Here is a 72,089-nt window from a genome sequence, read left to right on the forward strand (position 1 = left end):
GTTACGATCATCTTAGCGCTAAGATCGCTTTGTGCAATTGGGCCCTGCTGTTAACTATGAGATTTTACATGCGCATAATTTATTTGTCTGTTTTTCGTTTGGCATTTCTTTTTTTATAAGTTGGTTTGAGGAATTCTATCTCAATACTTTGGTCGGTGGTCAAAATAATAATTGAAGCATTTCACACAGGCTCGGCAGGATGACTCTGATATATATATATATATATATATATATATATATATATATATATATATATATATATATATATATATATATATATATAACGCCTTAATTGTATTCAAATCTATGTGAATTTTTACAGAAATGTTAACAATTTCAGAGGCTTTGAAAGGGAACAAAGTTACGGGAACAAGGGAACAAGCAAACAGTTACGGGTAATTGAACACGTGTAACGCCTGCACTGTGTAGTCAGGCAGGGAAACTGTTAGACTGGGATCGGTTCAAAGCAATCCACCGTGGCGTTTTCTACACGAGAAACTGGTTTACGTTAAAACATCTATCGTTTGCAATGATTGGTTAGATATTCTAACATCAACCAATGAAACGATCGTTCTCAAAATAGCTTCAGCAGTCGAGCGGAGCGGAAGGAAATGATTGTGTGGAAGCACGTATTTCATGTTCAGGCTCATACTTCTAGAAAATAATTCCAGGTAGCTACAGTGTTTGATAAATGCATCTATATAAGAAATATGCATCTTTGTGATCGGTTGTCACGGTGCTCACCAGACAATATGCCATATGAGCGACAGTTTTCGGACGATTGTCCTATATTCGATCAAAAACACCACATATTTCCCATTACCGAAAACGTTTATTATTGTGTAATTTAGGTCATGGGGGGGTTGCATAAGTAACCAAGTGAGTTTGCATAAAATCTACCGGAGTAGAAATCGGAGTACATGTCAAATGAACTCTTATTTGATTAAAACACCTTTACTTTAGATATTGATGGTAAAGATTTTTGTTGGTTGGTTTGTTGTTTAACGCCGCACTCAGCAATATTCCAGCTGTATGACGACAGTCTGTAAATAATCGAGTCTGGACCAGACAATCCAGTGATTGATATCCTGAACATCGATCCACGCAATTGGGATCGATGACATGCATCAACCAAGTCAGCGGGCCTGACCACCCGATCCCGTTAGTCGCCTCTTACGTCACTGCTGGTGTTGTTTTCAGCACTGACCTGCACCCATAATGACCAGACCTGGTCAAGATGAAGAAGAGAGATTTCTGGACGGCTGTTATTGGTGTGTCGATCATCTACATCGGCCTGTGTTTCTGGATCTACTTCAGAATTGAGTCTCAGCTGTCACGGTCCGTCAGTCTGGTGGAGAAGGAACAGGTAGGATTGTTATGCTACACTTGGTTATGTCATGATACACTTTAATAGGATATGATACACTTGGCCACAAATCCTTGGCCAATATGCTAGGGTGTGATACGACACGCTTGGTTATGTCATGATACACTTTGTTAGGATATGATACACTTGGCCACAAATCCTTGGCCAACCAATTGGTTGTGATATGATATACTTGGTTGTGAAGTGATACACTTGGTTATGATGCAATACACTTGGTTGGGATGTGATCCACTTTGTTGTGATGTGATACACTTGGTTGTGATGTGATACACTTGGTTGTGATACAGTACACTTGGTTGTGATGTGATCCACTTTGTTGTGATGTGATCCACTTTGTTGTGATACGATACACTTGGTTGTGATACAGTACACTTGGTTGTGATGTGATCCACTTTGTTGTGATGTGATACACTTGGTTGTGATGTGATACACTTAGTTGTGATACAGTACACTTGGTTGTGATGTGATCCACTTTGTTGTGATGTCATACACTTGGTTGTGATGTGATCCACTTGGTTGTGATACGATACATATGGTTGTGATACAAATTCATATGATCCTAATTTACCACATTTACTTCCTTCAGACAAAATGACTAGACTTTGTCTTCATTATCATGACTTTGGCTTTAACATGAGACAGATTTAGAAATTGGCTCTAGTTCTGTAGTCCTTGCCATAGTTGAAGTATCATAACTTGACATAAGGACAAGTACAAATTTGCCCTCTTTAAGGGTTTTGCTATATTTTATCATTATAAGGACTAGTGGCCTAAAAATGTTAGTTTCTATCGCTGTGATACTTCAGTATTTTACTGATATTTGCATTCAAACACAACAAGGAATTACTTTTTATTTCCTTAAACCTGATCTTACTTAATTAGAAGTGTCCCAGGGCCTACTCACCACGCCATGCCCACTTCTCCGGGAACACCGTAGCAGTGAGGCAGATCTCCACAACATGGCCGACCTGCCAAGCCAAACTGACAGCTGAGCAACATGGAGTTGATATTCAGGTGAGAAAATTCAGAGATCAATCTCAAACTGATGCTGAAGGATTCTGGGATAGAATTGAGAACTCTGTGTTCCTGTTGGTAGGTAAGGTTGATGCGATTCATCAGTGAACCAGGATGTTATATGAAATGATATGATATTTTCATTCTGTATTGATAAGATTGACTGTTTGTTTTATTTATATGATCATTTATTGGTTTTTAAACTGGTACTGTTTACTTCTGTTAAGGTTACATGAAAATGTCTATAGATTCAGGTTTACATCTTAAATTGTGTATTGTGATATGGTACATATTTTATTCTGATAAAAAAATTTGGGCAACAGTGGTCGAAATTCTAGATGGAACTCAATTGGTCCTTGTCATAACCCTGATGTTGAAAGTTGAACAGTTAGGGTACCAGATTAAAATACCACAGGAGAAGCCCAAGAATAGGCCCAGAACCCATTGATTGAGGTAACTGATATACATCCTATCATGACTTCAGTCTATTGTGTTCGTGAAGATCTGGGTTGGAATTGATCTTCAAGAAAACCAAGCTTGTTGTGGGAAGCGACTATCAGAATTGGTTGGTCAGGCTTGCTGACTTGGTTTGATGCATGTCCCAATTGTGTAGATTGATGCTCTTGGTGTCAGTCTGTGGATTATCCGGTCCAAGGTAGATTATTTACAGATCATAGTCATATAGCTGGAGTGTGGAATCAATCAATCAATCAATCAATCAATCAATCAATCAATCAATCAATCAATCAATCAATCAATCAATCAATCAATCAATCAATCAATCAATCAATCAATCCAGTGTTACCCAAGTTGTTGTTCAACATAATTATCTCACTGATTTCCTTTCATTTACTGATGACTGCTAATGGCTGTGGCTTCAGATGGAGTCGGAATGGTCGTCTATCAAGGTGGCCTACCCCAAGTTCATCCTGACTGTGAGTGGGTGGGTGCCCGACCTCCAGGTGCCCTCCTACACAGCCAAGGGAGGGGACAGACCCTTGCATGTCATAGTGGTGCCCCACTCCCACCAGGACCCAGGTAAGTACAGATTCACTCATAACACTGTACTCTATACCGGTGAAGATCCGGGCAAGAATAGGTCTTCAGCAACCCATGCTATGCTTGTCATGAAAGGCGACTTATGGGATCGGGTGGTCAGGCTCGCTGAATTGGTTAATGCGTGTATCGTATCCCAATTACATGGATTGATGCTCATGATGTCAATCACTGGATTGTCTGGTTCGGACTTGATTATTTACAGACCACCATCATATAGCTGGAATATTGCTGAGTGCGGTGTTAATAAACAAGGAAACATCACATTGAAGTGATCAGCTTGAGGCAGTCTGCCACTTTGACCACCAGGACTGTGTATTGGCAAGAATAGTCTGTTTCAGTATGTTGTGCTACAGGTATCTGAATTGCAGTGTGATGGGAGCTAAAGTGTTTGACAGCGATTGACACCGAGTGAACATGCAGATCCTATAAATATAGTCGCCACCATTTTGTAGTCATGGACACAGTGGAGATAACGCGGGAGAAAAATCACTTCCATGTTTCCGACAGTTTGTTTGAAACATCATTTGTGAACGAATGTCTGTGTTTTAGGTTAAATGATACAAATAATAAATGAAACTTGTTATATATTTTTTACCCAATATATCAGACAACAGAAAAAATATTGCAGTGCGTATTGTTTGAAAAGGGTGTTGCACTCTACCAGTATACTAGTAATACCCTGCAGTCCTAGTAGCTACTAGTCTGTTCGCTCTAGTAAGCTTAGCTAACAATATCCAAATGATACAACCAAAATGTACTAAACATGAGGGTGGTGGGGTAGCCTAGTTGTTTAAGTGTTCACTCACTATGCCAAAGACCCGGGATTGATTCCCCACATGGCTACAATTTCTGATGTTTCTCACTGTGGTATTTCTGAAATATGTCTAAAACCATTCTCGCTGTCACCCAATCAACCACTCAACATGATGCTAAGAAGCAAGTTCGGTCTGGTAGACTGAAAACGTTTTGGATGACGAGGATGTTATTAGTTGTCCTGAAGTGAGTGAGTGAGTATGGTTTTACGCCGCTTTTAGCAATATCCAAGCAATATCACGCCGGGGGACACCAGAAATGGGCTTCACACATTGTACCCATGTCGGTAATTGAACCCGGGTCTTCGGCGTGATGAGCAAACGCTTTAACCACTAGGCTACCCGACCGCCCCTGTCCTGAAGTGACCTTCACGGCCCTCTTTAAGACCAAATTGGGACTTCTTGGAGTCTGGGTCCTGTTCAACAAAACAATCTTAGCACAATGACGGCAGCATGTCCATTTTGAAGTATGGGGGTTATGGTAACCTTAGGGTTAAGATCGTTTTGATAAAAGGGGCCCTCGGTGTAACCAAATTGTGTACACAGTTGATCATTACCACAGCATCACCTAAAAACATGGACCGCCTCCGTGGTCTAGTAGTAGATTGTCTGCCCGGAGAGCGGAAGGTCCGGGATTTGATCCCCGGCCGCATCATACCAAAAGATGTTAAAAGATGGTACTTGTTGTTACCCTGTCTGGCGCTCGGCATAAAGGGGCTAAAACAAAGACTGGTCGGGTCAGAGTCAGTATACTGTGTCTGAGTGGGGTATTCATGTTAAACTGTGGCATGGTTCCTCAGTGAGCTAGCACTATAAATCGGCATTAGTCAGGACTAGTCCAAGCAGCCACACACACACGTGCATGCCCGTCGCTATTTAAGTGTAATAATCTTGGATGCAAATTTAAACCCAATTTCACCTCACCTCACGTGAAAACATGACTTTGCAATTTTTATATTCCAATTTCAGAATGTTCACTGACATTTGCTTCAGATTTGTGGCTAAATATCAGCCTCTTAGCAAGTTTAGATAAATATCAAGTTACCGGTACATGCCATATTTACATGTTTACATTTAATTGTTCCTCTGTACTTCAGGTTGGCTCAGTACCTTCAGTCAATACTACAATTCTTACACTAAGGAAACTCTGGACAGTGCGGTAGAACAACTGATGAAGCAGCCAACATGGAAGTTTATTTGGGCTGAGATGATATTTCTGGCAAGATGGTGGGAGACTGCATCTCAGGAAAAAAAAGAAAAATTTCTGAAGTATGTCACCAAAAATATACGTAAATATTTTTTTTATATTTCATTGGTATTGAACCACAATATTGATAGTCTTTGTATAAGTTTTAGGCTTAAAAAAGTAGAAGAATTTGTTCTCAGGTTCTTGAAAAAAACGTGAGCGCAGGCAGCCTTTTTTTTGGAGGGGTGGGGGTTGCTCAAACTAGTAAGAGTCCAAATAGGCAGTTGTGCAAATCAACCTTGAAAAGGGCCTCCCTACATAAATGTATTTCTTGATGAGTAAAATAGTCCTCGGTCTTTCTAACAATTGCTATGGAATTTCTTGTCAGTTATGATATATATTGGCCATGACATTCAGTATTTTTTAACCTAAATCACCCATAGATAGGAGAGAAAATGAGTAAACAGCTGATTGCTATTTCCGTCTTAATTTACGAGACAAATACACATGTAATCTTAAAGGGGCACTGATCTAACGCCATTCCCCGGACTGGTTGTTGCCTTTGTTATTGTTTTTTCCCCCGTGAGTACCCGGATGATACGCAACGCAACTGAGCGTGACCAGAGACTGGGCTACCGTCTGCAAGGACAGCTAAATAAACTTGGAGGCTGGAGGCAATATTTGTTTTACGCATTTTTGCATAAACACTGATTGGTTAACTGTGATCTATAAAGATTCGACAAAGGGCGCATGTTAAATAATTTCTTCAGCCTAAACAAACAGACAAAAAGAACGGCGGAGCTCATCGGAAGTCGTCATTTGGAAATACCCCAGATGGTTATAGTTTAATACTAAAAAAAGTATCCATGCAGTGAAAGCATTTTCGGATTTCGGATTGTGTAATACGATTACTACTCCCTTGTTGTCATACACGTTTTCTCGTATAACCCTACACTTGTGTATTTGTCGTCATTCACTTGATGCTCAGTTAATGAATTTATTACAGGTACAATTAGTGGTAGCACCACTTAGATTACCTGACAAAGGTTCTCATTTGGCATTTATTGTGTCTGGGGTAATTATTCAATCTAAATCCAGGTTTGAAGTGAGGTTATGTAATATGCACGTGGCAGCCCAGCAAGAGATGAATGATCCGTTGATTTACTTTTTTTTTGTAAATCAACGGATCGTTCCTAGTCATCAAAGGATTAACAGAAAATACGTTGATTGATTAATCACTGTAATCTTGCACAGTGGATATGTCAAAAGTGAGTGTTTACATGTCTAGGTTTACTAAAACAAAGGGAATACACTCATATCATGGCGTGAAGTGCCGATGTAAAAACAACACACAATTTGTTCAAAGGGTTAACTGATAATACGTTGATTTGTTGCTCATTGTTATCAAACTCAATGGATTTTTTAGGAACCGTCGACGTAATGAAAATAGTTGTCACGTGGCCTTTCTCAGCCGACCCTTGAGACTTGACACCCGAAACGATATATATCTTTTAGAATATTTGATAGTTACAGAGACACGTGACATCGAATAAGTTATTTTGTATAGCTGCAGACGAGTGGGATATTATTCCTTTGTGTGGATATTCACGGATACATTCCTCGAATAAGGAAGCTGCCTATTTATACACATAAATTTGGTAAGTTGTAATTATGGTATTTGCATTTTGTTTTCCTTCATTTGAACCGATTCGTTCTTGTTTTTCTACGTCTTGGTTGGGAAATTCTTCAATCCTTTGTAAGCATGTATAGATTACCGTCAATTTGTAAAATGTGATTCTCTCAGGCAATTTTTAAAATGTGTAAATATTTCAGTCATTTTGACTAAAAAATCTGTCCAGATTGATTAAGACGATCAAAAGGGCCTACAAACATCACAACAGATTATTATGTAGGATTAGAAGCCAAACAACATAGAAATGTACTTTTCAACGTAACATTTTCAGTCTCTTGGTGATGACATTAAACATCAAAATGTTTGGAATTCGTTATTATAATAATACAGATGGAAATGTTTTTCAGTCACTTTGTAAAATAACTGAATATTTAGACGTTTAATAAATATGTTACACATTTTGACAGTAAAAAAATATACACACTATAAAAAAGGCAATGCTCAGGTGAAATATTTACTTTGTGTTGCAAGTCAAGATAGTGTAAACGAAAATCGCAAAATTACCAAGCAAGTGACTTATCAAAACTTCGTCACCATTACCGATGCTACCCACAAAGATGCCTACATTTCCTTATTATCTCGAAAACTGTATTTCATTTTGTTGATCAATGTGACCATACGCTCTTATTACTACCGGTATCCATAAAAGTGACTAATGCGCTTACGAATGGCGCAACAGAGGTCGCGAGCTAGTCTAGATTTCTGCTCTACATCCGGGTACTCACTGGGAAAAAACAATAACAAAGGCAACAACCAGTCCCGGGGAATTGCGTTAGATCAGTGCCCCTTTAACCCCTGCGTATGAAACATTGTCAGGTTTTCAGTACACAAATACCATTGAATTTCTGAAATGTCTAATGATGTTTTATCGTAAATTTCATGTTTCCATTGACCAAATTTGCAAACAGCAAAGCAAGCACACAAACTCTTATTGTAGCCATAACCCCGAACATAACACACGAGATGGGCAGTAATACAGCAGTGTGCATGAAAAGGGAAGTAACTGCACACTATATTGGATCGCATTGATTTGAAGTATTGTAGCGTTTCACTGATGGGGTAGTGTGTTCAAGACGCGGAATATTTAAGGATTTTTTTTGGGAAAATGGAAATAAGAACGAAAACGTGCGGTCAGTGCCTGAGATCCAGGAATATTTTTTTGATAGCCTTATGCAGGTAGTCATATTTAGACAGTGTTGTGAGATGGGTCTGTTAAGAAAGTTTCTCATGACTCTATATATATGTGGGTGTACTGAAATAAGCTTGTTGTGTTGTACAGACTGGTGGCAGACGGACGTCTGGAGATTGTGACAGCAGGCTGGGTAATGAGTGATGAAGCCAACGTCCATTACGAGGCCATGCTTGACCAGCTAATTGAAGGACATCAGTGGCTGAAATCAAACATTGGTAGGTGTGGTGTCATGTCGTAGTGTTATGCATGTCTTCGAAATAATTAAAGTTTTTGTTTGGTATGAATCAATTCTGAAAATTATAACAGCCATTCTTTCTTGTTTTTTATTTGAAAAATACTGCTACAAAAATGTTGAGGACAACAGATTCTTTCATGACAGATTAACTATAGTAATATGAAATCATCGGTTGGTCCTTAACTTTATTGAGTAGTATGTGTGCTGCAATGATATCAGCACTTTCATTAGTACTTAAGGGCATGTATCACCCCAAAATAATCTTCAACAATTCACAGTTGCTTTGGTAGGGCATACACCTTCAGTCGGCTACACCCGTCGGGTATTGTCTGTTGTCTACACGGTTATATGTAGCTAGTTTATACCCGTTGGGGTATCGTATGCTTGTTGTAGGGGTGACTATGCTTGTAAGGGGCGACTATGCTTGTTGTGAATGGTGACTATGCTTGTCGTAAGGGGTGACCTAGCTTGTCGTAAGGGGCGACCATGCTTGTCGTAAGGAACGACTATGCTTGTTGTAAGAGGCAACTAACGGGATCGGGTGGTCAGTCTCGCTAACAAATGTTATATTTGGGATAACACTTTCTCAGTAAAGTACAGATTCTAGTACTTTTTTCTTAGTAAAGGACAGATAAGTTTGGTATCTGACTTCAACACAAACTGCCAGTATCATTTGTGAAGACTTGAAGTGGTTGAGTCGATGTATATAACATAACGTGTATAAGCTGCCGTTCCTGAAATGTTGACCCGTATTCCTCACCCACTTCATGACAAGTTTTTGTTCTGGTGCAGGTGTCGAGGCCAAGACTGGCTGGTCCATAGATCAGTTTGGATACTCCCCTACAATGCCGTACCTGATGAAGAACTCTGGGATAGAGAATCTGGTGATACAGCGAGTCCACTACTCCGTCAAGAAGCATCTAGCGGCAGGACGCAACCTGGAGTTTCACTGGAGGCAAGCATGGGGTAGGTGGCGCTACATGTCATTGTATGATACAAGCGTCAGGGGAGATAAGTCGATAATACATTCAGCAGGTGTTCCTTTCATTTCATAAAGAAAAACTGGGAGGTAAGATGGGAACTAAAACTGGTTTAGAACTGGTGTCCATTACACCCGGTAACTGAATTGTTGATAGGCATTTCTTGTTGATGAATAACACAGTAGACACAATTTATGGATAACAACTTCTTTATTGTACTATTATTTGATATTATTTTGCCGTTGTAAAGCAAAACTGAATAGTGGGAGCATGGTACGGGATTATATACTCACTGCCAAAATTCAGTGAGTGAGTATGGTTTTACGCCGCTTTTAGCAATATTCCAGCAATATCACGGCAGGGGACACCAGAAATGGGCTTCACACATTGTACCCATGTCGGGAATTGAACCCGGGTCTTCGGCGTGACGAGCAAACGCTTTAACCACTGGGCTACCCGACCGCCCCCACTGACAAAAGAAATGTGAACACCAAGCATGTTGGTAAATGTATGAAAGAGATATTAAATTGGCTCCATGCAAAAATGAACGCACTGGTGTGTTGTGTGAGCCAACGCTCACGAACGCATCACTTGTGACATCATAGACCCATGACTTGAGATCTCCATTTTTCCTGTGCAGGAATAGTGTGTAAAGTTTGGATATTACATGCAGCATATCGTGATAGGAATAAAACCACTGTGGTAACACTTGACTGATTGTTAGTTTTGTCATTAATTGGTACCCATTGGAAACATCTCTTCTTAAAGTACATACTTTATATATGTTTTTATGGTTCACGCTTCTTTGGCGGTGAGTATACATAGTAGACCCACCTTATGTCCACTGTTCTGTGACCAGCCTCGGGTGTGGAGAGTGACCTGTTCTGCCACGTCATGCCCTTCCTCAGCTACAGCATCATGTACTCCTGTGGCCCAGAGCCCCACGTGTGCTGCAAGTTTGACTTTGACCGGACCAAGTGTCTGCGTGGCAAGAAGCCCATCGAGCCTGACGATGTTTCAGACACCAACGTGGAACAACTGTAAGTTTTTACATCAATTAGATCATTTCTGACATAACTGCCTCCTCTGCCTTAAATCATTTAACATTATTGATGGTTGGATTTGAACACAAATACAATGGTACAAAACATACTACCATATATCACTGTGTATAAGGCGAGATTTTAGTTAATAGAGTTAGGGGGCTTTCAAGTGGGTTGTCTTATACACTGGGTTGAAGAGGTTTGATGTTTTTCCCCAACACAAAGATATTACTGTCAGCACATAACACCGTAAATACAATGTCAACAAATCTGTACTGAAGTACCCAAACTAATCATGTGAAGTGATTGGAAGATTGCACAACTCACCATTATTTAAAGCAACCACGGTCATATTACCGTAATTGACACCTTGAAACAAACTTAAGTGGATAGAGAATGTCTCTCTGAAAGTCATATTTATTGTAGTTAGACTACTGTTTGTCAACATAAATTTTTAACCGAATCACCGGTAGATTCCGAGAAACGTGTGTACAGCTGATTGCTACTTCCGGCTTAGTTTATGAGAAAATACATACAGTTATCTCTCCATATAAAACAATGCCTAGCAGAACAGGAAATACAATTTAATCGCTAAATCATCATGTCTAGTGTTTTTTTTATCTCAAATTTCAAATTTGTCTTGACCAAGTTTAATTGTTATGATCTGTTCGTTTCCCTGAATTCGCTGAAGGCATACGATGTACTTTTTTGGCGGAAGGCAAACACGTGTTTATTGCAAATGTAGGGATTGTGTATGCACTCTTGACGTGCTTTATAGACGGGGTACATGTATATAAATTAGCATCGATTTTGAAGCGGGGGTGCCTTGCATGCGGGGTTGCTTTATAGATGGCGATAAACGATATTATCCTTGAGACTTGTACATGTTAAAAGCCAATACTGTTTTACACAACGATGCACACTAACAAAAATTACTTCCTTACCATTGCTTGCCACAATGGTTGAAAATGACTTACAGACAAATGTATTAAGCATATGTATTTGTTACTGTATATTCAGGAAATAGTTCTATTGCTGTTCTGTAATCTGTGGCTGCCTCATGGCAGTATTGTGTATCATAATCCTATGTTCATGCTAATTTGTAGTCATTAATGTTGCTGCCGAATTTTAGCCTTCCTGTGCCAATTTTTCATTTTTTGGATTCGATCAATCAGAACCAAAAAAAGCCATAGGCTTGCTTGATAACTCAACTCGCCTGGTTCGCAGAATGAGGAGACTACTGACTAATTTGATGTTGTTTTTATCAATATTGATGAAACTTAGTATTTAATTAATGTTTTAATCAATTTTTCAAAGATGAATTGCACATTTTTCAAACTTGGATTAAGGGAAAAAGATGCTTGTCAAGAAAGGTATTCCTTCCACTGTCAAAGGATTTCCGGGATCTAATCCCATTTGTCAACATTTTTCAACCATTCAGATTACAGCACACACTTCCATTCAGTTTACAATTTCTTTCAATGTGAATAGATGAGCAGATAACCCTACCAGCAAACTGTGGTTCCTGGCAAAGATAATGCCATGAATCTGAGTCTGACCACATGTATGCATCTTCCCGAGGCAAGGGCGTTAACGGACTATAAAAGTCCAGTTTCCACCCTTGCTGAACTAGGATGGAATTTCCAGGCTCGATCATAGTGCCACCAGTGGCTATTACAAGTTATGTCCCTTCTATGTCCCTCCTATTGACCAATCAGATATCATCCTACATATTGCTTGCATTTGTTTCAAACAAAATGGCGGCGCCCAATCAAGACGATCTGATCGATAGTCAAGGTCTATATTGTAATATAAAGGGTCTTACCCCTCGAAGTGCATCAAATCACATCTGTATGCTAAAATCCATGTTGTCTAGTTCGGATGTCTAGTTCGTTATGCAATTTTGATTGGACTATGCATAGACTCGTTAGTACAGCCAAAATGTAAATCCAGAATTCCAGCCCAGTTCGGCAAGGGTCAAAATTGGACTTTTAGAGATAGTTAACTCCCTTGCCTCAGGAAGATGCATATATGTGTCTTGACATGTCCGGCCTCCAATAACTTGTGGCTTGTGTGCTGACCCGTGGGCAGATCGTGGGAACTCTGGGAGCAGCTACAGAAGAAAGCTCACCTGTACAAGAGCAACGTGCTGCTGGTGCCCCATGGCGATGACTTCCGTTACTCCTCACCATCAGAGTGGAACAAACAGCTGACGAACCTGGAGAAAATGTTCACATTCATGAACAGCAAGACTGATTTCCATATCAAGGTAAGACATGGTTAGATGCTGTATTGGTTTTAGGTAACAATCACTGGAGTGAATTCATCAAAGAACATGAATAAGTGGTAAGCTATGGTTTCCGTCTGCAACATGGAAATTCTCAACATTGGTTAACAAAAGTAGATACAAATATTTAATAATCACTATTTATTTCACATGACTGCTATCCTCGTTTCTCAAGACCTTTTTCACAAACTTACTATGTAGGGAGGGAGGGCTTTATGTTTTATATTAGTTTTTAATTGGTTACAAATCTGTTATAACTTGATTGTAATGCAATACTTGATTAATCATCCAAAACTGGCTCCCACAGGAGATATCGCTTGGATTGAAATTACATCACAATGCTTTGCAGACCATTGTGACATCACTGGTTCCCATGACATCACAATCAAATGACATCACTTATGGCTCTGCTACTGAAGCTGTTAGCAGTACTTTTTACACTGAAGACACTTCTAATTACTGTCTACAAATTGAAAAAGTTGGAAGAATGATGTAAGATGATAAATAAAATCTCACCCTCGTGTCTTTTGATATCAAATATATCAAAACTCGTTGATAAAAGTGGCAAAAATCCTCGGCAAGCCTCAGAATTTTTCCACTTTTATCAACTCGTGTTGATATATTTGATATCAAAAGACACTCGGGTGAGATTCTCTATATCTTCTGGCCCCACCCTGCTGCTGGAAACAGATGCAGTCTATGATGACCTCGTCTAGGTTCCCCTGCCAATCTGTCACACTATGAAGTGCATAGTGTGTTAAATTAGGTTGGAATCTGGGGCAAAAACAAATTTTGACTTCAATTGGTTGTTACTTAGTAATGTTAAAAATATAAAATGCATTTGGGACGGGTGAAAGTTGAGATCATGGGAAAGAAGGAATATATATGACCTTGGGACAAGATGTTTGACTGTGTATGTCATTGACTGCAGATAGAGTTTGGAACCTTGAGTGACTATTTCTCAGCCCTGGAGAAGGACAAGCCTCACTTCACCCACGAATCCCCCTTCCCATCCCTCAGTGGCGACTTCTTCCCCTACACTGACCGCAGTGACCAGTACTGGTCAGGGTACTTCACATCCAGACCCTTGTACAAGCACATCACCCGTGTCCTGCAGGCCAAGATCAGGTATTCATCATTCATACTTGGGTTGTCATGATAAGCTTACATTATGTTTGAAATTACTGTTGTTTTAATGTACATGTTATATATTTTAGTAATACCTCAGGGAAGATATTAAACTGGATTATTTTATGACTTAGGCTAGGAGTTAGGTACTGCTAAAATTTGCAGTCCGTCACGATGACACCAATGCTCTTTTTTATGTCTCTCTTCCTTTTGGCGTTAGTGTCGGCGTTCCCGTCCTATTCGAGCCATAACTTGAAAACTGTTCAATGTTGGGTTTTTTAAACGTGCCATATGCATTGCTCATGAGCTTAACTGGTGCCTTTTTCTATTTTGAAATTTAAAATAAAATAAAAAAATTATGTTTTCATGGAAACAATTTCGACTTAGTCTCAAACGAAGATAGGTTCATTTCTGCACCATAAGCCATGCTCATCAGCGTAACTGGAGCCTTTTTGAAATTTTTTGAAATTATATTTTGTTATTATATTTTCATGGCCTTAATTTCAACAACTCTTGGCTTTGTTTCAGTGACATTACTCATATGCTAATGCATTTCTTGCAAGACACTACACGTGCAATGACCACATGCTCCACTGTTGCCTTTTCATATTTTTCAATTCTAAAACTCTACAGCTAATGAATATATCAGCTTGAAGCATGATCTTTACAGGCTAAGATTTGCTATTATTGTTTTTCATATTTGCAAGCACATTTACCGTTACAATTTCAACTAATGGATAGTAAAATAGACAGGGGAGATATATGTTTTTGAGTAAACACACAATTTAGTTTCAGGCTAAAATCAGTATGAAAATGCTACGCCACTCATAAAAATATCAGTTGACTCAGTGAGATTGACATGTTATTGGACAAAATGAGCCGAATATTCTCTCTCTGTCTTTTTTAAAAAAAATTTATGCATGTAGTGGTTGTATCATTTGAATACTTATGTATGACAAGGGATGATAATCTTATAATATCAATAGTAGGTCACTGTAACCTGCCTTCAGTGAGGAGCAAATGCTATGTTTTCATAATGACATTGAATTCCACCTGAGGACATCATATTTAGTTTATATGCTTGGCAAGCCCTTTGCAATGTTCTAGAAATACTTTTCACTCAGATTGAAGGTCAGCTTCACTTTCAGTGGCATACATTCAAATATGTGGTATGTCCATGATAAATCAAGAGGAACATAGCATCTTTAGTGCGGGGCATTGAATTGGTATGATTTTTAGCTACGTGTATTAAAGGTCAAGGTCACCAGACTGGATTGTTGTCCTAAACCCGAAAGTGATGTCATTTAACCATATTTAACCATTAAACATATACCGAAATATATGTTTCAGGTTACTTGACATATGGCACACCCTGTGTTACTGTAAGATCTCTCTATGTTTCAGGTTACTTGACATATGGCACACCCTGTGTTACTGTAAGATCTCTCTATGTTTCAGGTTACTTGACATATGGTACACCCTGTGTTACTGTAAGATCTCTCTATGTTTCAGGTTACTTGACATATGGCACACCCTGTGTTACTGTAAGATCTCTCTATGTTTCAGGTTACTTGACATATGGCACACCCTGTGTTACTGTAAGATCTCTCTATGTTTCAGGTTACTTGACATATGGCACACCCTGTGTTACTGTAAGATCTCTCTATGTTTCAGGTTACTTGAAATGGTACACCCTGTGTTACTGTAAGATCTCTTCTATGTTTCGGGTTACTTGACATATGGTACACCCTGTGTTACTGTAAGATCTCTCTATGTTTCAGGTTACTTGACATATGGTACACCCTGTGTTACTGTTAGATCTCTCTATGTTTCAGGTTACTTGACATATGGTACACCCTGTGTTACTGTAAGATCTCTTCTATGTTTCAGGTTACTTGACATATGGTACACCCTGTGTTACTGTAAGATCTCTCTATGTTTCAGGTTACTTGACATATGGTACACCCTGCGTTACTGTAAGATCTCTCTGTTTCAGGTTACTTGACATATGGTACACCCTGTGTTACTGCAAGATCTCTCTGTTTCAGGTTACTTGACATATGGTACACCCTGTTTTACTGTAAGATCTCTCTATGTTTCAGGTTACTTGACATATGGTAAACCCTGTGTTACTGTAAGATCTCTCTATGTTTCAGGTTACTTGACATATGGTACACCCTGCGTTACTGTAAGATCTCTCTATGTTTCAGGTTATTTGACATATGGTACACCCTGTGTTACTGCAAGATCTCTCTGTTTCAGGTTACTTGACATATGGTAAACCCTGTGTTACTGTAAGATCTCTCTATGTTTCAGGTTACTTGACATATGGTACACCCTGTTTTACTGTAAGATCTCTCTATGTTTCAGGTTACTTGACATATGGTACACCCTGTGTTACTGTAAGATCTCTCTATGTTTCAGGTTATTTGACATATGGTACACCCTGTGTTACTGCAAGATCTCTCTGTTTCAGATTACTTGACATATGGTACACCCTGTTTTACTGTAAGATCTCTCTATGTTTCAGGTTACTTGACATATGGTACACCCTGTGTTACTGTAAGATCTCTCCATGTTTCAAGTTACTTGACATATGGTACACCCTGTGTTACTGTAAGACCTCTCTATGTTTCAGGTTACTTGACATATGGTACACCCTGTGTTACTGTAAGATCTCTCTATGTTTCAGGTTACTTGACATATGGTACACCCTGTGTTACTGTAAGATCTCTTCTATGTTTCAGGTTACTTGACATATGGTACACCCTGTGTTATGTCCGAGCCGTCAGGAGGCATAAGACAGCGGTGGTGACATTTCTACGTGAGCGGTTCTCCGTCCTCGTGTCCACAAGGAGAGCCAATGGTCACTTCCAGCACCATGATGCCATCACTGGGACATCCTCTTCAGCAGTCACTAAGGATTATGCACAAATGTAATTCCACAATAGGTTTATAGTCACTTTACCTTCATGGAAATTGGGTTACAGTTGGCCCAGCGCCTGAAGGTCCTGAAAGCGACTAACTTGGATTGGGTGGTCAGGCTCTGTGTGTTGATTGGGTGGTCAGGCTCTGTGTATTGACTGGGTGGTCAGGCTCTGTGTGTTGATTGGGTAGTCAGGCTCTGTGTGTTGATTGGGTGGTCAGGCTCTGTGTGTTGATTGGGTGGTCAGGCTCTGTGTGTTGATTGGGTGGTCAGGCTCTGTGACTTGACTGTTGTGTGTTCATTTGGTGGTCAGGCTCTGTGACTTGACTGATTGGGTGGTCAGGCTCTGTGTGTTCCCTAGCTTGTCAGGCTCTGTATGTTGATTGGGTGGTCAGGCTCTGTGTGTTGATTGGGTGGTCAGGCTCTGTGTGTTGATTGGGTGGTCAGGCTCTGTATGTTAATTGGGTGGTCAGGCTCTGTGTGTTGATTGGGTGGTCAGGCTCTGTGTGTTGATTGGGTGGTCAGGCTCTGTGTGTTGACTGGGTGGTCAGGCTCTGTGTAAATTTGATGGACAGGCTCTGTGTGTTGATTGGGTGGTCAGGCTCTGTGACTTGACTGATTGTGTGTTGATTGGGTGGTCAGTTGATTGGGTGATCATGCTCTGTGACTTGACTGATTGTGTGTTGATTGTTTTTTGTTTTTTTTCACTTGTTCAAACTAGTATGTAACCAAATAAACAGTTGTGTACCATCAACCTGGGAAAGTGCCTCCCTACATAAACAAGCATGCAAACTCCTATTGCCGCCATGACCATAACACAAGATGCGCAGTAAAGCAGCAGAGCAGTGTGCATTTAAAGGGAAGTAACTGCATGCCATATTGGATTGCATTGTTTTTAAGTTTTAGGAATTTTTTTTGGAAAATTGAAATAAAAACAAAACGTGTGGCGGACCTTATGATGATGAGGTTGGTGCCTGAGAACCAAGACTGTTGTTTGTTTTAGCCTCATGTTATTGTTAAAACACAACTTTTGGTTGAAAATGTAAAAAAGTGAGCGAGGGAAAGCCTGAGTTTCAAGACCTCAAGGTTTTATGTTTTCAAACAACACTGAGAAGTGTTTTAACTAGTGTATGAACCATCTAAATGCAAGAAGTACTAGCATTGTTACCAGCTGTTTCCACAATTTGAAGAAACCTGATGAACAATAGGATGACATCACAATAGGTTTATAAGATAAGTTGCAAGAAAATTTATAGATTATAAGATATGTGAAAAGCTACTTGAATGCAATTGTATACGTCTTCAACTTGTAGCTTACTGAATGCCATGGAACAGGCTGATGCCATGATAGGAGCTGTCACCACCATCCTAATGACCGATGGACCATTGGAAGAGGGGGCCATCACTTCTCACATCAAGCCAGTGAGTAACAGGCAGTGTTGGAAATAATTTCAAAACCCAACAAGACCGTAGGGCAGATGACCCATAAGTGCTGCCTGCCCTTCTTCAAAGTTACCTGACAGCCTCCGTGGTCTAATGGTAGAGCGTCCGCCCGGAGAGGGGAAGGTCCGGGGTTTGATCCCCGGCCGCGTCATACCAAAAGACGTTAAAAGATGGTACTTGTTGTTACCCTGTCTGGCGCTCGGAATTTAGGGGCTAAAACAAGGACTGGTCGGCTGGGAGTCAGTATACTGTGTCTGAGTGGGGTATTCATGTTAAACTGCGGCATGGTATCTCAGTGAGCTAGCACTATAAATCGGCATCATTCCGGACTAGTACAAGCAGCCACACAAACACACACACGTACATGCACGTCGCTATATAAGTGCAATAATCATGGACGCAACGTTAAACCCCATTTCACCTCACCTCACCTCACCTCACCTCAAAGTTACCTGTTAGACATAAATATTGAAATAATTGCCAAAAAAATAGAGACACATCGCATCTATTGTGTCTTGATTCATTTAAAATAATGCAAACAATCAATTGAGAATTTCCAAGGAGTTATGATAAAACTGAATACGTGAGTAGTTTTACAATTATCTGCCAGACAGTTGGGCAGGTGAAGGAAAATTTTCTGCAGTCCAACAGAAACAGGCGGTTATTTCAGACACTGGTAGCAGGCAGCAGTATTAGCATGCACCGTTTGTACAGAAAGTACAACAGTAAGAAAATATGGATGGCATGACAACACCGGAAGTAGCATGTCACAAACGTTTCATTGACATGTGAACTGAGTTTGTTCTCCGACATCAAGTTTAACTTATGTTTGGTTTAGACAAGTGTCTGTATTTTGTTGATTTTGGAAAAACCCTGGGCATTTAATACAGCGAATACAGTATTGACTACAGCCTACAGCCGTTTTTATCCACTTACATATACATGATCCAGATTTTGGAAAATATAGGTACAGTCTCTCATGACCCTCACTTCGAATCCTGGTTCGCCCCGATTATGTTTCAAGGTTTGCCAGCACCATACCTTGCTGGTGGGTTTCACCCAAGTGGTAAGCGTCTGAGACCTGCATCACTTTGGGCTTTCCTCCCACATTAAGCTGACACGCCGTGATATAACTGGAATACTGTTAAAAGCGGCGTTCAACCCAACTCACTCACTCACTCATGACCCTCACATGTAAGCTGGACCCGTGAAGATCTGGGGTAGAATAGGTCTTTAGCAACCCATGCTTGCCGTAAAAGGAGACTATGCTTGTCGTAAAAGGCGACTAACGGGATCGGGTGGTCAGGCTCACTGACTTGGTTGATACATGTCATTGTATCCCAATTGTATGGATCGATGCTCATAATGTCAATCACTGGATTGTCTGGTCCAGACTCGATTATTCACAGACCGCCGTCATATAGCTGGAATATTGCTGAGTCCGGCGTTAAACAACAAACAAACAAACACATGTAAGCTGGGCTTCTGTCTACCAAAATGAACCACCATCTTGATTTTGAGTCTAGAATATTTCCCCAGCAACCAATGTCGGTTCTAAGAGTCAACCAACTGGATCAGGTGGTCAGGCCAGTGCCGTAGCCAGCCAGGGGGCAGGGGGTGCAGTTGCCCACCTGGATTTTTTACAGAAAACATTTTTCCTTGTGAAAGTAACTTGAACAAAAAATGAATAATCTTATTTGCTCCCCCTGTCAAAAAAAGTTAACTACGGCCTTGCAGGCCCTGTGACTTGGTTGATTGTGTGTAATCTTACCCCGGGGACGTGGATCTTTGCTCACAATATATCACTGGATTGTCTGGTCCTGACTCAATTATTTATAGGCCTCTGTAATATAGCTGGAATATTGCTGAGTGCAGCATTAAACAACAAACAAACAACCATTCAGTATGATGGTAGAGTAATAAGCTGTAACTTCCTCAGTGTATTGTTTCAGAATGAGGAGTGGAAACATTTTGATGAACCTCCCATGAGAAATGCCTTCGAAGTTAATGAAAAGAGGTTAGTGACAGTTTAATTATTTTTTTTAAAACTTTTCTTGACATAATACAATGTCAGCACATTATATCTTACCCTGAGTCAAATAAACTGTCTCAGAATCTATGTTCTGCTGTATTATCCAGGATGTGATTCTTTACAACCAAATGCAACTAAACTCTAAAACAAGAAGTCGGTTGATCATACAACAGTCCAATGACTGTTGGTATATCTTTAGACCCGTGAAAATCTGGGGTAGAATAGGTGTTCAGCAACCCATGCTTTTAGTAAAAGGCGACTATGCTTGTTGTAAGAGGCGAATAACGGGATCGGATGGTATTGCTTGCTGACTTGGTTGATCATGTCATCGTATACCAATTGCGTGGATCGATGCTCATGATGTCAATCACTCGATTATTTACAGACCGCCATCATATAGCTGGAATATTGCTGAGTGTGGAGTTCAACAACAAACAAAAACAACAACGGTATTTTACTGATATATGTTAAAGGTGCAAAGAGATTGCTTAGGTTCTTCTAACATGTTCCGGTCAGTAAACGTTTTAATTTACTTTGATATGATCATTCGTTTCTTCTTGTCATTGCATGGAATGTATAGCATGTGGTGGTTGTCAGCAGTTGTTTGTTGTTATACAGGACTGTCATCATCAGTAATCCGCTTACCACACGTCGCAGAGAGGTTGTGCGGGTAACAACACTGTCACCCGATGTCACCGTCACTGATGCTGACCTTGGGATTGTTCTACATCAGATTAACCCAGTTCTGACCTCAGACTTCAACATTGATCTCAACAGATTCGAGGCAAGGTTTTAGTGTGTCTTGAGTTTACAGTTTTAGATTACACAATCTACTGTGAAATATGAAAAAATATGAACTTACAACAGTTTTGAAATTTAGAATTTTAGTTTTTCGAAATGCATTTAGAAGTGTGCTGAAGAGAATTTATGAATGTCAACTTTTGTATTTTCAGGAACACAAACTTTTGGAGTTTATACTTAATCCTTAGAATATGTTGATAAAAAAGTGTTTTCTCTCACAAAAAAAGGTATTTTTTAAAGTGTATTTCTCCTTTGTGCAATGCATGACACACTCAGTGATAAATAGCATGCATCTTTTTGTGAATTTTAAAGAGGATCAGATGTGTTTTGCTTAGGTTGCCTTCCTGGTAGACTTGCCTCCACTCTCAGTAAAGAAGTATTTTCTCCAACCATCAAAAGATGCTGAAAGATCGCAAGCTAGAGTTTCAGCATTCAACACCAACCTTGCAGAGGACTTTAAGAAGTGAGTTCTGCATAGTTGAGTAGCCTAGATGTTTATGTCTTTTCTTGTCAAGATTCTGGTTCAACTCAGTACACAGCATTAGAATATTGTTTTCTTTAAGTCTGGTACAGAGGACTAATGGAAGCATATTTCACTTGTCGTAAGAGTTTGCAGCTAGTCATGTTGACCAAGACAATAATGTTTACTATGTTTACATTTTCTGTCAGTTGTATGCAGTTCCAATGTGTAGCAAAATAGAAGCATGGAGAACTGTTTCAGAGTTTAAGCCCTCAATTGCTGCCAGTCAATGAAAACTTACATCATTGGATGTCCTCAGCAAAATGTAGTAGTCTCGGGCTAGCATGATTTTTAAGGCTGGTACATGGGTATAAGCTGATCTTCCTGTTATTGACTGTTATTTCCTGGGAAAAATCTAAATGTTCAGGTCTGCCCGGTTATGCTGAAACATAAAACTCACTTACAAGAGTCTATTATGGAGTAGAGATTTTGGGTGAGAGTCAGTTGGTGCTTGTGACCCGTGAAGATTTGGGGTACAATAGGTCTTCAGCAACCCATGCTTGCTGTGGAAAGTGACTATGCTTGTTGTAAGAGGCGACTAACAGGATCAGGTGGCGTTAAACAACAAACAAAACAAAAAACCTATGCTTGTGGTAAGAAGTGCAGGAAGTCTGTTGTACGTTCAGGCTCAGTTAACTGCATTTCATCGAGCACATAATATCAACCTCTGTTTTGAATGGCTGCTGTGAAATAGCTGGAATTTTGCTGACTGCATCATTCAGCTACATTCACTCACTCACCCTGAGATGAAATACAACCCCAGTACCTCATGCTTGTCGTAAGAGGCGACTAACGGGATCGGGTGGTCAGGCTCGCTGACTTGGTTGATTCATGTCATTGTATCCCAATTGCGTGGATTGATGCTCATGATGTCAGTCACTGGATTGTCTGGTTCAGACTTGATGATTTACAGACTGCCGTCATATAGCTGAAATATTGGTGAGTGCGACCTTAAACAACAAACAAAAACCAATATTATAATAAAGATTAAATTATTTGCAGGCCAGCAAGATAAAGATTAAGTGTAGTTGAGTACATCACAAAACAAATCCCACTCACAGATTGTCAGAGACAGAAAACCTTCTCCTAAACATGGGAAGGATCACTTAGCTTCTTCAAAACTGAAGCAGTGTTATTATATGTTTGCTTTATATTTGCCCAGATCTCGGTTCCGCGTCAGCACTGGTCAGCAGCCAAGAGTGCTTGAGCTGGACAACGGCTACTACCGAGTGTCTTTCTCTCCATGCACTGGCTTCCTTGAGGTTAGTCAGACACATTTGCTGAGTGCAGATTGTGAAAGATGCTTTAATGAGTCTTTGCCCATATTTCAGTGTTGATCGTGAAAGGTAGATGACTGAATGTATGTGTGACGTCTGCTCCACTGTTTTCAGCATGTGCACAGGAAGGTAGATGACTGAATGTGTGTGTAACGTCTGCTCCACTGTTTTCAGCATGTACACAGGAAGGTAGATGACTGAATGTGTGTGTGACGTCTGCTCCACTGTTTTCAGCATGTACACAGGAAGGTAGTTGACTGGATGTGTGTGTGACGTCTGCTCCACTGTTTTTAGCATATACACAGGAAGGTAGATGCCTGAATGTGTGTGTAACGTCTGGTCCACTGTTTTCAGCATGTACACAGGAAGGTAGATGACTGGATGTATGTGTGACGTCTGCTCCACTGTTTTCAGCATGTACACAGGAAGGTAGATGACTGGATGTATGTGTGACGTCTGCTCCACTGTTTTCAGCATGTACACAGGAAGGTAGATGACTGGATGTATGTGTGACGTCTGCTCCACTGTTTTCAGCATGTACACAGGAAGGTAGATGACTGGATGTGTGTGTGATGTCTGCTCCACTGTTTTCAGCATGTACACAGGAAGGTAGATGACTGGATGTGTGTGTAACGTCTGCTCCACTGTTTTCAGCATGTACACAGGAAGGTAGATGACTGGATGTATGTGTGACGTCTGCTCCACTGTTTTCAGCATGTACACAGGAAGGTAGATGACTGGATGTGTGTGTAACGTCTGCTCCACTGTTTTCAGCATGTACACAGGAAGGTAGATGACTGGATGTGTGTGTAACGTCTGCTCCACTGTTTTCAGCATGTACACAGGAAGGTAGATGACTGGATGTGTGTGTAACGTCTGCTCCACTGTTTTCAGCATGTACACAGGAAGGTAGATGACTGAATGTGTGTGTAACGTCTGCTCCACTGTTTTCAGCATGTACACAGGAAGGTAGATGACTGGATGTGTGTGTGACGTCTGCTCCACTGTTTTCAGCATGTACACAGGAAGGTAGATGACTGAATGTGTGTGTAACGTCAGCTCCACTGTTTTCAGCATGTACACAGGAAGGTAGATGACTGAATGTGTGTGTGACGTCTGCTCCACTGTTTTCAGCATGTACACAGGAAGGTAGATAACTGAATGTGTGTGTAACGTCTGGTCCACTGTTTTCAGCATGTACACAGGAAGGTAGATGACTGGATGTATGTGTGACATCTGGTCCACTGTTTTCAGCATGTACACAGGAAGGTAGATGACTGGATGTATGTGTGAAATCTGGTCCACTGTTTTCAGCATGTACACAGGAAGGTAGATGACTGGATGTATGTGTGACATCTGGTCCACTGTTTTCAGCATGTACACAGGAAGGTAGATGACTGGATGTATGTGTGACGTCTGCTCCACTGTTTTCAGCATGTACACAGGAAGGTAGATGACTGGATGTGTGTATGATGTCTGCTCCACTGTTTTCAGCATGTACACAGGAAGGTAGATGACTGGATGTGTGTGTGACGTCTGCTCCACTGTTTTCAGCATGTACACAGGAAGGTAGATGACTGAATGTGTGTGTGACGTCTGCTCCACTGTTTTCAGCATGTACACAGGAAGGTAGATGACTGGATGTGTGTGTGACGTCTGCTCCACTGTTTTCAGCATGTACACAGGAAGGTAGATGACTGGATGTGTGTGTGACGTCTGCTCCACTGTTTTCAGCATGTACACAGGAAGGTAGATGACTGGATGTGTGTGTGACGTCTGCTCCACTGTTTTCAGCATGTACACAGGAAGGTAGATGACTGGATGTGTGTATGATGTCTGCTCCACTGTTTTCAGCATGTACACAGGAAGGTAGATGACTGGATGTATGAGGTGCAGCTGAAGATGATGACATATGACACAGGCTCCTGGTTCAAGGACAAGAGTGGAGCCTACACATTCCAGCCCAATGGACCAGCAACAGTAAGTGTTGTTACTAAAATTTTCTCATGGGTAACACAATAAAAACAGCTAGTGTACCCCATGAGTTGAAAATCTTAAAATCTGCACAAGGAAAACAGTATATCATCCCACAACACAAACATATCTTATGAAAAACCCTTGATTACATTTGAACCGGCCCTTGCAAAACAGTCCTGTGGCCCATTCCACAAAGCCATCTTAGTGCTACGACTGACGTAAGTCTATGTTAAGGTATGGGAGTTACGATCATCTTAGCACTACGATGGCTTTGTGGAACGGGGCCCTGGTGGTCATCAAAAGTTTCATTTGCAAGTTAGTGACAACTTGTAAGACATTATGTGACCAATGTGTTTGTTCTGAAAGAGAAACATAAGGCTGTTAACACCCTTATAAAACTAAGAGTTGAATATGAAAGCTTTTAGTGGAATTGAGATGAGATTATTTAAAAAAACTAAACTAATTAACTTTAGGAGTTGGACATCGAGTACCCTGAGATGATAATGGTGGATGGTCCGGTAATGTCTGCTGTGTACACCTCAGTGCCAGGAATACTTCACTCTGCTACATTGTATAAAGTAGAAGGTAAGACATAGTATCCTAGTTCCCCCAAGATGGTGGACGGTCCGGTGATGTCTGTGCCAGGAATACTTCACTCTGCTACATTGTATAAAGTAGAAGGTAAGACATAGTATCCTAGTTCCCCCAAGATGGTGGACGGTCCGGTGATGTCTGTGCCAGGAATACTTCACTCTGCTACAGTGTATAAAGTAGAAGGTAGGACATAGTATCCTAGTTCCCCCAAGATGGTGGATGGTCAGGTGATGTCTGTGCCAGGAATACTTCACTCTGCTACAGTGTATAAAGTAGAAGGTAGGACATAGTATCCTAGTTCCCCCAAGATGGTGGATGGTCAGGTGATGTCTGTGCCAGGAATACTTCACTCTGCTACAGTGTATAAAGTAGAAGGTAGGACATAGTATCCTAGTTCCCCCAAGATGGTGGACGGTCAGGTGATGTCTGTGCCAGGAATACTTCACTCTGCTACAGTGTATAAAGTAGAAGGTAGGACATAGTATCCTAGTTCCCCCAAGATGGTGGACGGTCAGGTGATGTCTGTGCCAGGAATACTTCACTCTGCTACAGTGTATAAAGTAGAAGGTAGGACATAGTATCCTAGTTCCCCCAAGATGGTGGACGGTCAGGTGATGTCTGTGCCAGGAATACTTCACTCTGCTATAAACTCGAAGGTTGGAGGAGCAACATTGGTAACACAATCACTGCATGTAACAAATTTTGAGATAATACTTCATTCCAAAATGCGTGGCAAGGTTGCAATAATGGCGATATATCAATATGTCTGAACCCTGTCATGATTCCAGAGCAGAATAGCTCCCAAAGAACCTATACTTGTTGGAAGTACAGGCCACAATAACAAGGTGATGGTTACAGTATGAGTGAGTGAGCTTTTAGCAATATTCCAGCAATATCACGGCGGGGGGACACCAGAAATGGGCTTCACACATTGTACCCATGTCGGGAATCGAACCCGGGTCTTCGGCGTGACGAGCGAACGCTTAAACCACTAGGCTACCCGACCGCCCCGGTTACAATATGAACCTGGCTGAGTAAGTGGGACTACCCTGACAGAATGGATTTCTGCTCATGATATCAAGCACTGGTTTGCTTGCCCTAGACACCTATGTACAGTTTCAAACTAAGAGACCCGTGAAGATTCCGGGGTAGAATAGGTCTTCAGCAACCCATACTTGCCGTAAAAGGCGACTATGCTTGTCGTAAAAGGCGACTAACGGGATCAGGCTCACTGACTTGGTTGATGCATGTCATCGATCCCAATTGCGTGGATCGATGCTCATGATGTCAATCACTGGATACCTGGTCCAGACTTGATTATTTTACAGACCGCTGTCATATAGCTGGAATATTGCTGAGTGTGGCGTTAAACAACAAACAAACAAACAAATCAAACTGAGATATTAGTGATTGTGGCACAAAACAACATTCACTCACTAACTGTGTGTCTCAGGTTCAGCTGTTGCTGGCCTTCACCTTGAGAACCTGGTGAACTTGAACAGTGATCGCTGGGACAACAAGGAGCTTGTGATGAGACTGGACTCCAGCATCTACAACAGAGAACACTCCATCTGCACCGACCTCAATGGCTTCCAGGTCAGTCATGTTCTCACACACCTCCCTACTTGGGATTTGCTGGAAGGCAAAAACATTCAGCACAGGTTACCTCCCCTGTTTATATGTTGCCCTTATTACTTCCCTTTCCCTTTGTGTTAAGATTGCTTTGAACAGTATTTCAGTTATGTAACAGCATGTTAAATTAATTTTTCAAAAATTAAACTATACATTTATATACCGCACTTATCCAGGTACTAGTATCTGCTCAAATTTGTTTTATTTTTCCCCGACCAGTGGATCCATTCGCATTCCAGTTATCATTCTCAACTCCCTGGAGAGTATACAACCCAAGCTGCCCAGGGGCGCTAGAAGGTTTTGACATCCACCTAAAAAAATCAGGCACCCATTCCCTGCTTGGTGAACAGAGGCACATTCGAACTAAATCACTTGCCCCGGGTGACGGTACAAGTTTTGACACTTGGGTTTCGGGTGTCTATATGTATTCATGTTCCCACCATCTGGTCATCTACCATTGGACGGGTGGGTTCTTTTGAGTCCAAAGGGTGTATGTACTGTACACTAGTGGTAGCGACAACACTGTAAGGACCTGTAAACATTGTCGGTCCCAAGGCTGAATAACAACCCGGTCACTAGCGGGATACAATCTCAGCACCAGGGGTCTGCTAGCAAGGCTGGCGCTTTCGAATGCTTGCCAACTCCGCCCACTCCGCCCCCAGGCATATCAGCTTGATGTGGGCGGACAGCCTGAAGTGATGCCAGGTCTTGGATGGTACACACAAGCACAAGTAATGTGCTGAATCTTAACCAGGGGTCTCTTTATGTGCCATGCTCTAAAGATTCAAAGGCTGGTTATGAATATTGGGGCGTCAGATAAATGAACATTAATGCTACAACCTGCATCATTGGCTGCATTTACCTGTGAAGATCCGGGTTAGAACTGATCTTCAGAAACGCATGCTTGTCACAAGAGGCGACTGACGGGACTGGGTGGCCAGGCTCGCTGACTTGGTTGATGCATGTCATCGTATCCCAATTGCGGAGATCGATGCTCATGATGTCAATCACTGGATTGTCTGGTCCTGACTTGATTATTTACAGACCCCCGTCATATAGCTGGATTATTGCTGAGTGCGGCGTTAAAGAACTTACAAACAAACAAACATTGGCTGCATTTGATCGATCGATATTTTGGTGAAGCATAGGTCCCATGTAACCTATGCTTGTTTTGGGAATCGTCTGAAATATGTCAGATGGTTAGACTGTGTATTAGTGCCTACATTGTTTGCTCATGCTTTTAATCACTGATTTACCTGGTTCAGACTCAATTATCTGCAGGCTGCATTAATGGCTGCATTATTGCTGTCTGAAGTGTTGAACATATTCCGTTACTCAGTATCATAGTTTGACACCGAAACGCTCCTTGTTGTTCCAGATGCACAGGAAGCAGTATCAATCGAAGCTGACAATGCAGGGCAACTTCCACCCTCTGAGCACAGCGGCCTACATTGAGGACAGCTTAGGTTCCCGCCTCACCCTCCTGACCGCGGAGACGCACGGGGTGGCCAACTTGGAGCCAGGTAAGAAACACATTCACCGAGACACAGGCTTGATCAACCTTTAGCCACGTAACACATAGACCAACTTGTCTCTACAAATAGCTACTTACTGTCCCATAATATTATTCAAATAGATTCCCAATTTAAACATATCGCACTAGCAACACTGCCATCCTGTACATAAACGGTAATGCCACGAAAACTGCAACACATTTCACTTCCTAAAACACTTGCCTTCAAATATTTAAACATTTTTTCGATCATGCGGCTTTTTATGTACGTATCAGGTTGGAATCATAAAGAGGTGGATATTTTTGGAAAGCGCACAGGGCACAAATCAGGTGGTGTTAAGTATCGCCGGTCATGGAGAATAGTTGGATGGGTGACCGCATTGGGCACCTAGACTCCTGAGAGTTTCTAGGGCTTTGGCCCTGCCCCACACTGAAGCAGATGTAACACGTGTGGCATCTCCTTAGGCACGTGACTTTGTTCAAAATGTGCCTCTGTTCACTTCACCGGGAATGAGTACCCAGTAGGATGAGATGGTGATGTGGCTGTTAACTTTTTTGCGTCTACCCTTGTAAAAAATTTTTTATGAGAGTAACTACCCTTGCTGTTTTCAGGTTTTGAGACGTACACAGTTACTGCCCTTGATCCATGTTACTTTACAAAGTGCATAGTGTCTGCTATTGGGACACTTTTTCTCAGAAACAATTGAAGTTAGCTTATCCGTGTGTATTTTTGTGTATTCATTTCACATTTAATCATTTTATTCAGATGACTGAAAGTGACCCTAGTGCCTGTCTCTTCTTAAGGTTTTATAGGACTCTTTTTTTATCCCCCCGACATATAATGACGGGGGGATATAGCCATCAGTATGTCCGTCCGTCTGTCTATCCGTTTGTAATCATTGTTTGTCCGGAGCATATTTCCTAAACCGTAGAACCTAGCTTCACAAAACTTGGTACACTTACCAATCAGGCTTAGTAGTAGTGCCTTTTGCTATGTAGAGATTTTTAGAATTTTTTATTTTTGTCGTTTCCATTGAAATATGATGAACTTAGGGAATTTGAGGGTAGTGCTCTTGTCCAGAGCATATTTCCTAAACCATACAACCTAGCTTCCCAAAATTTGGTACACTTAACAATCAGGCTCAGTAGAAGTGCCTTTTGCTATTTAGAGATTTTTCGAATTTTATATTTTTGCCGTTTCCATGGAAATATTATGAACTTAGGAAATATGAGGGTACTTCTCTTGTCCAGAGCATATTTTCTAAACCGTAGAACCTAGCTTCTCAAAGCTTTTTACACTTAACAATCAGGCTCAGTAGAAGTGCCTTTTGCTATTTAGAGATTTTTAGAATTTTATATTTTTCTCGTTTCCATGGAAATATGATGAACTTAGGAAATATGAGGGTACTGCTCTTGTCCAGAGCATATTTTCTAGTTATTTATTTAGTTTGTTATTTATAGATTTTAATCTGTTTAATTTGTAGCCCCTGACATATAATGAAACTAGTTGTCATACAACATGTACATTAACTATATCTTTCACAGTACACACAGTTTACCGACATGCCACGTCTGGGAGATATGTCATCTTCCGATGACTCTTGTTTATTGTTTATATTCACTACTATGAACAAACAAAATTCTAATGTGCCCCATGGCAGGGGATAGTGTTTGTTTGTTTGTGTAATATGACTACATTTAGGGAGAAAACAGATGGTTTATCCGCCCTTGGATATATTAAGATAATAAAATGTTTCATTTGACTTTTCACAAAACTGTAGTGACCAACAAACAGACAATGCCATTTAGAAAGTGGTCAAATGTAATAGATGATATATTTGGGATAACACTTTCTGAGTAAAGTACAGATTCTCATACTTTTTGGGGGGTTGAGTCCCATCTGAGATTGGAACCCACACTGCCAGAGTGAGGCACCTAATCGTCAGCACACAAAGTCAGCGATCTAACTCACACAGCCAGCTAGGCTTCCACAAAGAATGTCCGACAGTGACCTACACATGAACTGCCTTGACTTACGCACAGAACTGTTGTAAGTCAATAACATAACAGAGAGCTGCCACATATTGACCCCCTGGTTTCTCTCCCTGTCAGGGTGGCTGGAGGTGGTGTTAGACCGACGCCTAATGCAGGGGGACTGGCGTGGACTGAATGAGGGGGTCAAGAACAACATGCCCACCCCCAGTCACTTTGTCCTGATGCTGGAGAAGTCACGCACTAAGCTGGACGCAGGGGTAAGTAGGGGAGCAATAGTTACATTGTGGACAGGTAAAACCACATCTTCCCGAGGCAAGGGAGTTAACTGACTATAAAAGTCAGTTTCCACCCTTGCTGAACTAGGCTGGTATTATGGAGATATGTTTTGGCTGGACTAACGAGTCCAATCAAAATCGCAGAACAAAATCAACATTCGGTTCATAAACAACATGGAGGCTGCCCTGCAGATTTCGTTCTATTGGATTTGCAGAGCATGTGTACCGTTAAATGGGCGTCGACAGATGTTTTCATGTTTTTAATCAAGGTGGTTAAGAGATTTGATGTACTTCACGAGGTAAGACCAACCTTATTACAAAAAAGAATCTTGATTATCGATCAGATTGTCTTGACTGGGCGTCGCTATTTTGTTTGAATCAAATGCAAGTGTTTTGAGAGGTGGAATCCGATTGGTCAATAGGAGGGACATAGAACTGACATAACTCGTAATAGCCACTGATGAACCCAGAAATTGCAACCTAATTTGGCAAGGGTGGAAACTGGACTTTTACAGTCAGTTAACTCCTTTGCCTCGGGAGATGGTAAAACCACAGTACACAGACATGCAGATGATTTTAATCATGCTTGTCCTCCCCCAAGTTATGATTTTTGTCATATTTTTTGACAAATTTACATGCCTAAAATATTACGGTTATCATCACAATGTGAGAAAGTATAACATTCTCAATGCCAAGTGGTTTGAAATCATTTTTAATAGCCTGTATGATACCATAGTGTAGGTAGCCAAAAGCATTTGAAATTATCTTTTATCAAATAACTATTATATGTACATGTCATAGCACTAGTCTTGGAATTGTATATTAGTGGAAACTGTACTTGATTTTTGATGCAATGATGCAATTTATGTTACTAGATTATATAGGTATATCCTTGTTTATCCGATGAGCATTGTCAACTAAAATAAAATGCTAATTAAATTGATATATATGTATTTCGGTTCATTGTCGACTTAAGGAGGAATTATTAGCAGATGAGTTTTCCAAGATCAACTGTTATTTATTTTTGTCTACATATGTGTAGCAACAGAATTTAGATGCCACAAGATATTTTTCATGGTAGTCATTTGGCTACCTCTGAATTTTAGACATTGGACAAATTGAAATTTAGGCTGCATTGGCGACAGTTTTAGTCGCAACTTTGAGGCCTGAGAAACAATTCCTTGTCTGTTTTGGGACTGTACTTGTGTCTCAACATTCTGGAAATTTTTTTTTTAGACCTACAGTATTTGACATAATAAGCGCCCAGGGCGCTCTCAAAGTTAGAAATAGGGGGCTCTTATTAGAATATTAGTTTGGTGAAAAACAACAGAGTTGAAAGATTGTAAATTTCGTGGTTTATGCTGACAGCCTGAAATGTTTATATACGACAGATATATTTTTTCCAGAATTTAATTTCCCATAAATAAGAATGCATATAACATATGTATTATACACGAATAAATAAGTCATGTGTACATTGATCAATCGGGATTGTTCACTAGCCAAGTACTGTATTACAAGAGAAGTGTACCATTTATGCAATTTTAACCCAGCCTTGAGCTCGTTATTTTTGGCCTCAAAGAGAATTTTGTTTCAGATGAAACCTTTGACCTGATATTGTTAATGGCAAAATTTTACATTTACAATTGCAATGTTTCTAACACCACTCTAAGCTTGATACATTTCAAAAGTGTTCTTCAGGATAGATACTGTGTTGAGAAGAACAGGTGTTATACGAAAAGTGATCAAGTGAAGTTTTATCAGAAATGGATGCTGTACCATTCTCTTTATAATTGTTTATAATGTTATCAACTGATTATCACACTGATGAGGATGTCTCTCCATATGTCAGGTTTACCAAAGTACACAGATCAACTGTGAAAACACCATTGACACAGCTATACAACGGTACATATACATGTAGATTGTACAAGACACAATGCAAGTTGATCAGTAATCAAATATTTATGTCTATAAGAATATTTACGGACAGCATTATCATGGCAGGAATATGTTTTGACAAACTGGTGACATTGACACTGTGATCAGTTGTAACACCGCTAGTACTGGCTGGGGACTTGGCTGCATGAATGAATGAATGAATGAATGAATGAATGAATGAATGAATGAATGAATGAATGAATGAATGAATGAATGAATGAATGAATTTATTTCCTCTAGAAGTTACATCCGAAGATTTACAAAATCTCTGATATTCTCAGAGCTAATGCATTGTGCTAGTATTTGTATAGATGGCTGCATTATTGACATATAAAATACATACACATACACACACATACACACACATATATTTTTGTCATTTACTATGTACACAAGTGAGCACTATTACGATATGACAGATTAATTTGGGGTAAATCTAATACGTTTCTGAAATTTAAGACATATTCACAGAATATCAATGATATGTTTTACCATGTAAACTGGTTCATTATTCAAGATTGTATGTTTATGAGCCCCAGAATAGTGTGAGCATATCATTTTCTTCCAGAAGTTCAATTTGAACATATTTTTCGATATCAAGTTTGTCATAGAGGCTCTGGGCTCCTTGATATTAATTTTTGTTAAGATAATTTAACAACCAATTTTTTATCTGTACGAAATGTTCATTTCAGAGACAAGATGTTAGTCTACCTGCAGTGATATTATTTGAATATTGCTAAAATGGCATAAAACAATAGTCATTCACACACGATAATACACTGCAGTTTTTGTACCTCATTGATTATTCTCCAAATTTCTAAATATACATTTTCTTTGTTCCAGCCACCAGTGCCTGCCTGCTTCCCCTCCGCCACCAGCCACCTGTTGTCCCAGTCGCTCCTCCACCCCCTGTCAGTGGGCGTGGTCAACACAGGGGGAGATGCTCTGGGTACCAGGTACCTGTCCCAGCTGTCTCTGGTCCGGCAACCTCTACCTCCCGCCCTGGGGCTGGTCAACCTGCGTACACTGAGGGTGAATGACACTGTGGCAGTGACAAGCTTGCTTATAGTCCACCAGGCTGGGCTGGACTGTGATGTCACTGAGACACTGGAAGATGAGCAGACTATTCAGGTGAGTGTAGAATATGCAGGTGATGTAGAATGTGCAGGTGAGTGTAGAATATGCAGGTGAGTGTAGAATATGCAGGTGGGTGTATGTGGAATATGCAGGTAATGTAGATTATGCAGGTGATGTAGAATATGCAGGTGATGTAGAATATGCTGGTGAATGTAGAATATGCAGGTGATGTAGAATATGCAGGTGAGTGTAGAATATGCAGGTGATGTAGAATATGCAGGTGATTGTAGAATATGCAGGTGGGTGTAGAATATGCAGGTGGGTGTATGTAGAATATGCAGGTGATGTAGAATATGCAGGTGGGTGTATGTAGAATATGCAGGTGGATGTATATAGAATATGCAGGTGGGTGTGTAGAATGTGCCGGTGAATGTATGCAGAATATGCAGGTGGATGTATGTAACATATGCAGGTGATTGTGTCTAGAATATGCAGGTGGGTGTAAGCAGAATGTGCAGGTTGGTGTATGTAGAATATGCAGTTGGGTGTATGCAGAATATACAAGTGGATGTATTGTAGGTATGCAGCTGGGTGTATGTAGAATATGCAAGCGGGTGTATGTAGAATATGCAGGTAGGTGTACGTAGAATGTGCAGGTTGGTAAATGTAGAATATGCAGGTGACTGTGTCTAGAATATGCAGGTGGATGTATGTAGAATATGCCGGTGGATGTATGTAGACCATGCAGGTGGGTGTATGTAGAATATGCAGGTGGATGTATTGTAGGTTATGCATCTGGGTGTGTGTAGAATATGCAGTTGGGTGTATGTAGAATATGCAGGTGGATGTATTGGAGAATATGCAGCTGGGTGTGTGTAGAATTTGCATCTGGGTGTATGTAGAATCTGCAGGTGGGTGTACGTAGAATGTGCAGGTTTGTGTATGTAGAATGTGCAGGTTGGTGAATGTAGAATATGCAGGTGATTGTGTCTAGAATATGCAGGTGGATGTATGTAGAATATGCCGGTGGATGTATTGTAGGTTATGCAGCTGGGTGTGTGTAGAATATGCAGGTGGATGTACGTAGAATGTGCAGGTAGGTGAATGTAGAGTATGCAGGTTGGTGAATGTAGAATATGCAGGAGAGTGTAAGTAGAATATGCAGGTGGGTGTATGTAGAATGTGCAGGTAGGTGTACGTAGAATGTGCAGGTAGGTGTACGTAGAATGTGCAGGTAGGTGTACGTAGAATGTGCAGGTAGGTGTACGTAGAATGTGCAGGTAGGTGTACGTAGAATGTGCAGGTTGGTGAATGTAGAATATGCAGGTAGGTGTATGTAGAATGTGCAGGTAGGTGTATGTAGAATGTGCAGGTAGGTGTATGTAGAATGTGCAGGTAGGTGTACGTAGAATGTGCAGGTTGGTGAATGTAGAATATGCAGGTAGGTGTATGTAGAATATGCAGGTAGGTGTATGTAGAATGTGCAGGTAGGTGTATGTAGAATATGCAGGTAGGTGTATGTAGAATGTGCAGGTAGGTGTATGTAGAATGTGCAGGTAGGTGTATGTAGAATATGCAGGTAGGTGTACGTAGAATGTGCAGGTTGGTGAATGTAGAATATGCAGGTAGGTGTATGTAGAATGTGCAGGTAGGTGTATGTAGAATGTGCAGGTAGGTGTACGTAGAATGTGCAGGTAGGTGTATGTAGAATGTGCAGGTAGGTGTACGTAGAATGTGCAGGTTGGTGAATGTAGAATATGCAGGTAGGTGTATGTAGAATGTGCAGGTAGGTGTATGTAGAATGTGCAGGTAGGTGTATGTAGAATATGCAGGTAGGTGTATGTAGAATATGCAGGTAGGTGTATGTAGAATATGCAGGAGAGTGTAAGTAGAATATGCAGGAGGGTGTATGCAGAACTTATTCCGTGGATTAAAAATGTCAGCCCTGTTCAGTGTTCTGCTGGATGTAAAATACTTGTAGAGCCTGTTGTCAGAATGTGATATATACCCTCCAGGGTGTTGAGAAGGATAACTGGAATGCAGAGAACAAATATGAACCACATTTGAGATGTCTGGATAATTGTGTGATATAAATGTATAATGTAACAATAAAAGTCAGTGTGTTGCTGTGGAAACAGTAAAATATTCTCAGCCAACTCACAGCCAGATGTAAAACTCAGCACGTGTAACATGTAATAAGATCCACCTTATTTTCCAGGAGTCTCCAAGTGTAAAGCTGTTTGAAGATGTAAATGTCGTGAGTGCCTTTGAAACCAACTTGAACGGATTGAAGATCAAGAAGAAACTGACGTCATATGAGATGAATGTCCCACCCATGGAATTAAAAACATTTAAGTTGTCATTAGGATAAGAGCATTATTCAAAATAATTTGTGATATGACTGTGATATCTTCTGATTACCGTATATCTACATACACTAATGGTATTCTTAGGGACACAACATTTTATGTGTCTTATTTAAAAAAAAAAATGTTTACGATAATACAGGGGAGACAAAATTATTCTATATTGTATTGCAACACAAAAGAAAAATAATTATTCTGAGAAATATGTGTTAAAAAATGGTAAAACATATAAGGAAGAGAATTAATTGATGTCAACTTCTTTATTACGAGGAATACAACGTTTCGGTGTGTATGCTTACTCCTTCATCAGGTGAAAATCATTTTTGTTTGTCCCCTTACCTTATTCACACAGTGAATGATTTACCTCATTCATGCAATCTGTGATCTCCACCAATTCACCTACACACAGTGAATGATTTACCTTATTCACCCCCTCTGGGATCTCCACTGATCTTGCCTACACAGTGGCTTACTTCTGTGATTTTCACTGTGAATATTTTAGGAGTCTTCAATTCGTTGTTATTGTCAGACCGTTTCATTTTCAAGATTTACAAAGAAACCATTTTGAAAAGTAAATAAAACAAATCAAATTTCAAATGCTGTTTAAATGAAAACATGCTTATTAACATCTGTTTGTTTATATCCAGTGTACTGCCAAGGCAGTGGCCTAGCAGGATTCTCGCAATAATTCATTGATTGGCGCATAATATGTACGCTCAGTGGGAGTTGATATCAAGCCCATTCACGAGGATGGGTTTATTTTATTTAATTATGGGAGTAACTGACTACCTCAAAAATATTTTACTTCACTCGGACAGCTGCTTCAATTATTGAATGTAAACGTTCTGATCTTCATTGCCTCAAGTGTCTTAATTTACAAGCAGCACCTTTCATTGGCTGAAAGTCACAAATGGTCCGATCAGAATCAAGATTACACATTTTTGCAGATATAGTAGTCATGGTTCTGATAGGCCAACGATGTGTTTGGTTCAAATGAGCCCGGTATTGCTGAATCACTGACCACTTGTTATGTCATTGATCAAAGAATGTTTCCCATGGTGCACCTGACAGTCACCATGGTGACAGACCGAGGAAAGGGGGAGAAATTACATGACTATACGTGGTCGCACCATAACTAAGAAAAAATACTACAACATGCCAGTTTTGTATGAATCATGTGAAATCTAATTCAATGACTAAGCTATATTCTAATTGTAGAACAAGTATTTTGAAAAGACTTGCCAACGGCAGTGATCACAAACAGGCTGTTGAGGCTACGTATGTGACATCGGATGTTGTTGCTACAATACGTCATATCTGAGATAAATGTCATGCAAACATTCTGAGTATCACTGATGTTACTTGTGGATGGAGTTTCTGCAGCAGTAACCTTCATATGATCTCACAGAGTGCTGCCTGATTAGTTTTGAAAATGACCCCATCTATTTATGCTGAAGAGGACCCTGTTCCCACTTGTTCAGTTTCTTGGCAGGACATTGATTATCTTACTAATATTATTTCAAGAGGATTTTTTAAAGGAAAATAGCCTAAAATAAACCCGAACCTATAAATATTCAATTTTTTAGCCTCCTGGATCTTGACATACTGATTAAGAAAACCTGAAAATAAGAAATCAATTTTGTCTGGCTGATATATTTTCAATTTACATAACTTGATTACAGTTTGTCGGAATGATTGTATATTTTGCAAGTCAGTTGGATTTCAGGTCATTACATGTCGGGGGCACGGGTGGCCCAGTCGTCTAAGGCGCCGCGATTCGCTGTGCAGAGTTGCGTCCCTTGTGCTCGCCAGAAACCTATGATTGTGGGTTCGAATCCCGGTTCTCCCCGATTATGTTTTTAGGTTTGTCAGCACCATACCCGTGCTCGTGGGTTTCACGGAAGTGGTAAACGTCTGAGACCTGCATCACTTTGGGCTTTCCTCCTTCATTAAGCTGACACGCCGTGATATGACTGGAACACTGTTAAAAGCGTCGTTAAACCCAACTCACTCACTCACTCACTCACTCATTACATGTCAATATTATTACTCACCTGTTGGAGGTATCACTGTCTAGTTAACATACAGCTGTATTACACAATTGCTTGATATGTTTTGAAATGCACCAAATAGTATCTAATGAAGCCTCAAAGTTGCAACTAAAATGGTCGCCAATGCGACCTAAATTATATTTTGTCTACTGTCTAAAATTCAGAGGTAGCCAAATGACTACCTTGAAAAATATCTTGTGGCGACTAAATTCTATTGCTACACGTCTGTAGACACAAAAATAAATAACAGCTGATCCTGGAAAACAAGTCTGCCTTTAATTGTATTTGCAAATAATTCCTCCTAAAGTCAACAATGAACCAAAAGACATAAGTATTAATGTAATTAGTACTTTATGTTAATTGACAATGCTCTTTGGATAAGCAAGGCTATACCTTACCTATATAATCTAGTAACAAAAATTGCATCATTGTTCGAGTCACAAGTAACAAAATCAAGTACAGTTTCCACTAATAGACAATTCCAAGACTAGTGCTATGACTTGTACATATTAATAGTTATTTGATAAAAGATAATTTCAAATTCTTTTGGCTACCTGCAATATTAGCTTGACTTCTTAATTTTACCACTGGCTACCTGGAAAAAAATACTTGTAGCCCTATGGCTATTTGGTAAAAAATTAAACTTTGAGGCCTGCTAATATAAATCTATATATAAATCCAAAATTTTCCATTCATAATTCTATGGAGATGAGTAAATAGTTTCAGGTCCCATGTTTGTTGTATGATGAAGTAAATCCTGTGATTGTTCGTGTATGAATTATGGTGTCTGGCAGTCTGGCATTTCAAGACAGTTTCATGTTTCAATGACCAATCATTATTGATGAGGATGGATGTTTTTCTCATCAGAACATACCAGTCATTTGATCAGGAAAACTCTTGGTATCACAATTACACAATATGTGAAGTGTCTGATGCCAAGCTGTATTATCTTTTCTTCAACTGTGCTTGTTTTTGATTGCCAGTAACAGTGTATCTTTCCCAGGTAAATGTTCCTAATGCGCTCAGTAAATTAGTTCCTCCTAATTATCGATTTTGATTAACGTTCATGTTACAATGTCGATAAATATTTCGTTTTGTAAGATATGCGTGATGTTATGCTGAATGGATGTACGAAAATTTTTCATTTGAAAACATGGCGTCGTGGTCAAATGAAATTTCCGTACATCCATTCAGCATAACATCAAGCAAATCTTACAAAACGAAATATTTATCTCCTAAATGATCTCACAAGTTGGATGGATGAAGAAGGCTAGTGTCATTAATGCAATTCAGACAGGTTATCTAGATTCTATGTCTGTGGGTTGCTGTGATGCCAACTCAAGCCAAGATACAAAATGCTTCAAAATGAAATCATAAGCAAAGCAAAGCAAAGCAAAGCAAAGCAAAGCAAAGCAAAGCAAAGCAAAGCAAAGCAAAGCAAAAGCAAAAGCAAAGCAAAGCAAAGCAAAGCAAAGCAAAGCAAAGCAAAGCAAAGCAAAGCAAAGCAAAAGGCCTATACGAGCAGTGATTTATAACCCTCTGCCAGTTGATATCATAGTGTAATAGGTATGCTTATGATACAATATTTGTGTACCATTGTGCTCTCGTACGGATGTTTGTTGTACACAATGCACTGTGATAGCAATATGAGGCTCCTTTACCAAAGTGAACTGAAGACCCTGAAAAGTGCCGGAGAATAGAAGAACTCGGTTCAAAGTTGTAATTATAGTGAAGCAATAGGTCAGAGCAATGTTAAGTGGCACTATTTGATATAGTTTCATAGAAGACTCCATGATTCAAAGGGCATTTCATTATGTGACTTTACTTAGACTGAGAATTTATGTATACATATATTTAGAGTGATTGTTGGTGGTCATGTGTGTGTTTGTTTGATCATCATGTGTGAGTCGTGTACCATGAGTTTGGTTGATCATGCCTCATGTCATCTTTCCGAGGCAAGGGTGTTAACTGACTATAAAAGTCCAGTTTTCACCCTTGCTGAACTAGGCTGGTATTCTGGAGGTACATTTTGGCTGGACTTTCGGGTCAATGCATAGTCCAATCAAATTCATGTAACAAACTACATGGATTTCAACGTGCAGATTTCGGTAGACTGCAGGATTTGCAAAGCATGTGTACTGTCAATTGTCATATAATTTTCAAATGTTTTCATGTTTTTAATCAAGGTGCTCAAGTGATTTGCTGCACTTCGCAGCGTGAGACACGTTTTATTACAAGAAAGATCTTGATTATCGATCAGATAATTTCGACTGGGCACCGCCATTTTGTTTGAAGCAAATGCAAGTGGTATGAGTGATGGAATCTGATTGGTCAATAGAAGGGACATAGAAGGGGCCTGACTCGTAATAGCCACAGGTGGCGCTATGATCGATCCTGGAAATTCCAGCATAGTTCGGCAAGGGTGGGAACTGGACTCTTGTAGTCAGTTAACGCCCTTGCCTCGGGAAGATGGTATCATGTGTGACGTTACTGAATGTACACAATGTGTTACTTGTAATTACCATTATATTTTTCCATGTTGAAATGTTTTAGTTTAATATAATATGCATTAACCAGAACAGGACAATCTAATTTCTTGTTTGATGGATCTTCATCCGAGAATTACACAAAGGCAGGAGGGGAAACTATAAAAGAAATAACTATTTGAAGTAAAAATTAGTGTCTTTATTACTGCATTTTGCCTTGTGTATGTTTGAAGCATGCCCACCATTTTAGGGGTTAATTTTTGTTGGGAAGAAATGCTATCTTCTTTGCTGGAGTGACAAGGAGATAACAAATATGTAAATAGCTGTACATTTGTGAGGAAAGCAGCAAAATAGCAACAGGCAGACCTGTACCTCAAGTACTCATTGTGGTCTTGCCTAACCAAGATATACTAATCAAAAGAAGTTAAGGACCACCCCATACTTTCATTAATTATAATTTCATTATATATGACCAGCTCTAGTCAGCCAGTGAATCATTCTGAAATTTAAATCCCACCAACATTGTGTCTACTTTACATAGGCCAAATATTAGAATGATTGCATGTATAGTTTTTGAGAAAATCAGAAAATAAAACCCTGTTGACCTTGACAGAACTGTTCAAAGTCAACAATAATAATTTCTTTAAACATCAATACAAAAATCTTGTCAACAAGAATACAAAATCAGTGCCATCATTTAGTGCACTAATGCAACACAAGCCCCGCCCAGCCTATCAGTCAATCAGGAAACAGTTACGTGTGTGACCCATACTCTTTTGGGGTTTATGGAAACCTAAACGCAGAAAGAAATTGCTTGGTAACTCAATTAAATGCCCTAGAACACTTGATCTATTTGGCAATAACATGGGTCATGATTTTGTTGGCATTTTTATGTACATGTTCTCTTTGTCTCTTCAGTTGTGTAATGTATTATGTTGCTCGGAGAGTAGTTACAATGTGAGCAGTGCTCTGCTGTCATGCAGGGAATACCATGAAATGATAGTGTGTTAGATTTCTGCTGGGTATGGAATTTTAGATAGTATGACCATATATTTTTATGATTTTTCATAAATAAATCATCATATCTCATATCTTGTGGGTTTTTAAGTGCACAAGGACCAAAGGTCTATGCGCAGTTTGGTATGATGTGTTGTCTTCAGTCTTCTATCTGTCAACTGTCAACTTATCTGAAATTGCTGAAGGGATGAAGCTGAAACTGGTTGGACCAGAGAGGACTGGCTGAAGGGATGATGCTGAAACTGGTTAGACCAGTGAGGACTGGCTGAAAGGATGATGCTTAAGCTGGATGGACCAGGGAGGACTGGCTGAAGGGATGAAGCTGAAACTGGTTGGACCAGAGAGGACTGCCTGAAGGGATGAAGCTGAAACTGGTTACACCAGTGAGGACTGGCTGAAGGGATGATGCTTAAGCTGGATGGACCAGGGAGGACTGGCTGAAGGGATGATGCTGAAACTGGTTACACCAGTGAGGACTGGCTGAAGGGATGATGCTTAAGCTGGATGGACCAGGGAGGACTGGCTGAAGGGATGAAGATGAAACTAGATGGACCAGGGAGGACTGGCTGAAGGGATGAAGATGAAACTGGTTGGACCTGGGAGGACTGCCTGAAGGGATGAAGCTGAAACTGGTTACACCAGTGAGGACTGGCTGAAGGGATGATGCTTAAGCTGGATGGACCAGGGAGGACTGGCTTAAGGGATGATGCTGAAACTGGTTACACCAGTGAGGACTGGCTGAAGGGATGATGCTTAAGCTGGATGGACCAGGGAGGACTGGCTGAAGGGATGAAGATGAAACTAGATGGACCAGAGAGGACTGCCTGAAGGGATGAAGATGAAACTGGTTACACCAGTGAGGACTGGCTGAAGGGATGATGCTTAAGCTGGATGGACCTGGGAGGACTGGCTGAAGGGATGATGCTTAAGCTGGATGGACCAGGGAGGACTGGCTGAAGGGATGAAGATGAAACTAGATGGACCAGGGAGGACTGGCTGAAGGGATGAAGATGAAACTGGTTGGACCTGGGAGGACTGGCTGAAGGGATGAAGATGAAACTGGTTAGACCAATGAGGACTGGCTGAAGGGATGAAGCTGAAACTGATTGGACCAGGGAGGACTGGCTGAAAGGATGATGCTTAAGCTGGATGGACCAGGGAGGACTGGCTGAAGTGATGAAGATGAAACTGGTTAGACCAATGAGGACTGGCTGAAGGGATGAAGCTGAAACTGGTTGGACCAGGGAGGACTGGCTGAAAGGATGATGCTTAAGCTGGATGGACCAGGGAGGACTGGCTGAAGGGATGAAGCTGAAACTGGTTACACCAGTGAGGACTGGCTGAAGGGATGAAGCTGAAACTGGGTGGATAAGGGAGGACTGGCTGAAGGTTTGAAGCTGAAGCTGGTTAGACCAATGAGGACTGGCTGAAGGAATGATGCTGAAACTGGATGGACCTAGGAGGACTGGCTGAAGGGATGAAGCTGAAACTGGGTGGACCAGTGAGGACTGCCTGAAGGGATTAAGCTGAAACTGGTTGGGCCATGGAATAATAATTTACAAATTTAATGCTTCAAATATACACTCTAGAGAATGTTCGAAGCGTTACATTATTATATCAGTCACTCCATTTTCTTGTTCAGCTTTCTGGGGAGTATACCACCCAAGGTGGTGGAGAAGGTAAACAGTCACATTACCATCTCATGCTGCAGGGTACCCATTCACAACCGTGTGTACAAAGGCATGTTTCAAACTAAGTCACCTGAGAAGACACACGTGCTTTGGTCAGTCCCGAAGCCCTGGAAACTTTCAGACAGACAGACAGACAGATAATTTATTAAAGTCTCACCTCGTTTGCTACAAATACTAAAATATTTACAAGGTATAAAAATATGAAGGTGTAGCACGAGCCACTCTAAGCAGAGTTATGAGAGACTAAAATTATTGGGTAAAAGCGTATGACATATAAATACATGAAAAAGGTCCTTAAAAACCGTAATAAAAATCATCGTAAAAATCATTTGTATAGAGCCCGTGTTCGTTCTAATAAAATTCTGTTGCAGGGTTTGGCAGATGTAAAAATCATTACTGGGCTGGAAAGTATAAAACCTAGCTTCTGGTTATCACTAAAATCGTTAAAATCAGGACAGGTTGAATTGCACTTTGAAAGGAGGTGGCATCTGTAAGACTGGTACTGTGGGCAGTATAATAAAATATGTTTTTCATCCTCAATTGTATCTCTGCATACATAACAAGTTCTTTCTTCAATAGGGGTACTGTTGTAACGTCCAGTTTCTATGTGAAGCAGCGCAACTCCGCACCGGAATCTTGAAAGGGCGCTTCTGTGTGACCGCTGAAGCTCACCCAACACATAGGATTCGACTCTATAATCGTCTTTAAAAGTGGCGTAGGTTCTCAGCCTATTTCCACCTGTTCCATGTACGCTATTCTTTTGATTGATCAGCTTCATCCAATTTTCTGTGAACTGTTCAAATATCTTTTCCTGACCGTCTTTGTGACGTAACATTTGTCATACGTGAAATTAATGTTGTTAAAATGAGATAGTCCAAGTGCATCAAACTTCAGGTGTATTCTAAAAACTTGATTCCGTTTACGTCGCGCCGCCTGCCGATAGGTCCAATTGAGAACTTGATGTGCTAGACGTCCAGGATCCATGGTGCGTAATCTCATGTAAAGGCGTTATACAGATCCCCACTGCCCCACGACGTCAAGCTGTCGAACGCCGTAAACCCATCCAAATACTCTCGGCGACCAACGTGGCTAAACTTTGCGGTATTTGTGACCAAGGCGCTGTACGCAGGACCACGAGCCACCACAAACGTATTCACGTCTACGATTAACGTTCGGCAAATTAGCCATTCCACATTAAGGGGTTGGGTCAGGGTGCAAAATATACTTACTATCAGTAAATGTAAAATGTCAGTGCAAGAGAATAGTCTTAATTATCCACCGAATCAGATTCCATTTGGCGTAAAGGGTAAAATAGCTGAATGGACCACTGAAAGTGAGTGATAACACCAGATGTTCAACATATTTCTAATGAACGTTAATTGGTGTTATTTACCGCAACGGAAAAACGTATAGTTCGTTGCAAGCTAAGATGATACAGCATGCGTATGTTGTGAATTGAATATTCCGGGCGAATTTCTTATTTTTTGTGACAGAAGTTTAGCCAGTCATGAAAGCTATCCATTCCCATACGCACGTTTATAATCCAGGTTTCATGTGACTCAAGAGTCACCCATATACGCTGCAGACTCCTTGAGCATAATCTGGAGAAACATAGCTTCCTTTAACTAACATAGCAATGTTATTACTAAACAAGAAAACGAAAAGAATCGAGCTGTATTTTCAAGGTTTATTATAGGATCGTACAACAGAAACTGTTTAAGAGGAAAACAACAACACTGCCAGTGCGCTGACAGAAAGCAAAAGCACTTTGACATATAGCCACTTCAATATTTGGAATGTCTCTTCTGTAATGGAGCACTCATTAGATGAACATATTCGTGTAACAGACAGACTTTTATCTGTTTCATTTTCTGAGAAAAGCAAGGATCTTCTGTGAAAAGGAGACTGGTTGTTTTGAAGAATCTCTTGTGATTGTCTTACGAGCTTTGTTCCGTCTTCGCAGAGAAAAACGCTTAGAGGTGAGATTTGTCAAAATGTTAACGTTGCTGTCTAACCGACGTCTCTTAGTTGGTGCTTCAGCTTCATATACATGGGCGACAGACGTCAAGAGAGTCCTTTCCACTTTAGAAATGACACGTTCTTTCCTTCGGAGCTCAGCCTCTTCTTCTTCTCTCAAGCTAAGCGATATTCGCGTCATGATGTTTCTTGAGAATGGTTGGTCTGAATGTCGCAGTCGTGGCGTTTTCTTGAACTGAAGAGAAGGAAGTGGACTGCCAAGTTGAGCCAAACTGGACTGAAGACTTCGAAGGGAGTTTTGGATTTCAACATCTGTATCACATTCCATGTCATCGTCGCTGAAGGAGTATTCAACAAGTTTGATCCCCTGAGAGAAGTTGAAGCAAGGCTGGGCCTGGACGTCCAAGTTGAAGGGAGTGACACTGGTATACACAACTTCGGAAGCCCTCTTCATCGTGAAAGGAGTTACCTGATGAGTCGATATGGAAATCTATTCACACGTTTGATTGTTAATCAAGTACAGCAGGATGGGTATGTAGTCTTAACCGTATGTTCATTTAGTATCCAGACTATGGTGAGCAAGCAGCTGCTGTCAGCAAGTCCTTAGCATTCAAATGACGGCCTGACTACAGTCCTGGTCGCTTTTATACAGTAGCTTGCTTGTTGTGTATACAAGGTGATTAACAAAGACAACTGATTGACAGCATCCTAACATGTCTGTGTTCACAGCCATCCCAGACATTCGTCTCCGCTGAGCAAACATGCAATAGTGTCCAGTGATTGAAGGCTTTTGCTTGGAGATTAGTGAAGGGTTAATGATGTGGTCAGGGGTTAATTAGGTGAGCATTACTTTTGGTCATGCCCGACCAAGTACAATATTTACTTGTGCCTTTTTGGTCAGTGCTGTTATCATGAATGGAGATTGAAAGATTAATTTCCAAACACATCCGAGGTAATTGTTTGTGTACTTGCCTTGACTGATTGACACCACCCTAACGTGCTAGCGTTTACAGCCATTCCAGACATTCGTCTGCATTGTCAAAACAATCATCTATTGACCTTAACAGTGACTGTTTTAAAACTCGCAATCGCCAAGTTGAATCGAAATGCAAGAAGTCTGTTGCTATGATATCGTGTTCATCGTGAGAAATGAACAAGTATTACCTTATGACACTGTCTGGTATCATACTGCGTATTTTACGGGAAATAACACATTTACTGTAGTACTTTTAACCTCGGAGTACACTTTTGACATAGCTTTGTTTGTGTACATCGGCTATTACACTTACGAAATTAATGTATGGAAAATGTGTCCGTTTCCTATTTCAAACATTACTCTTTTCCTTATCGTGGCTCTACTTTTAGCTAGGCACACCAAACCAGCCAAGATAACACTTAAGATGTGAGAAAGGGCACACATGTTATGGACCTTTACGTCTGTTATTGACGGTAGCGTTTGTGAACGTCTTGCCCTTACTACCTGAGGTTGTGTTGACTGGTGTATGTGACTTTTTAAGGTCAAGTTGTCTTTTAGTTAATCTTACATTCATTGATGAGTTATCAGGTCAACGATAGTGAAATATTTGCTGCATATAGGTGAGTTTATATCCGGTCGTGGGGAAATATACCGTCTTCCTATGTAAGATCATTCAGTTACATATATTTGGAAAATAAGGGTTTTACTTCATATTGATCTTTGGATCGTATGCTTGTACTTGAATGACAGTTTCTTCAGAAGAACTGTATTACCTTCTTAATATGAATATATCTCCATGTTTTTGACGTAATTCCCATATTTCATGCTAAACGTCATGCGAGGAGAATTCTCAAGTCTGGAAGGTGTAAACTTGGTTCACTTTACTCTCAGCTTATTCAAAATAGAAAAGCGACAAATTCTTTGTTAGTAATGGGAGGTAAGTGATTACATCTGTACGCTTTACTGCTTTAACTGACATAGGAATGTTATTACTATACAAGAAAACGAAAAGAAGCGAGCTGTATTTTCAAGGTTTATTATAGGATCGTACAACAGAAACTGTTTAAGAGGAAAACAACAACACTGCCAGTGCACTGACAGAAAGCAAAAGCACTTTGACATATAGCCACTTCAATATTTGGAATGTCTCTTCTGTAATGGAGCACTCATTAGATGAACATATTCGTGTAACAGACAGACTTTTATCTGTTTCATTTTCTGAGAAAAGCAAGGATCTTCTGTGAAAAGGAGACTGGTTGTTTTGAAGAATCTCTTGTGATTGTCTTACGAGCTTTGTTCCGTCTTCGCAGAGAAAAACGCTTAGAGGTGAGATTTGTCAAAATGTTAACGTTGCTGTCTAACCGACGTCTCTTAGTTGGTGCTTCAGCTTCATATACATGGGCGACAGACGTCAAGAGAGTCCTTTCCACTTTAGAAATGACACGTTCTTTCCTTCGGAGCTCAGCCTCTTCTTCTTCTCTCAAGCTAAGCGATATTCGCGTCATGATGTTTCTTGAGAATGGTTGGTCTGAATGTCGCAGTCGTGGCGTTTTCTTGAACTGAAGAGAAGGAAGTGGACTGCCAAGTTGAGCCAAACTGGACTGAAGACTTCGAAGGGAGTTTTGGATTTCAACATCTGTATCACATTCCATGTCATCGTCGCTGAAGGAGTATTCAACAAGTTTGATCCCCTGAGAGAAGTTGAAGCAAGGCTGGGCCTGGACGTCCAAGTTGAAGGGAGTGACACTGGTATACACAACTTCGGAAGCCCTCTTCATCGTGAAAGGAGTTACCTGATGAGTCGATATGGAAATCTATTCACACGTTTGATTGTTAATCAAGTACAGCAGGATGGGTATGTAGTCTTAACCGTATGTTCATTTAGTATCCAGACTATGAAGAGCAAGCAGCTGCTGTCAGCAAGTCCTTAGCATTCAAATGACGGCCTGACTACAGTCCTGGTCGCTTTTATACAGTAGCTTGCTTGTTGTGTATACAAGGTGATTAACAAAGACAACTGATTGACAGCATCCTAACATGTCTGTGTTCACAGCCATCCCAGACATTCGTCTCCGCTGAGCAAACATGCAATAGTGTCCAGTGATTGAAGGCTTTTGCTTGGAGATTAGTGAAGGGTTAATGATGTGGTCAGGGGTTAATTAGGTGAGCATTACATTTGGTCATGCCCGACCAAGTACAATATTTACTTGTGCCTTTTTGGTCAGTGCTGTTATCATGAATGGAGATTGAAAGATTAATTTCCAAACACATCCGAGGTAATTGTTTGTGTACTTGCCTTGACTGATTGACACCACCCTAACGTGCTAGCGTTTACAGCCATTCCAGACATTCGTCTGCATTGTCAAAACAATCATCTATTGACCTTAACAGTGACTGTTTTAAAACTCGCAATCGCCAAGTTGAATCGAAATGCAAGAAGTCTGTTGCTATGATATCGTGTTCATCGTGAGAAATGAACAAGTATTACCTTATGACACTGTCTGGTATCATACTGCGTATTTTACGGGAAATAACATATTTACTGTAGTACTTTTAACCTCGGAGTACACTTTTGACATAGCTTTGTTTGTGTACATCGGCTATTACACTTACGAAATTAATGTATGGAAAATGTGTCCGTTTCCTATTTCAAACATTACTCTTTTCCTTCTCGTGGCTCTACTTTTAGCTAGGCACACCAAACCAGCCAAGATAACACTTAAGATGTGAGAAAGGGCACACATGTTATGGACCTTTACGTCTGTTATTGACGGTAGCGTTTGTGAACGTCTTGCCCTTACTACCTGAGGTTGTGTTGACTGGTGTATGTCACTTTTTAAGGTCAAGTTGTCTTTTAGTTAATCTTACATTCATTGATGAGTTATCAGGTCAACGATAGTGAAATAGTTGCTGCATATAGGTGAGTTTATATCCGGTCGTGGGGAAATATACCGTCTTCCTATGTAAGATCATTCAGTTACATATATTTGGAAAATAAGGGTTTTACTTCATATTGATCTTTGGATCGTATGCTTGTACTTGAATGACAGTTTCTTCAGAAGAACTGTATTACCTTCTTAATATGAATATATCTCCATGTTTTTGACGTAATTCCCATATTTCATGCTAAACGTCATGCGAGGAGAATTCTCAAGTCTGGAAGGTGTAAACTTGGTTCACTTTACTCTCAGCTTATTCAAAATAGAAAAGCGACAAATTCTTTGTTAGTAATGGGAGGTAAGTGATTACATCTGTACGCTTTACTGCTTTAACTGACATAGGAATGTTATTACTATACAAGAAAACGAAAAGAAGCGAGCTGTATTTTCAAGGTTTATTATAGGATCGTACAACAGAAACTGTTTAAGAGGAAAACAACAACACTGCCAGTGCGCTGACAGAAAGCAAAAGCACTTTGACATATAGCCACTTCAATATTTGGAGAGCGGTCGGGTAGCCTAGTGGTTAAAGCGTTTGCTCGTCACGCCGAAGACCCGGGTTCGATTCCCGACATGGGTACAATGTGTGAAGCCCATTTCTGGTGTCCCCGCCGTGATATTGCTGGAATATTGCTAAAAGCGGCGTAAAACCATACTCACTCACTCACTCAATATTTGGAATGTCTCTTCTGTAATGGAGCACTCATTAGATGAACATATTCGTGTAACAGACAGACTTTTATCTGTTTCATTTTCTGAGAAAAGCAAGGATCTTCTGTGAAAAGGAGACTGGTTGTTTTGAAGAATCTCTTGTGATTGTCTTACGAGCTTTGTTCCGTCTTCGCAGAGAAAAACGCTTAGAGGTGAGATTTGTCAAAATGTTAACGTTGCTGTCTAACCGACGTCTCTTAGTTGGTGCTTCAGCTTCATATACATGGGCGACAGACGTCAAGAGAGTCCTTTCCACTTTAGAAATGACACGTTCTTTCCTTCGGAGCTCAGCCTCTTCTTCTTCTCTCAAGCTAAGCGATATTCGCGTCATGATGTTTCTTGAGAATGGTTGGTCTGAATGTTGCAGTCGTGGCGTTTTCTTGAACTGAAGAGAAGGAAGTGGACTGCCAAGTTGAGCCAAACTGGACTGAAGACTTCGAAGGGAGTTTTGGATTTCAACATCTGTATCACATTCCATGTCATCGTCGCTGAAGGAGTATTCAACAAGTTTGATCCCCTGAGAGAAGTTGAAGCAAGGCTGGGCCTGGACGTCCAAGTTGAAGGGAGTGACACTGGTATACACAACTTCGGAAGCCCTCTTCATCGTGAAAGGAGTTACCTGATGAGTCGATATGGAAATCTATTCACACGTTTGATTGTTAATCAAGTACAGCAGGATGGGTATGTAGTCTTAACCGTATGTTCATTTAGTATCCAGACTATGGTGAGCAAGCAGCTGCTGTCAGCAAGTCCTTAGCATTCAAATGACGGCCTGACTACAGTCCTGGTCGCTTTTATACAGTAGCTTGCTTGTTGTGTATACAAGGTGATTAACAAAGACAACTGATTGACAGCATCCTAACATGTCTGTGTTCACAGCCATCCCAGACATTCGTCTCCGCTGAGCAAACATGCAATAGTGTCCAGTGATTGAAGGCTTTTGCTTGGAGATTAGTGAAGGGTTAATGATGTGGTCAGGGGTTAATTAGGTGAGCATTACTTTTGGTCATGCCCGACCAAGTACAATATTTACTTGTGCCTTTTTGGTCAGTGCTGTTATCATGAATGGAGATTGAAAGATTAATTTCCAAACACATCCGAGGTAATTGTTTGTGTACTTGCCTTGACTGATTGACACCACCCTAACGTGCTAGCGTTTACAGCCATTCCAGACATTCGTCTGCATTGTCAAAACAATCATCTATTGACCTTAACAGTGACTGTTTTAAAACTCGCAATCGCCAAGTTGAATCGAAATGCAAGAAGTCTGTTGCTATGATATCGTGTTCATCGTGAGAAATGAACAAGTATTACCTTATGACACTATCTGGTATCATACTCCGTATTTTACGGGAAATAACACATTTACTGTAGTACTTTTAACCTCGGAGTACACTTTTGACATAGCTTTGTTTGTGTACATCGGCTATTACACTTACGAAATTAATGTATGGAAAATGTGTCCGTTTCCTATTTCAAACATTACTCTTTTCCTTCTCGTGGCTCTACTTTTAGCTAGGCACACCAAACCAGCCAAGATAACACTTAAGATGTGAGAAAGGGCACACATGTTATGGACCTTTACGTCTGTTATTGACGGTAGCGTTTGTGAACGTCTTGCCCTTACTACCTGAGGTTGTGTTGACTGGTGTATGTGACTTTTTAAGGTCAAGTTGTCTTTTAGTTAATCTTACATTCATTGATGAGTTATCAGGTCAACGATAGTGAAATATTTGCTGCATATAGGTGAGTTTATATCCGGTCGTGGGGAAATATACCGTCTTCCTATGTAAGATCATTCAGTTACATATATTTGGAAAATAAGGGTTTTACTTCATATTGATCTTTGGATCGTATGCTTGTACTTGAATGACAGTTTCTTCAGAAGAACTGTATTACCTTCTTAATATGAATATATCTCCATGTTTTTGACGTAATTCCCATATTTCATGCTAAACGTCATGCGAGGAGAATTCTCAAGTCTGGAAGGTGTAAACTTGGTTCACTTTACTCTCAGCTTATTCAAAATAGAAAAGCGACAAATTCTTTGTTAGTAATGGGAGGTAAGTGATTACATCTGTACGCTTTACTGCTTTAACTGACATAGGAATGTTATTACTATACAAGAAAACGAAAAGAAGCGAGCTGTATTTTCAAGGTTTATTATAGGATCGTACAACAGAAACTGTTTAAGAGGAAAACAACAACACTGCCAGTGCGCTGACAGAAAGCAAAAGCACTTTGACATATAGCCACTTCAATATTTGGAATGTCTCTTCTGTAATGGAGCACTCATTAGATGAACATATTCGTGTAACAGACAGACTTTTATCTGTTTCATTTTCTGAGAAAAGCAAGGATCTTCTGTGAAAAGGAGACTGGTTGTTTTGAAGAATCTCTTGTGATTGTCTTACGAGCTTTGTTCCGTCTTCGCAGAGAAAAACGCTTAGAGGTGAGATTTGTCAAAATGTTAACGTTGCTGTCTAACCGACGTCTCTTAGTTGGTGCTTCAGCTTCATATACATGGGCGACAGACGTCAAGAGAGTCCTTTCCACTTTAGAAATGACACGTTCTTTCCTTCGGAGCTCAGCCTCTTCTTCTTCTCTCAAGCTAAGCGATATTCGCGTCATGATGTTTCTTGAGAATGGTTGGTCTGAATGTTGCAGTCGTGGCGTTTTCTTGAACTGAAGAGAAGGAAGTGGACTGCCAAGTTGAGCCAAACTGGACTGAAGACTTCGAAGGGAGTTTTGGATTTCAACATCTGTATCACATTCCATGTCATCGTCGCTGAAGGAGTATTCAACAAGTTTGATCCCCTGAGAGAAGTTGAAGCAAGGCTGGGCCTGGACGTCCAAGTTGAAGGGAGTGACACTGGTATACACAACTTCGGAAGCCCTCTTCATCGTGAAAGGAGTTACCTGATGAGTCGATATGGAAATCTATTCACACGTTTGATTGTTAATCAAGTACAGCAGGATGGGTATGTAGTCTTAACCGTATGTTCATTTAGTATCCAGACTATGGTGAGCAAGCAGCTGCTGTCAGCAAGTCCTTAGCATTCAAATGACGGCCTGACTACAGTCCTGGTCGCTTTTATACAGTAGCTTGCTTGTTGTGTATACAAGGTGATTAACAAAGACAACTGATTGACAGCATCCTAACATGTCTGTGTTCACAGCCATCCCAGACATTCGTCTCCGCTGAGCAAACATGCAATAGTGTCCAGTGATTGAAGGCTTTTGCTTGGAGATTAGTGAAGGGTTAATGATGTGGTCAGGGGTTAATTAGGTGAGCATTACTTTTGGTCATGCCCGACCAAGTACAATATTTACTTGTGCCTTTTTGGTCAGTGCTGTTATCATGAATGGAGATTGAAAGATTAATTTCCAAACACATCCGAGGTAATTGTTTGTGTACTTGCCTTGACTGATTGACACCACCCTAACGTGCTAGCGTTTACAGCCATTCCAGACATTCGTCTGCATTGTCAAAACAATCATCTATTGACCTTAACAGTGACTGTTTTAAAACTCGCAATCGCCAAGTTGAATCGAAATGCAAGAAGTCTGTTGCTATGATATCGTGTTCATCGTGAGAAATGAACAAGTATTACCTTATGACACTATCTGGTATCATACTCCGTATTTTACGGGAAATAACACATTTACTGTAGTACTTTTAACCTCGGAGTACACTTTTGACATAGCTTTGTTTGTGTACATCGGCTATTACACTTACGAAATTAATGTATGGAAAATGTGTCCGTTTCCTATTTCAAACATTACTCTTTTCCTTCTCGTGGCTCTACTTTTAGCTAGGCACACCAAACCAGCCAAGATAACACTTAAGATGTGAGAAAGGGCACACATGTTATGGACCTTTACGTCTGTTATTGACGGTAGCGTTTGTGAACGTCTTGCCCTTACTACCTGAGGTTGTGTTGACTGGTGTATGTGACTTTTTAAGGTCAAGTTGTCTTTTAGTTAATCTTACATTCATTGATGAGTTATCAGGTCAACGATAGTGAAATATTTGCTGCATATAGGTGAGTTTATATCCGGTCGTGGGGAAATATACCGTCTTCCTATGTAAGATCATTCAGTTACATATATTTGGAAAATAAGGGTTTTACTTCATATTGATCTTTGGATCGTATGCTTGTACTTGAATGACAGTTTCTTCAGAAGAACTGTATTACCTTCTTAATATGAATATATCTCCATGTTTTTGACGTAATTCCCATATTTCATGCTAAACGTCATGCGAGGAGAATTCTCAAGTCTGGAAGGTGTAAACTTGGTTCACTTTACTCTCAGCTTATTCAAAATAGAAAAGCGACAAATTCTTTGTTAGTAATGGGAGGTAAGTGATTACATCTGTACGCTTTACTGCTTTAACTGACATAGGAATGTTATTACTATACAAGAAAACGAAAAGAAGCGAGCTGTATTTTCAAGGTTTATTATAGGATCGTACAACAGAAACTGTTTAAGAGGAAAACAACAACACTGCCAGTGCGCTGACAGAAAGCAAAAGCACTTTGACATATAGCCACTTCAATATTTGGAATGTCTCTTCTGTAATGGAGCACTCATTAGATGAACATATTCGTGTAACAGACAGACTTTTATCTGTTTCATTTTCTGAGAAAAGCAAGGATCTTCTGTGAAAAGGAGACTGGTTGTTTTGAAGAATCTCTTGTGATTGTCTTACGAGCTTTGTTCCGTCTTCGCAGAGAAAAACGCTTAGAGGTGAGATTTGTCAAAATGTTAACGTTGCTGTCTAACCGACGTCTCTTAGTTGGTGCTTCAGCTTCATATACATGGGCGACAGACGTCAAGAGAGTCCTTTCCACTTTAGAAATGACACGTTCTTTCCTTCGGAGCTCAGCCTCTTCTTCTTCTCTCAAGCTAAGCGATATTCGCGTCATGATGTTTCTTGAGAATGGTTGGTCTGAATGTTGCAGTCGTGGCGTTTTCTTGAACTGAAGAGAAGGAAGTGGACTGCCAAGTTGAGCCAAACTGGACTGAAGACTTCGAAGGGAATTTTGGATTTCAACATCTGTATCACATTCCATGTCATCGTCGCTGAAGGAGTATTCAACAAGTTTGATCCCCTGAGAGAAGTTGAAGCAAGGCTGGGCCTGGACGTCCAAGTTGAAGGGAGTGACACTGGTATACACAACTTCGGAAGCCCTCTTCATCGTGAAAGGAGTTACCTGATGAGTCGATATGGAAATCTATTCACACGTTTGATTGTTAATCAAGTACAGCAGGATGGGTATGTAGTCTTAACCGTATGTTCATTTAGTATCCAGACTATGGTGAGCAAGCAGCTGCTGTCAGCAAGTCCTTAGCATTCAAATGACGGCCTGACTACAGTCCTGGTCGCTTTTATACAGTAGCTTGCTTGTTGTGTATACAAGGTGATTAACAAAGACAACTGATTGACAGCATCCTAACATGTCTGTGTTCACAGCCATCCCAGACATTCGTCTCCGCTGAGCAAACATGCAATAGTGTCCAGTGATTGAAGGCTTTTGCTTGGAGATTAGTGAAGGGTTAATGATGTGGTCAGGGGTTAATTAGGTGAGCATTACTTTTGGTCATGCCCGACCAAGTACAATATTTACTTGTGCCTTTTTGGTCAGTGCTGTTATCATGAATGGAGATTGAAAGATTAATTTCCAAACACATCCGAGGTAATTGTTTGTGTACTTGCCTTGACTGATTGACACCACCCTAACGTGCTAGCGTTTACAGCCATTCCAGACATTCGTCTGCATTGTCAAAACAATCATCTATTGACCTTAACAGTGACTGTTTTAAAACTCGCAATCGCCAAGTTGAATCGAAATGCAAGAAGTCTGTTGCTATGATATCGTGTTCATCGTGAGAAATGAACAAGTATTACCTTATGACACTATCTGGTATCATACTCCGTATTTTACGGGAAATAACACATTTACTGTAGTACTTTTAACCTCGGAGTACACTTTTGACATAGCTTTGTTTGTGTACATCGGCTATTACACTTACGAAATTAATGTATGGAAAATGTGTCCGTTTCCTATTTCAAACATTACTCTTTTCCTTATCGTGGCTCTACTTTTAGCTAGGCACACCAAACCAGCCAAGATAACACTTAAGATGTGAGAAAGGGCACACATGTTATGGACCTTTACGTCTGTTATTGACGGTAGCGTTTGTGAACGTCTTGCCCTTACTACCTGAGGTTGTGTTGACTGGTGTATGTGACTTTTTAAGGTCAAGTTGTCTTTTAGTTAATCTTACATTCATTGATGAGTTATCAGGTCAACGATAGTGAAATATTTGCTGCATATAGGTGAGTTTATATCCGGTCGTGGGGAAATATACCGTCTTCCTATGTAAGATCATTCAGTTACATATATTTGGAAAATAAGGGTTTTACTTCATATTGATCTTTGGATCGTATGCTTGTACTTGAATGACAGTTTCTTCAGAAGAACTGTATTACCTTCTTAATATGAATATATCTCCATGTTTTTGACGTAATTCCCATATTTCATGCTAAACGTCATGCGAGGAGAATTCTCAAGTCTGGAAGGTGTAAACTTGGTTCACTTTACTCTCAGCTTATTCAAAATAGAAAAGCGACAAATTCTTTGTTAGTAATGGGAGGTAAGTGATTACATCTGTACGCTTTACTGCTTTAACTGACATAGGAATGTTATTACTATACAAGAAAACGAAAAGAAGCGAGCTGTATTTTCAAGGTTTATTATAGGATCGTACAACAGAAACTGTTTAAGAGGAAAACAACAACACTGCCAGTGCGCTGACAGAAAGCAAAAGCACTTTGACATATAGCCACTTCAATATTTGGAATGTCTCTTCTGTAATGGAGCACTCATTAGATGAACATATTCGTGTAACAGACAGACTTTTATCTGTTTCATTTTCTGAGAAAAGCAAGGATCTTCTGTGAAAAGGAGACTGGTTGTTTTGAAGAATCTCTTGTGATTGTCTTACGAGCTTTGTTCCGTCTTCGCAGAGAAAAACGCTTAGAGGTGAGATTTGTCAAAATGTTAACGTTGCTGTCTAACCGACGTCTCTTAGTTGGTGCTTCAGCTTCATATACATGGGCGACAGACGTCAAGAGAGTCCTTTCCACTTTAGAAATGACACGTTCTTTCCTTCGGAGCTCAGCCTCTTCTTCTTCTCTCAAGCTAAGCGATATTCGCGTCATGATGTTTCTTGAGAATGGTTGGTCTGAATGTTGCAGTCGTGGCGTTTTCTTGAACTGAAGAGAAGGAAGTGGACTGCCAAGTTGAGCCAAACTGGACTGAAGACTTCGAAGGGAGTTTTGGATTTCAACATCTGTATCACATTCCATGTCATCGTCGCTGAAGGAGTATTCAACAAGTTTGATCCCCTGAGAGAAGTTGAAGCAAGGCTGGGCCTGGACGTCCAAGTTGAAGGGAGTGACACTGGTATACACAACTTCGGAAGCCCTCTTCATCGTGAAAGGAGTTACCTGATGAGTCGATATGGAAATCTATTCACACGTTTGATTGTTAATCAAGTACAGCAGGATGGGTATGTAGTCTTAACCGTATGTTCATTTAGTATCCAGACTATGGTGAGCAAGCAGCTGCTGTCAGCAAGTCCTTAGCATTCAAATGACGGCCTGACTACAGTCCTGGTCGCTTTTATACAGTAGCTTGCTTGTTGTGTATACAAGGTGATTAACAAAGACAACTGATTGACAGCATCCTAACATGTCTGTGTTCACAGCCATCCCAGACATTCGTCTCCGCTGAGCAAACATGCAATAGTGTCCAGTGATTGAAGGCTTTTGCTTGGAGATTAGTGAAGGGTTAATGATGTGGTCAGGGGTTAATTAGGTGAGCATTACTTTTGGTCATGCCCGACCAAGTACAATATTTACTTGTGCCTTTTTGGTCAGTGCTGTTATCATGAATGGAGATTGAAAGATTAATTTCCAAACACATCCGAGGTAATTGTTTGTGTACTTGCCTTGACTGATTGACACCACCCTAACGTGCTAGCGTTTACAGCCATTCCAGACATTCGTCTGCATTGTCAAAACAATCATCTATTGACCTTAACAGTGACTGTTTTAAAACTCGCAATCGCCAAGTTGAATCGAAATGCAAGAAGTCTGTTGCTATGATATCGTGTTCATCGTGAGAAATGAACAAGTATTACCTTATGACACTATCTGGTATCATACTCCGTATTTTACGGGAAATAACACATTTACTGTAGTACTTTTAAGCTCGGAGTACACTTTTGACATAGCTTTGTTTGTGTACATCGGCTATTACACTTACGAAATTAATGTATGGAAAATGTGTCCGTTTCCTATTTCAAACATTACTCTTTTCCTTCTCGTGGCTCTACTTTTAGCTAGGCACACCAAACCAGCCAAGATAACACTTAAGATGTGAGAAAGGGCACACATGTTATGGACCTTTACGTCTGTTATTGACGGTAGCGTTTGTGAACGTCTTGCCCTTACTACCTGAGGTTGTGTTGACTGGTGTATGTGACTTTTTAAGGTCAAGTTGTCTTTTAGTTAATCTTACATTCATTGATGAGTTATCAGGTCAACGATAGTGAAATATTTGCTGCATATAGGTGAGTTTATATCCGGTCGTGGGGAAATATACCGTCTTCCTATGTAAGATCATTCAGTTACATATATTTGGAAAATAAGGGTTTTACTTCATATTGATCTTTGGATCGTATGCTTGTACTTGAATGACAGTTTCTTCAGAAGAACTGTATTACCTTCTTAATATGAATATATCTCCATGTTTTTGACGTAATTCCCATATTTCATGCTAAACGTCATGCGAGGAGAATTCTCAAGTCTGGAAGGTGTAAACTTGGTTCACTTTACTCTCAGCTTATTCAAAATAGAAAAGCGACAAATTCTTTGTTAGTAATGGGAGGTAAGTGATTACATCTGTACGCTTTACTGCTTTAACTGACATAGGAATGTTATTACTATACAAGAAAACGAAAAGAAGCGAGCTGTATTTTCAAGGTTTATTATAGGATCGTACAACAGAAACTGTTTAAGAGGAAAACAACAACACTGCCAGTGCGCTGACAGAAAGCAAAAGCACTTTGACATATAGCCACTTCAATATTTGGAATGTCTCTTCTGTAATGGAGCACTCATTAGATGAACATATTCGTGTAACAGACAGACTTTTATCTGTTTCATTTTCTGAGAAAAGCAAGGATCTTCTGTGAAAAGGAGACTGGTTGTTTTGAAGAATCTCTTGTGATTGTCTTACGAGCTTTGTTCCGTCTTCGCAGAGAAAAACGCTTAGAGGTGAGATTTGTCAAAATGTTAACGTTGCTGTCTAACCGACGTCTCTTAGTTGGTGCTTCAGCTTCATATACATGGGCGACAGACGTCAAGAGAGTCCTTTCCACTTTAGAAATGACACGTTCTTTCCTTCGGAGCTCAGCCTCTTCTTCTTCTCTCAAGCTAAGCGATATTCGCGTCATGATGTTTCTTGAGAATGGTTGGTCTGAATGTTGCAGTCGTGGCGTTTTCTTGAACTGAAGAGAAGGAAGTGGACTGCCAAGTTGAGCCAAACTGGACTGAAGACTTCGAAGGGAGTTTTGGATTTCAACATCTGTATCACATTCCATGTCATCGTCGCTGAAGGAGTATTCAACAAGTTTGATCCCCTGAGAGAAGTTGAAGCAAGGCTGGGCCTGGACGTCCAAGTTGAAGGGAGTGACACTGGTATACACAACTTCGGAAGCCCTCTTCATCGTGAAAGGAGTTACCTGATGAGTCGATATGGAAATCTATTCACACGTTTGATTGTTAATCAAGTACAGCAGGATGGGTATGTAGTCTTAACCGTATGTTCATTTAGTATCCAGACTATGGTGAGCAAGCAGCTGCTGTCAGCAAGTCCTTAGCATTCAAATGACGGCCTGACTTCCTTACTTACTTATATTGGAGATTTAACGTGCGCTTTCCGACTGCAAGCGTATGTCGCACACGGGGCCTGACTACAGTCCTGGTCGCTTTTATACAGTAGCTTGCTTGTTGTGTATACAAGGTGATTAACAAAGACAACTGATTGACAGCATCCTAACATGTCTGTGTTCACAGCCATCCCAGACATTCGTCTCCGCTGAGCAAACATGCAATAGTGTCCAGTGATTGAAGGCTTTTGCTTGGAGATTAGTGAAGGGTTAATGATGTGGTCAGGGGTTAATTAGGTGAGCATTACATTTGGTCATGCCCGACCAAGTACAATATTTACTTGTGCCTTTTTGGTCAGTGCTGTTATCATGAATGGAGATTGAAAGATTAATTTCCAAACACATCCGAGGTAATTGTTTGTGTACTTGCCTTGACTGATTGACACCACCCTAACGTGCTAGCGTTTACAGCCATTCCAGACATTCGTCTGCATTGTCAAAACAATCATCTATTGACCTTAACAGTGACTGTTTTAAAACTCGCAATCGCCAAGTTGAATCGAAATGCAAGAAGTCTGTTGCTATGATATCGTGTTCATCGTGAGAAATGAACAAGTATTACCTTATGACACTATCTGGTATCATACTCCGTATTTTACGGGAAATAACACATTTACTGTAGTACTTTTAACCTCGGAGTACACTTTTGACATAGCTTTGTTTGTGTACATCGGCTATTACACTTACGAAATTAATGTATGGAAAATGTGTCCGTTTCCTATTTCAAACATTACTCTTTTCCTTATCGTGGCTCTACTTTTAGCTAGGCACACCAAACCAGCCAAGATAACACTTAAGATGTGAGAAAGGGCACACATGTTATGGACCTTTACGTCTGTTATTGACGGTAGCGTTTGTGAACGTCTTGCCCTTACTACCTGAGGTTGTGTTGACTGGTGTATGTGACTTTTTAAGGTCAAGTTGTCTTTTAGTTAATCTTACATTCATTGATGAGTTATCAGGTCAACGATAGTGAAATATTTGCTGCATATAGGTGAGTTTATATCCGGTCGTGGGGAAATATACCGTCTTCCTATGTAAGATCATTCAGTTACATATATTTGGAAAATAAGGGTTTTACTTCATATTGATCTTTGGATCGTATGCTTGTACTTGAATGACAGTTTCTTCAGAAGAACTGTATTACCTTCTTAATATGAATATATCTCCATGTTTTTGACGTAATTCCCATATTTCATGCTAAACGTCATGCGAGGAGAATTCTCAAGTCTGGAAGGTGTAAACTTGGTTCACTTTACTCTCAGCTTATTCAAAATAGAAAAGCGACAAATTCTTTGTTAGTAATGGGAGGCAAGTGATTACATCTGTACGCTTTACTGCTTTAACTGACATAGGAATGTTATTACTATACAAGAAAACGAAAAGAAGCGAGCTGTATTTTCAAGGTTTATTATAGGATCGTACAACAGAAACTGTTTAAGAGGAAAACAACAACACTGCCAGTGCGCTGACAGAAAGCAAAAGCACTTTGACATATAGCCACTTCAATATTTGGAATGTCTCTTCTGTAATGGAGCACTCATTAGATGAACATATTCGTGTAACAGACAGACTTTTATCTGTTTCATTTTCTGAGAAAAGCAAGGATCTTCTGTGAAAAGGAGACTGGTTGTTTTGAAGAATCTCTTGTGATTGTCTTACGAGCTTTGTTCCGTCTTCGCAGAGAAAAACGCTTAGAGGTGAGATTTGTCAAAATGTTAACGTTGCTGTCTAACCGACGTCTCTTAGTTGGTGCTTCAGCTTCATATACATGGGCGACAGACGTCAAGAGAGTCCTTTCCACTTTAGAAATGACACGTTCTTTCCTTCGGAGCTCAGCCTCTTCTTCTTCTCTCAAGCTAAGCGATATTCGCGTCATGATGTTTCTTGAGAATGGTTGGTCTGAATGTTGCAGTCGTGGCGTTTTCTTGAACTGAAGAGAAGGAAGTGGACTGCCAAGTTGAGCCAAACTGGACTGAAGACTTCGAAGGGAGTTTTGGATTTCAACATCTGTATCACATTCCATGTCATCGTCGCTGAAGGAGTATTCAACAAGTTTGATCCCCTGAGAGAAGTTGAAGCAAGGCTGGGCCTGGACGTCCAAGTTGAAGGGAGTGACACTGGTATACACAACTTCGGAAGCCCTCTTCATCGTGAAAGGAGTTACCTGATGAGTCGATATGGAAATCTATTCACACGTTTGATTGTTAATCAAGTACAGCAGGATGGGTATGTAGTCTTAACCGTATGTTCATTTAGTATCCAGACTATGGTGAGCAAGCAGCTGCTGTCAGCAAGTCCTTAGCATTCAAATGACGGCCTGACTACAGTCCTGGTCGCTTTTATACAGTAGCTTGCTTGTTGTGTATACAAGGTGATTAACAAAGACAACTGATTGACAGCATCCTAACATGTCTTTGTTCACAGCCATCCCAGACATTCGTCTCCGCTGAGCAAACATGCAATAGTGTCCAGTGATTGAAGGCTTTTGCTTGGAGATTAGTGAAGGGTTAATGATGTGGTCAGGGGTTAATTAGGTGAGCATTACTTTTGGTCATGCCCGACCAAGTACAATATTTACTTGTGCCTTTTTGGTCAGTGCTGTTATCATGAATGGAGATTGAAAGATTAATTTCCAAACACATCCGAGGTAATTGTTTGTGTACTTGCCTTGACTGATTGACACCACCCTAACGTGCTAGCGTTTACAGCCATTCCAGACATTCGTCTGCATTGTCAAAACAATCATCTATTGACCTTAACAGTGACTGTTTTAAAACTCGCAATCGCCAAGTTGAATCGAAATGCAAGAAGTCTGTTGCTATGATATCGTGTTCATCGTGAGAAATGAACAAGTATTACCTTATGACACTATCTGGTATCATACTCCGTATTTTACGGGAAATAACACATTTACTGTAGTACTTTTAAGCTCGGAGTACACTTTTGACATAGCTTTGTTTGTGTACATCGGCTATTACACTTACGAAATTAATGTATGGAAAATGTGTCCGTTTCCTATTTCAAACATTACTCTTTTCCTTCTCGTGGCTCTACTTTTAGCTAGGCACACCAAACCAGCCAAGATAACACTTAAGATGTGAGAAAGGGCACACATGTTATGGACCTTTACGTCTGTTATTGACGGTAGCGTTTGTGAACGTCTTGCCCTTACTACCTGAGGTTGTGTTGACTGGTGTATGTGACTTTTTAAGGTCAAGTTGTCTTTTAGTTAATCTTACATTCATTGATGAGTTATCAGGTCAACGATAGTGAAATATTTGCTGCATATAGGTGAGTTTATATCCGGTCGTGGGGAAATATACCGTCTTCCTATGTAAGATCATTCAGTTACATATATTTGGAAAATAAGGGTTTTACTTCATATTGATCTTTGGATCGTATGCTTGTACTTGAATGACAGTTTCTTCAGAAGAACTGTATTACCTTCTTAATATGAATATATCTCCATGTTTTTGACGTAATTCCCATATTTCATGCTAAACGTCATGCGAGGAGAATTCTCAAGTCTGGAAGGTGTAAACTTGGTTCACTTTACTCTCAGCTTATTCAAAATAGAAAAGCGACAAATTCTTTGTTAGTAATGGGAGGTAAGTGATTACATCTGTACGCTTTACTGCTTTAACTGACATAGGAATGTTATTACTATACAAGAAAACGAAAAGAAGCGAGCTGTATTTTCAAGGTTTATTATATGATCGTACAACAGAAACTGTTTAAGAGGAAAACAACAACACTGCCAGTGCGCTGACAGAAAGCAAAAGCACTTTGACATATAGCCACTTCAATATTTGGAATGTTTTCTTCTGTAATGGAGCACTCATTAGATGAACATATTCGTGTAACAGACAGACTTTTATCTGTTTCATTTTCTGAGAAAAGCAAGGATCTTCTGTGAAAAGGAGACTGGTTGTTTTGAAGAATCTCTTGTGATTGTCTTACGAGCTTTGTTCCGTCTTCGCAGAGAAAAACGCTTAGAGGTGAGATTTGTCAAAATGTTAACGTTGCTGTCTAACCGACGTCTCTTAGTTGGTGCTTCAGCTTCATATACATGGGCGACAGACGTCAAGAGAGTCCTTTCCACTTTAGAAATGACACGTTCTTTCCTTCGGAGCTCAGCCTCTTCTTCCTCTCTCAAGCTAAGCGATATTCGCGCCATGATGTTTCTTGAGAATGGTTGGTCTGAATGTCGCAGTCGTGGCGTTTTCTTGAACTGAAGAGAGGGAAGTGGACTGCCAAGTTGAGCCAAACTGGACTGAAGACTTCGAAGGGAGTTTTGGATTTCAACATCTGTATCACATTCCATGTCATCGTCGCTGAAGGAGTATTCAACAAGTTTGATCCCCTGAGAGAAGTTGAAGCAAGGCTGGGCCTGGACGTCCAAGTTGAAGGGAGTGACACTGGTATACACAACTTCGGAAGCCCTCTTCATCGTGAAAGGAGTTACCTGATGAGTCGATATGGAAATCTATTCACACGTTTGATTGTTAATCAAGTACAGCAGGATGGGTATGTAGTCTTAACCGTATGTTCATTTAGTATCCAGACTATGGTGAGCAAGCAGCTGCTGTCAGCAAGTCCTTAGCATTCAATTGACGGCCTGACTACAGTCCTGGTCGCTTTTATACAGTAGCTTGCTTGTTGTGTATACAAGGTGATTAACAAAGACAACTGATTGACAGCATCCTAACATGTCTGTGTTCACAGCCATCCCAGACATTCGTCTCCGCTGAGCAAACATGCAATAGTGTCCAGTGATTGAAGGCTTTTGCTTGGAGATTAGTGAAGGGTTAATGATGTGGTCAGGGGTTAATTAGGTGAGCATTACTTTTGGTCATGCCCGACCAAGTACAATATTTACTTGTGCCTTTTTGGTCAGTGCTGTTATCATGAATGGAGATTGAAAGATTAATTTCCAAACACATCCGAGGTAATTGTTTGTGTACTTGCCTTGACTGATTGACACCACTCTAACGTGCTAGCGTTTACAGCCATTCCAGACATTCGTCTGCATTGTCAAAACAATCATCTATTGACCTTAACAGTGACTGTTTTAAAACTCGCAATCGCCAAGTTGAATCGAAATGCAAGAAGTCTGTTGCTATGATATCGTGTTCATCGTGAGAAATGAACAAGTATTACCTTATGACACTATCTGGTATCATACTCCGTATTTTACGGGAAATAACACATTTACTGTAGTACTTTTAACCTCGGAGTACACTTTTGACATAGCTTTGTATGTGTACATCGGCTATTACACTTACGAAATTAATGTATGGAAAATGTGTCCGTTTCCTATTTCAAACATTACTCTTTTCCTTCTCGTGGCTCTACTTTTAGCTAGGCACACCAAACCAGCCAAGATAACACTTAAGATGTGAGAAAGGGCACACATGTTATGGACCTTTACGTCTGTTATTGACGGTAGCGTTTGTGAACGTCTTGCCCTTACTACCTGAGGTTGTGTTTACTGGTGTATGTGACTTTTTAAGGTCAAGTTGTCTTTTAGTTAATCTTACATTCATTGATGAGTTATCAGGTCAACGATAGTGAAATATTTGCTGCATATAGGTGAGTTTATATCCGGTCGTGGGGAAATATACCGTCTTCCTATGTAAGATCATTCAGTTACATATATTTGGAAAATAAGGGTTTTACTTCATATTGATCTTTGGATCGTATGCTTGTACTTGAATGACAGTTTCTTCAGAAGAACTGTATTACCTTCTTAATATGAATATATCTCCATGTTTTTGACGTAATTCCCATATTTCATGCTAAACGTCATGCGAGGAGAATTCTCAAGTCTGGAAGGTGTAAACTTGGTTCACTTTACTCTCAGCTTATTCAAAATAGAAAAGCGACAAATTCTTTGTTAGTAATGGGAGGTAAGTGATTACATCTGTACGCTTTACTGCTTTAACTGACATAGGAATGTTATTACTATACAAGAAAACGAAAAGAAGCGAGCTGTATTTTCAAGGTTTATTATAGGATCGTACAACAGAAACTGTTTAAGAGGAAAACAACAACACTGCCAGTGCGCTGACAGAAAGCAAAAGCACTTTGACATATAGCCACTTCAATATTTGGAATGTCTCTTCTGTAATGGAGCACTCATTAGATGAACATATTCGTGTAACAGACAGACTTTTATCTGTTTCATTTTCTGAGAAAAGCAAGGATCTTCTGTGAAAAGGAGACTGGTTGTTTTGAAGAATCTCTTGTGATTGTCTTACGAGCTTTGTTCCGTCTTCGCAGAGAAAAACGCTTAGAGGTGAGATTTGTCAAAATGTTAACGTTGCTGTCTAACCGACGTCTCTTAGTTGGTGCTTCAGCTTCATATACATGGGCGACAGACGTCAAGAGAGTCCTTTCCACTTTAGAAATGACACGTTCTTTCCTTCGGAGCTCAGCCTCTTCTTCTTCTCTCAAGCTAAGCGATATTCGCGTCATGATGTTTCTTGAGAATGGTTGGTCTGAATGTCGCAGTCGTGGCGTTTTCTTGAACTGAAGAGAAGGAAGTGGACTGCCAAGTTGAGCCAAACTGGACTGAAGACTTCGAAGGGAGTTTTGGATTTCAACATCTGTATCACATTCCATGTCATCGTCGCTGAAGGAGTATTCAACAAGTTTGATCCCCTGAGAGAAGTTGAAGCAAGGCTGGGCCTGGACGTCCAAGTTGAAGGGAGTGACACTGGTATACACAACTTCGGAAGCCCTCTTCATCGTGAAAGGAGTTACCTGATGAGTCGATATGGAAATCTATTCACACGTTTGATTGTTAATCAAGTACAGCAGGATGGGTATGTAGTCTTAACCGTATGTTCATTTAGTATCCAGACTATGGTGAGCAAGCAGCTGCTGTCAGCAAGTCCTTAGCATTCAAATGACGGCCTGACTACAGTCCTGGTCGCTTTTATACAGTAGCTTGCTTGTTGTGTATACAAGGTGATTAACAAAGACAACTGATTGACAGCATCCTAACATGTCTGTGTTCACAGCCATCCCAGACATTCGTCTCCGCTGAGCAAACATGCAATAGTGTCCAGTGATTGAAGGCTTTTGCTTGGAGATTAGTGAAGGGTTAATGATGTGGTCAGGGGTTAATTAGGTGAGCATTACTTTTGGTCATGCCCGACCAAGTACAATATTTACTTGTGCCTTTTTGGTCAGTGCTGTTATCATGAATGGAGATTGAAAGATTAATTTCCAAACACATCCGAGGTAATTGTTTGTGTACTTGCCTTGACTGATTGACACCACCCTAACGTGCTAGCGTTTACAGACATTCCAGACATTCGTCTGCATTGTCAAAACAATCATCTATTGACCTTAACAGTGACTGTTTTAAAACTCGCAATCGCCAAGTTGAATCGAAATGCAAGAAGTCTGTTGCTATGATATCGTGTTCATCGTGAGAAATGAACAAGTATTACCTTATGACACTATCTGGTATCATACTCCGTATTTTACGGGAAATAACACATTTACTGTAGTACTTTTAACCTCGGAGTACACTTTTGACATAGCTTTGTTTGTGTACATCGGCTATTACACTTACGAAATTAATGTATGGAAAATGTGTCCGTTTCCTATTTCAAACATTACTCTTTTCCTTCTCGTGGCTCTACTTTTAGCTAGGCACACCAAACCAGCCAAGATAACACTTAAGATGTGAGAAAGGGCACACATGTTATGGACCTTTACGTCTGTTATTGACGGTAGCGTTTGTGAACGTCTTGCCCTTACTACCTGAGGTTGTGTTGACTGGTGTATGTCACTTTTTAAGGTCAAGTTGTCTTTTAGTTAATCTTACATTCATTGATGAGTTATCAGGTCAACGATAGTGAAATATTTGCTGCATATAGGTGAGTTTATATCCGGTCGTGGGGAAATATACCGTCTTCCTATGTAAGATCATTCAGTTACATATATTTGGAAAATAAGGGTTTTACTTCATATTGATCTTTGGATCGTATGCTTGTACTTGAATGACAGTTTCTTCAGAAGAACTGTATTACCTTCTTAATATGAATATATCTCCATGTTTTTGACGTAATTCCCATATTTCATGCTAAACGTCATGCGAGGAGAATTCTCAAGTCTGGAAGGTGTAAACTTGGTTCACTTTACTCTCAGCTTATTCAAAATAGAAAAGCGACAAATTCTTTGTTAGTAATGGGAGGTAAGTGATTACATCTGTACGCTTTACTGCTTTAACTGACATAGGAATGTTATTACTATACAAGAAAACGAAAAGAAGCGAGCTGTATTTTCAAGGTTTATTATAGGATCGTACAACAGAAACTGTTTAAGAGGAAAACAACAACACTGCCAGTGCGCTGACAGAAAGCAAAAGCACTTTGACATATAGCCACTTCAATATTTGGAATGTCTCTTCTGTAATGGAGCACTCATTAGATGAACATATTCGTGTAACAGACAGACTTTTATCTGTTTCATTTTCTGAGAAAAGCAAGGATCTTCTGTGAAAAGGAGACTGGTTGTTTTGAAGAATCTCTTGTGATTGTCTTACGAGCTTTGTTCCGTCTTCGCAGAGAAAAACGCTTAAAGGTGAGATTTGTCAAAATGTTAACGTTGCTGTCTAACCGACGTCTCTTAGTTGGTGCTTCAGCTTCATATACATGGGCGACAGACGTCAAGAGAGTCCTTTCCACTTTAGAAATGACACGTTCTTTCCTTCGGAGCTCAGCCTCTTCTTCTTCTCTCAAGCTAAGCGATATTCGCGTCATGATGTTTCTTGAGAATGGTTGGTCTGAATGTTGCAGTCGTGGCGTTTTCTTGAACTGAAGAGAAGGAAGTGGACTGCCAAGTTGAGCCAAACTGGACTGAAGACTTCGAAGGGAGTTTTGGATTTCAACATCTGTATCACATTCCATGTCATCGTCGCTGAAGGAGTATTCAACAAGTTTGATCCCCTGAGAGAAGTTGAAGCAAGGCTGGGCCTGGACGTCCAAGTTGAAGGGAGTGACACTGGTATACACAACTTCGGAAGCCCTCTTCATCGTGAAAGGAGTTACCTGATGAGTCGATATGGAAATCTATTCACACGTTTGATTGTTAATCAAGTACAGCAGGATGGGTATGTAGTCTTAACCGTATGTTCATTTAGTATCCAGACTATGGTGAGCAAGCAGCTGCTGTCAGCAAGTCCTTAGCATTCAAATGACGGCCTGACTACAGTCCTGGTCGCTTTTATACAGTAGCTTGCTTGTTGTGTATACAAGGTGATTAACAAAGACAACTGATTGACAGCATCCTAACATGTCTGTGTTCACAGCCATCCCAGACATTCGTCTCCGCTGAGCAAACATGCAATAGTGTCCAGTGATTGAAGGCTTTTGCTTGGAGATTAGTGAAGGGTTAATGATGTGGTCAGGGGTTAATTAGGTGAGCATTACTTTTGGTCATGCCCGACCAAGTACAATATTTACTTGTGCCTTTTTGGTCAGTGCTGTTATCATGAATGGAGATTGAAAGATTAATTTCCAAACACATCCGAGGTAATTGTTTGTGTACTTGCCTTGACTGATTGACACCACCCTAACGTGCTAGCGTTTACAGCCATTCCAGACATTCGTCTGCATTGTCAAAACAATCATCTATTGACCTTAACAGTGACTGTTTTAAAACTCGCAATCGCCAAGTTGAATCGAAATGCAAGAAGTCTGTTGCTATGATATCGTGTTCATCGTGAGAAATGAACAAGTATTACCTTATGACACTATCTGGTATCATACTCCGTATTTTACGGGAAATAACACATTTACTGTAGTACTTTTAACCTCGGAGTACACTTTTGACATAGCTTTGTTTGTGTACATCGGCTATTACACTTACGAAATTAATGTATGGAAAATGTGTCCGTTTCCTATTTCAAACATTACTCTTTTCCTTCTCGTGGCTCTACTTTTAGCTAGGCACACCAAACCAGCCAAGATAACACTTAAGATGTGAGAAAGGGCACACATGTTATGGACCTTTACGTCTGTTATTGACGGTAGCGTTTGTGAACGTCTTGCCCTTACTACCTGAGGTTGTGTTGACTGGTGTATGTGACTTTTTAAGGTCAAGTTGTCTTTTAGTTAATCTTACATTCATTGATGAGTTATCAGGTCAACGATAGTGAAATATTTGCTGCATATAGGTGAGTTTATATCCGGTCGTGGGGAAATATACCGTCTTCCTATGTAAGATCATTCAGTTACATGTATTTGGAAAATAAGGGTTTTACTTCATATTGATCTTTGGATCGTATGCTTGTACTTGAATGACAGTTTCTTCAGAAGAACTGTATTACCTTCTTAATATGAATATATCTCCATGTTTTTGACGTAATTCCCATATTTCATGCTAAACGTCATGCGAGGAGAATTCTCAAGTCTGGAAGGTGTAAACTTGGTTCACTTTACTCTCAGCTTATTCAAAATAGAAAAGCGACAAATTCTTTGTTAGTAATGGGAGGTAAGTGATTACATCTGTACGCTTTACTGCTTTAACTGACATAGGAATGTTATTACTATACAAGAAAACGAAAAGAAGCGAGCTGTATTTTCAAGGTTTATTATAGGATCGTACAACAGAAACTGTTTAAGAGGAAAACAACAACACTGCCAGTGCGCTGACAGAAAGCAAAAGCACTTTGACATATAGCCACTTCAATATTTGGAATGTCTCTTCTGTAATGGAGCACTCATTAGATGAACATATTCGTGTAACAGACAGACTTTTATCTGTTTCATTTTCTGAGAAAAGCAAGGATCTTCTGTGAAAAGGAGACTGGTTGTTTTGAAGAATCTCTTGTGATTGTCTTACGAGCTTTGTTCCGTCTTCGCAGAGAAAAACGCTTAGAGGTGAGATTTGTCAAAATGTTAACGTTGCTGTCTAACCGACGTCTCTTAGTTGGTGCTTCAGCTTCATATACATGGGCGACAGACGTCAAGAGAGTCCTTTCCACTTTAGAAATGACACGTTCTTTCCTTCGGAGCTCAGCCTCTTCTTCTTCTCTCAAGCTAAGCGATATTCGCGTCATGATGTTTCTTGAGAATGGTTGGTCTGAATGTCGCAGTCGTGGCGTTTTCTTGAACTGAAGAGAAGGAAGTGGACTGCCAAGTTGAGCCAAACTGGACTGAAGACTTCGAAGGGAGTTTTGGATTTCAACATCTGTATCACATTCCATGTCATCGTCGCTGAAGGAGTATTCAACAAGTTTGATCCCCTGAGAGAAGTTGAAGCAAGGCTGGGCCTGGACGTCCAAGTTGAAGGGAGTGACACTGGTATACACAACTTCGGAAGCCCTCTTCATCGTGAAAGGAGTTACCTGATGAGTCGATATGGAAATCTATTCACACGTTTGATTGTTAATCAAGTACAGCAGGATGGGTATGTAGTCTTAACCGTATGTTCATTTAGTATCCAGACTATGGTGAGCAAGCAGCTGCTGTCAGCAAGTCCTTAGCATTCAAATGACGGCCTGACTACAGTCCTGGTCGCTTTTATACAGTAGCTTGCTTGTTGTGTATACAAGGTGATTAACAAAGACAACTGATTGACAGCATCCTAACATGTCTGTGTTCACAGCCATCCCAGACATTCATCTCCGCTGAGCAAACATGCAATAGTGTCCAGTGATTGAAGGCTTTTGCTTGGAGATTAGTGAAGGGTTAATGATGTGGTCAGGGGTTAATTAGGTGAGCATTACTTTTGGTCATGCCCGACCAAGTACAATATTTACTTGTGCCTTTTTGGTCAGTGCTGTTATCATGAATGGAGATTGAAAGAT

General features: G+C 40.3%; 1 protein-coding gene across 1 annotated transcript; it reads left to right on the forward strand.

Annotated features, from left to right (window-relative positions):
* Positions 1-588: 588 nt before the first annotated feature.
* Positions 589-39,560, forward strand: LOC139443932 (alpha-mannosidase 2-like). The gene is made up of 23 exons (XM_071224819.1): positions 589-671; positions 1,201-1,366; positions 2,270-2,401; positions 3,283-3,439; positions 5,370-5,541; positions 8,431-8,558; positions 9,371-9,544; positions 10,418-10,598; positions 12,693-12,870; positions 13,820-14,016; positions 16,764-16,952; positions 18,256-18,364; positions 20,338-20,402; positions 21,036-21,201; positions 21,554-21,681; positions 22,901-23,000; positions 24,870-24,995; positions 25,466-25,577; positions 27,040-27,182; positions 28,597-28,741; positions 30,844-30,983; positions 33,786-34,073; positions 36,238-39,560. Exons 2-23 carry the CDS (start codon positions 1,238-1,240, stop codon positions 36,388-36,390), a joined length of 3,312 nt encoding a protein of 1,103 aa, XP_071080920.1. The 5' UTR covers positions 589-671; positions 1,201-1,237; the 3' UTR covers positions 36,391-39,560.
* Positions 39,561-72,089: the final 32,529 nt, after the last annotated feature.

The sequence above is a fragment of the Haliotis cracherodii genome, unplaced genomic scaffold, assembly GCF_022045235.1.
Source record: "Haliotis cracherodii isolate W230 unplaced genomic scaffold, xgHalCrac1.p SCAF_5, whole genome shotgun sequence".
In the NCBI taxonomy this organism is placed as follows: domain Eukaryota; kingdom Metazoa; phylum Mollusca; class Gastropoda; order Lepetellida; family Haliotidae; genus Haliotis; species Haliotis cracherodii.

Coding starts and splice junctions, on each gene's coding strand:
- LOC139443932 (XM_071224819.1), top strand. CDS start 1,238: ATGAAGAAGAGAGATTTCTGGACGGCTGTTATTGGTGTGTCGATCATC. Junction 8,559..9,370: donor GTGGCTGAAATCAAACATTG/GTAGGTGTGGTG, acceptor GTTCTGGTGCAG/GTGTCGAGGCCAAGACTGGC. Junction 12,871..13,819: donor AGACTGATTTCCATATCAAG/GTAAGACATGGT, acceptor CATTGACTGCAG/ATAGAGTTTGGAACCTTGAG.